General features: G+C 35.9%; 4 non-coding genes and 1 pseudogene across 4 annotated transcripts; 2 read left to right on the forward strand and 3 right to left on the reverse strand.

The window, feature by feature from the left end:
* Positions 1-22,838: 22,838 nt before the first annotated feature.
* On the reverse strand, positions 22,839-22,910 carry TRNAQ-CUG (transfer RNA glutamine (anticodon CUG)). Its single transcript has one exon. It is a non-coding gene; the product is annotated as a tRNA-Gln (tRNA).
* Positions 22,911-31,400: 8,490 nt separating this feature from the next.
* On the reverse strand, positions 31,401-37,944 carry LOC147787077 (cytochrome P450 CYP72A219-like; annotated as a pseudogene).
* Positions 37,945-44,416: 6,472 nt separating this feature from the next.
* On the forward strand, positions 44,417-44,490 carry TRNAI-UAU (transfer RNA isoleucine (anticodon UAU)). The gene has a single exon. It is a non-coding gene; the product is annotated as a tRNA-Ile (tRNA).
* A 598-nt stretch (positions 44,491-45,088) lies between these two features.
* LOC111784591 (small nucleolar RNA R71) lies at positions 45,089-45,194 on the reverse strand. Its single transcript, XR_002813562.2, has one exon. It is a non-coding gene; the product is annotated as a small nucleolar RNA R71 (small nucleolar RNA).
* A 4,695-nt stretch (positions 45,195-49,889) lies between these two features.
* On the forward strand, positions 49,890-49,961 carry TRNAQ-UUG (transfer RNA glutamine (anticodon UUG)). Its single transcript has one exon. It is a non-coding gene; the product is annotated as a tRNA-Gln (tRNA).
* Positions 49,962-60,948: the final 10,987 nt, after the last annotated feature.

The following is a 60,948-nucleotide window of genomic DNA, read 5'->3' on the forward strand; positions in this document are numbered from 1 at the left end:
ATAATTATTTTTATTTATTTATTTCTTTATTTATTTTTGGGCTATTACACCCGACTTGCAAAATCAACTTGTTGAGAATAAGCGATTCGAGTCACTTGTGCATATTGAAAGAAATTAAAGTATACAAATTAAATTTCATTCCATGAATTAAATTTGTTTGTCGAAATCTCATGTGTATGTATAACGACCCTAAATTTTCACACACTCAGAGTCGCTACTAATGTCTCATGCTCATCTATAATGCGGAAATATACCTCTTACATAAACATAATTGATAACGTAAACTTCAAAAAAAAAAAAACGTTTAAAACAACTTCTTCTCTGGAAAACACAGTCATGGTCTTACGTGTTTAAATATGAAATACTGAAATTTAGAGAAAACAAAAACAAATACAAAATAATTTAAAACAATGAAATGCAAAACAACCTAATCTAACTTAAGACTAGAAATTTAAATATGAATCTACCCTATGCACGTGCCACAGTCTCTGCTCGCGATGCCGCCGTCCTCCGTACAAGTGCGCCTTGCCCTTTACCTGAAAAACGATGTGGCACACGGCCTGAGTATTTCAAAGAATACTTAGTAAGTGGCCCCACTATAGGGGCCATGCAAATGCAAACACATGCAATCACTTCCCTACCCACGACTCACACGTGCGAGTGTGAATCCCCAGGGCGCTCGCACACCCCCTGGACCCTCTGGTCAAGCTAATCTGTAGCGACTTCCGGAGGTCAGCGGAACCCCATAGTGTCATGCACCTCATGAACACCCTCATCTGTGTGCTTTCGCACCTGTGCGCATACGCGCTCATCATACGGTGTGCGTCTGCACTCATCATCTCTAGGGGAAGTAGCCCTATGCTTATGAACATACAATATGCATGAGGTCCCTCTAAATTCATCATAATGTCTCTTCTGACACAACCCTCTAGTCTCATCTCTTTGTTACTCTAGGTAACACATACTCGTGGATATTTATATTAATATAATTTTCACGCTCTTAGGGTTGTGTCCTATGTCGATCTAACAACATGATGCAATATGGCACTCATCATCATATGACATGCTCAATATGGAAAACATCATCATATTAAGGTAAACGTCACGCAATCATCATACTCATCATATTGCCACAAAGTGTATCAAACATATCAAGTACGACATTCATCAAAATATATATATACTGAGCACATCATCAGGTATCATAACCCACACATCATCATAAGTCATACATCATCATAACTCATATACCGCATCGTACGACATAGTTCATACAACATCGTAACTCATACAATTTTTAGCCTATCCTATAGTAAGGCCACTTACCTAGTTAGCCTTAGCCGAAGTATTCCCTAATTTATTTAACGTAAGCTCCCGTTCCTCCAGAACTACACCAAATGTTGCCAAGGTTTGCTTCCTATCACATCGTTCGTCACCTTTTGTTAGTATTTCACATTTTAATTAATAATCTAACAAACCGTGTGAAATACGGCTCTAAACGGTCACAATAAAAATCGAATTCCATGTTTTCATTGTTTCTAAATGATATAGAACAATAAAACTTAAAACTTATATTAATAATATGTCAATATTATTAATATTTCAAGTGGCTTGTATAATTCAACCTTTAATGTTATATCCTATAGATACAAATATAATAATTTCTCATATTTTCCATTTTCCTTCCCTCACTTATTTCATATATTTTACAGTATTTGAACAGTACTTGCTATTTTCAACCCGTTCTAATTTTCTTTTCTTTCCTAAAATCTTTTTTTTTTTTTTTTTTTTGAACTCTAATTCTTTTGAGTCCTTCAATTCTACGTCCATATCTAATTATTTTAAGCAATTTAAATCTAATTCTTTTAATCACTCTCTATAATTCTTTATAATTCTTGTAAGCCGTTTATTCCAAGGGGTTTAATTTTACTCCTATATCTAAATAGTTTAATTTTGTTCCGCATTTAATTTTATTCCCAGATTTTTTTTTCTTTGGCTTTACTATTCCCAAATCTTAGGTTTTTTTTAATTTGAATATGTTTTACAGATCTTCCTGTTGGCCAAGTTTTTTTTATTTTTTTTTATTTGAATATGTTTTCCAAATCTTCCTTTTCCCTATCTTCCTTCTAATCCAGTTTTCCAAATCTTAGTTTTTTTTTTATTTGAATATGTTTTACAGATCTTCATTTTCATCGTGTTTTCCAAATCTTGTTCTTTCTTTTTATTTGAATATGTCTTCCAGATCTTTCTTTTCCCTATCTTCCTCTCTTTCTTATCTCTCTATCTTCCTCTCTTTCTTATTTATCTATTCCTGGACCAATTTTAATGTACTCTGGCTAGGATAGATAATTTCTAATTCAGATCATTCACGGATAATTTCTAAATTTCTAACTCAGATCTAAATAATTGCTAATATCCTTTAGAAAGGAAAAGGTAAATATGAATACTAACATTTTCAAATGACATCTCTCTCTTCTGCCTACCATCTCTCCATTATCTGCCTTCCTTCCCGATCTCTCCATTAGTGTATAACCCTCTCTCCATTATATGCATTTTTTTCCTCCAGAAAAATATTTTCTTTCTATTTCTGTTTTTGGTGAATTATTGATACTAAATGAAGGAGATATTTTAGGGGATGGACAGAGAGAGTAAAGGAGGTGGTCAGTTTTTTTTTCTTTTCTTTATTTTGTTATTTTTATTTTAATACACACACACATATATATATATATATTAAACCTAACGGGACGTTACATTATCTACCCCTAAAAAGAACTTTCGTCCTCGAAATTCTCCAACTCGTATACTAACTCAGGGAATTTTTCTTTTATTTCGTCCTTACACTCCCACGTGGCCTCTTCAGTGTGGTGATTTCGCCACAACACCTTAATGAACGCAATGTTTCTGTAGCATAACGGTTTTACTTCTCTTGCTAAGATTCTTATTGATTTTTCCTCATAACTCAAATCTTCATTGAGTTGGAGTGGTTCATAGTCTATTACATGGATAGGGTTCGTAATGTACTTCCTCAGCATCGACACATGAAATGCATCGTGTACTCCTAAGTGGGCTAGAGGTAGTGCTAACTTATACACTACTGGACCAACTCGCTCTAGGATCTCGAATGGTCCAATGAATTTAGGACTTAACTTGCCCGTACGTCCGAACCTCCAGACACCTTAAATAGGTGCCACCCTGAGGAATACTAGGCCCCTTGTCTCGAACTCTAAGCTTCTACGCCTTACATCGGTGTAGCTTTTCTGTCGACTTTTCGCGATACGCATCCTCGCTCGAATTTTTCTTAACAGCCTCATTGGTGAGTCGAACCAGCTCGGGTCCTACTAACTCTCTTTCGCCTACTTCGTCCCAACATAGTGGGGACCTACACCGTTTCCCATACAAGGCCTCAAACGGTGTCATACCAATAGTGCCTTGGAAGTTGTTATTATACGAGAATTTCATGAGGTGGAGTATGGAATCCCAACTTCTCTTAAAATCTAGTACGCAAGCGCGTAACATGTCCTCTAGAATTTGGTTTAAACACTCCGTTTGTCCATCTATTTGGGGGTGGAAGGCGGTACTACAGTCGAGGCGGGTACCTAGTGCTTTTTTTTTATGTCCGCGCCAAAACGCTGACGTAAAGCGTGAATCCCGATTCGACACTATAGACACTGGGACTTCATGTAGTCTTACTATTTCTTTCACATACAGTTGTGCGCAATTGTCAACTATATATGTAGGTTTCCCAGGTAGGAAGTGTGCCAACTTGGTCAACCTATCGACAACTACCCAGATCATCGTATATGCTTTGTGCGTTTTGGGTAATCCTACTATGAAGTCCATTGCTATGTTTCCCCACTTCCACTCTAGTATGCTTAGAGGATGCATCAAACCCGCCGCCTTTTATCTAGGAGCTTTCACTTGTTGACAAACTAAGCACTTGCTCACAAACTCGGCCATGTCCCTCTTCATGCTCTTCCACCAGAAGTGTTGTTTTAAATCTTGGTACATCTTAGTACCTCCTGGGTGCATGGCAAATGACGAGTTGTGAGCTTCGTCAGTATTTCTTTCCCTAGCTCCTCTATTGTTGAGACATATAAGCGTCCCTGATACAATAACCCTTCATCTGAGGTCTTCGAGGATCCATTTACTAGACTCTCAGCTAGCTGGCTTAGGACTTTCTGTAGGTTTGGATCCTCTCGTTGGGAGGTAACCATTCTTTGCCTAAGTGTAGGTTGCACTGTAAGTCAGGCCAGTTGTGCCATGACTCTCTTGGTCGCTACAACTATGTTGGCTCCCTCGAATTTTCTTTGTACCCCTACTTCCCTCGTAATACAATATTGACATTCTATTCCTAGGCTATACGATATGTTTGATGAATTGCATGGTTCGTGTTTATTTATAAAGATTGTTTTGAAATCTGGATATCATCAAATTAGAATACATGTAGGATATGAATGGAAAACAATTTTCAAAAGTAAGTTTGGATGGTATGAATGGCTAGTTATGCCTTTTGGGTTAACTGATGCTCCTAGTGCATTTATGCATTTAATGAATACTGTTTTGAGAGAATATTTGGGAATGCATGTTGTTGTGTATTTTGATGATATTTTAATTTATTCGAAATCTTTGCTTGAGTATGTATAGCATGTTAAGTCATAGAAATTTCATGCTAATTTTAATAAGAGTAGATAAAGAGATAAAATCATTAGGGATTTGCCAACAAAAAAAAAAAAAAATGTAAGTGAAGTTTGGAGTTTTCATGAGTGAGTTAGCTTTTATAATAGATTTATAAAAAGTTTTAGCACCCTTGAAGGATGGAGTGAAAAAAGAATGTTTTTAAATGGGAAAAGATGCAAGAGAATGCCTTCAATGTACTTAAGAAGAAATTAATAATGTATCATTACTTGTTTTTCCTGACCTTCATAAAACTTTTGAGATGGAATGTGATGAGTGGTTTATGCATAAGTGCTGTTTTATGCAAGAAGAAAAATCTTTGGTGTATTTTAGTGAAAAACTAAATGTTGTAGCATTGAACTATCCTACTATGATAAAGACTTGTTTGCTTTGGTTCGCACATGGCAGGTGTGACAACACTACTTATGGCATAGAGAAATATGTATCCACTCTGATCATGAAAGCTTGAAGTATCTTACGGGTCAAAACAAACTTTATGGTAGAAGATTTGCTTTTAGGAAAAGCAAGTTGTGTATTCCTAAATGCTCTATAAGAGCTTTGCTTGAAGAGGAGCACACATGGCATAATGAGACATTTTGGGATATATAAAACTTATAATATGTTACATAGACACTTCTTTTGGCCGAAAATGAAGCATGATGTTAATAATTTTTTGTAGCCAATGTGTTTAAATGCAAAGAAGCTAAATCAACCAAATGGATTGTATATTGCCCTAACAAACTTTGGACTAATATATTTATGGATTTTGTTCTTTGTTTGCAACACACTAAAAAGGGTGATAGTATTTTTGTTGTGGTAGACCGATTTAGTAAAATGATTCATTTTATTGCATGCAACAAGACTAATGATGCAAAGCATGTTGCTGGTTTATTCTTTAGGGAAGTAGTAAGATTACGTGGAATCCCTGGAATCATTGTTAGTGATAGGGATGTTAAATATTTAAGTCACTTTTGGAAAGCCAATTCGGATTCACATCGCCTACAGCCGGGCAACCTATGTTGAAGTCTCTAGCCAAATTTTGAGAAGAAGGTTTTAGAAAACGACGGTAGAGAGATTTTTGAAAGAGAGTTTGAAAGCAAGATTGAAAAAAGGCTTTCAAAGCAATGTTATAGGCTATAAATGAGAAAAGTAACACGAGGGTAGTAAGAATTGACGATTACTTGCACTCCCTATAGTACATTTTAAGGCAATTCAGGTCTGACAGGCGTTGACGTTATTTCTTCGAACAATCATACAAATTCTGGGGAGGGAGAGTTGATGACTAGGCACATCTCCCTATAGTACATTTTGAGGCGATTTAGGTCTGAACAGTTTAGATATGATTTCACGGAACAATAATACAACAGAAAATACAATAGTAAGACAATATAATATGAAATCAAATAAAGGGCTTGGCGTGACATTGGAAACATGTCCTGGACGAGCATGGCTGTGACATTCTCTCCCACCTAATTGGTTAATGTCCCTGCCAACTAACTATTTTTTAACTCAACCATAAGTCATTAATTTACTTTAGGGCATGTAACATATATCCAGGGAAAAATAAAGTTGGCATAACCTTGTTCTTAACCCTCTCATCAGGCAAATCTATGGACAACAAGGCATAATCAAGCTCACCTGCTCAATAAATCACAAAATTATCATACAATTCATGCTATGGTCTTCAACAAATCAACCTTAGAGTTTGATTCATATATGCGGAAGACTCTTAATCATATCATTGGCTAAATCACTCAAATACTCGAGTTTCCTAGCCTTAGCTATCAAATCTCATGCTCAATTTGTTCATTATTCATGCCAAATCATCATATGCCCAATCCTAATGCCTCCTCTAAGTATTTCTTGCATAAACTTCCATTTGTCTATTTGTTTGTATGTTGACTTCTTGAACTTGGTTCGGCCTTCAATAATTTTCAAATTTTCTATTGGGTCATAAATTGAGTCGAATTGTCATGAAATCACGGCAAAATGAGTCCGAAAGTTTAAATTGAGAGGAAAAAAAAAGGAAATTTAGTTCAATTGGATTAACGTCAGTCAAAAAAACCTATTTTGTTTAGTCCAACTGGATCGGTGACTATTGATAGTCTTAAATGCAAATCCATCAAAGTCAACAAACATGCTTCGATTCCAATTACGAGGAATCCGTTTATGGCCACAGATCCGTCATTAAAGTTACTCGTAATATTGAGAAGGGCCATTGACGTTAACTTAGAGGGGCATTTCAAGAATTGAACTCGGGACCTCTTACACCAAAATAAAACAAAATATTGTTTTATTGAATGTATAATCATTACTTTTTTTTTAATAAAGAAAGAGAGTATTGAAATCTAGGAAAATGGAGGAATTTCCTCCTTATATTTATATTAAGATACTTTCTCACTTGTTTCACTCTTACTTTTAGTAATGGAATTTGTTGATAATAAGATTTGGAAGAAAAAAGAATAAACTTTAAATTACTACTCACAAACATAAAATAGGTCGAGATTTGAGCTTATGTTACTAAATTCAAAGTTCAATGTCCTAATCACTAGACCATGGGACCAAAAATATTTACAAAATTTGTGTGTAATAAATCTCTAAACTTAATAAAATAAATAGTATCTTTATATATTTTAAAAACTTTGAAAATGATTGATGAGTTCTCCCTTCTTTTTTTAGTTTTGTATTTGATGGGGTTCAAGATATTAAAATCAATTAATATATTAGATCAGTTTACAATTATTCTACCATTCTTATTCAACCCAACCATCATAAATATGGTTAAAAAGGCACTTAAAGAAGTATTTTCTTTGTCCAATTATTCTACTATTCTTTTTCAGCCCATGATGATAAGAATCACGGTGTTCCAAATGTTCCAACTGTATCTATTACACCATCTAAGGCCAACAAGATTCAACAAGCATTCATACTTCATTTACAAAATTGGATAGACTCGGTTCAACCATCATTTCATGTGTTACAAGGTGATTGAATTGAAGAATGACCATTTGGAGCTTTAGAAGTGAATATTTGCACGATTGAAGAGCGAATGAAGTTGCAAGCATCATTTTATGAGTTGTTAGAAAACATTATTTATTATTTTTAATTTCATAAAGTTTGTAATGGTCAAATTGACCTCGTCCTTTGTGGGGATTTAGAAGGGGATCATGATTGAATCACTACCACTAACTTCTTTTGTGGAGAGACGGTAAATAAAATTAGAGTGTGAACGAATGAAATTGAGATCTCAAATTGAGACTTTCACCCTTAGAAATCCGAGCATCATCCTTGCCATTTCTAAGTTTCAAGCAATTCTTGTTGTAGATTTCATTTGAGCCATTCAATCAAGCCTTGGTTAGGTTGGATTGTGGAGTGACTCAATTTAGAACAAGGTTCCAAATCTTGCTTCTAGATCTTCGTTCTTAATAATCTAATTCTAGCCTTATCTTTTGGTTGATAGGAATTTTGTATAAGGAGGTGTTAATTTCATTTATTCAAGGGTTCTTGCTTCAACAAAAGCTTGGATCATTGGGGTTTGGATTAGGGTTACCTTCTCACATGAATCCAACCATACCCATGATAAGATACTCGCATTCACATTGTGCCTTGCACTTTTTTTCACTGTCAGCAAACTTAAAATTTGTTAATACTAAGGTACAAAGATAGTGGCATTGTGTAGATGCGTACAAGACAGTACAACGACGTGGGAGCGTAAGGCAAGCCAATAGGAACTCACCATAGTTGAGATCTAAATGGAGGAGTGACAGAAAAAATGGAGTCAAAAGGTCTCCAGAAGAAAGAGAAAGGTAGACAGAAAGACTCGTGAATCAGGCGAAGAAGACAACGGGATATGGTCAGATTTGGTTTGAACTTCGGCAACCCATCACTACAGACAACCCACAGCCCATCATTCCTTTCGGTTGGTGACCCATTTGCTACCCACGGCTCAAACAAGACTCATTAAGGAAGTTGCCAAAGAAAATTTGGAGAAAATCGAACACAAGAAGCTTTCTTAGAAAATACGTATGGAAATCACTTGAATTTAAATATAATACCCTAAGTCAAATGTGAATTAATGGTACATGAAAGAAAAATATTAAGAATCGTGAGGTAAGGGAAAAACTAGACGTTTTGCTAATAAATTAAGTAACATTAAATTAACCCCATAAATAAGCTCCGCTTCTTATAAAATTTTAATACTCGACATATTATTCTGAGTTAAACCAACGTATGAAATTTGGTAGCCATTGAATATTCCTAAGATGGTAAACTGAGAGGAGGTTTAAAATGACCATAATGCCATTCACCCAAAATAGCCTCGTTTTACAACTTTTGAGACATTAAGTAACATGGAACTGTATAGACGACCTTGAAAGGGGGTTATCAAGTTACTAGTAAGTTTTCACGCCCATCGAATCACGTTAGGTTGTTCTTTAATGTTTACCTAAATTAAAAACTAATGAGTTTTGATGCTACTCTATGATATAATGTATAAGCCTATGTTCATTTATAGACCATGTTCTTAGAATACCTATGTAACAACCCGAAAAAAAATAAAAGAAAAAAAAAGAAAAAAAAGAGATAATAATAAGAATAAGTAAATAATAATTATAAAAAAAAAAAAGAGTAAATTATCACTCTCTCTCTCCACCTTCACCAAATATCTCCCCGACACCTCCTACAACTGCAAAATGATCTGAAAAAAAAAAAAACGAAACAGAAACAAGAAATGGCCGATTTTGAGAAGGGAAAAATAAGAGAAAGAAAGAGATGAGACTAGAGGGTTGTGTCAAAAGAGACATTATGATGGATTTAGAGGGACCTCATGCATATTGTATGTTCATAAGCATATGGCTACTTCCCCTAGAGATGATGAGTGCGGACGCGCACCGTATGATGAGCGCGAATGCGCACAGGTGCGAACGCACATAGATAAGGGTGTTCATGAGGCGCATGACACTATGGGGTTCCGCTGACCTCCGGACGTCGCTACAGATTAGCTTGACCAGAGGGTCCAGGGGGTGTGCGAGCGCCCTGGGGATTCACACTCGCACGTGTGAGTCGTGTGTAGGGAAGTACTACACATCCAATTTGTCCGAGACTAGAGGCCACCCCTAAGATGATTAGAGATAGGTCCCTAAATCATGATTGCATATGTTTGCATGGCCCCTATAGCGGGGCCACTTACTGAGTATTCTTTGAAATACTCAGGCCGTGTGCCACATCATTTTTCAGGTAAAGGCAAGGCGCACTTGTACGGAGGACGGCGGCATCGCGAGCAAAGACTGTGGCACGTGCATAGGGTAGATTAATTTAAATTTCTAGTCTTAAGTTAGAATAGGTTGTTTTGCATTTCATTGTTTTAAATTATTTTGTATTTGTTTTTGTTTTCTCTAAACATCAGTATTTCATATTTAAACACGTTAGACCATGGCTGTGTTTTCCAGAGAAGAGGTTGTTTTAAACGTTTTTCTGAAGTTTACGTTATCAATTATGTTCATGTAAGACATATATTTCCGCATTATAGAAGAGCATGAGACGTTAGTAGCGACTCTGAATATGTGGAAATTTAGGGTCATTACAGTTGGTATTAGAGCTCTAGGTTTTAGATTCTGTAGACTAGCCTACAATGTAGGCTTGGCACGTTCCATGGTCCCAACGTTGATGCCCTGTCACCGTCAGGTATGCCTTGCACAAGATAAGAAAAAAAAAAGAAACGTTTTCAAACTTGCATGCATTTTTATGTTAATGTTATTGAAATTGTTGTGATATTTCACGTATTTATTTAAGAGCATGATGTGATGTGTTGTATGCTGAGTGATTTTGTTTGCAATATGATGTGAACTTAGTAGATGTGATGCATAGCATAATTTCATAGGTAATGAGCCTTAGACTTAAGAGATGCTATCTTGGTTTCTAGAACCATGCTGCCCAGACCATGCGAAAGAGTAAGACGAGGAAGAGGACGACCTCCTATTAGAGATAGAGGACGAGGTGAGACTGAAGAGAGCCCACCTCGAGAGGGATCAGAGACAGGGTTTGAATTAGAACCCTTATTGTATGTATGGTCGGAAAGCAGCCCCTGAGAGGGTAGACGCAGTAACTAAGGATAGAGTAAAGAATGACCAAGCAATAGTAGCCGACCAAACTCTAAGCATAGTCCTACTAGTAGTAAAGATGACCGACTTCGATGTAGTACTAGGCATGGATTGACTAGCTGCAACCCATGCTATTATTGAATGTCGCAAAAACAAAAGTGATATTCTCACCATCAGTGGGACCTAGCTTTAAATTTAAAGGCACAAATGCCGGGGCTACCCGAAAGGTAGTCTCGATGATGAAAGCAAAGAGATTAGTCCAACAAGGCGGTTGAACTATATTAGCATGTGCCATAGATGTAAGAGGAAAAGAAAAGACTCTAGAAAACATGTTCATCGTAAATGAGTTCCCAAATGTGTATCCGGATGACCTACCGGGAATACCCCCTTACCGAGCAGTCGACTTCATCATCGAACTCGAGCGGGGAACTGGGCCTATTTCTAAAGCACCCTATCGCATGGCGCTAGCAGACTTGAAAGAACTCAAGGTGCAATTACAAGACTTACGGGATAAACGGTTCATTCGACCTAGCATATTCCCCTAGGGTGCGCCAGTGTTGTTTGTTCAGAAGAAAGATGGATCGATGCGTTTGTGCATCGATTACAGAGAGTTAAATAAGAGAACCATAAAGAACAAATACCCTCTGCCTAGAATAGAAGACTTATTCGATCAACTAAGAGAAGCAACAATATTTTCTAAGATAGACCTGCGGTCAGGTTGTCATTAAATAAAGAGTAAAGAAAAAGACGCACCAAAGACAGCATTTAGGACAAGGTATGATCGCTATAAGTTCATGGTATGTCATTTAGCCTCACCAATGCTTTAGCTGTGTTAATGGAGTTAATGAACCGAGTGTTCAAGGACTGTCTAGACACTTTTGTGATCGTGCTCATTAATGACATCCTAGTGTACTAAAAAACAGACTTGGAACACCAGGAACACCTCTAAAAAGTCCTAGCCACCCTAAGAGAGAACAAGTTGTATGCCAAGTTCTCAAAGTGTGAATTTTGGTTACGATAAGTCTCTTTCTTAGGATACGTGGCGACAAAGGGTGGAGTATCCATAGGTCCTACTAAGGTCAAAGCGATCACGAAGTAGGAACGCCCAACTTCAGTAACATCAGTACAGAGTTTCTTGGGACTAGCGAGATACTATCGAAGGTTCGTGTAGGACTTCGCTAGAATAGCCTCGCCTTTGACACAGCTAACGAGAAAAGGGGTACCATTTATATGAAATGATGCTTGTGAGGCAAGCTTCCAAAACCTAAAATAGAGATTGGTAACCGTCCCGGTATTCACGATTCCCAAGATCTCAGAAGAGTACGTAATCTATAGTGATGCCTTCAAAGAATGGACTAGGATGTGTTTTAATGCAACACGTTAAAGTTGTTGCATACGTGTCCCATCAACTAAAAGAATACGAAGATAATTACCCTACCCACGATCTGGAGTTGGCCGCTGTAGTGTTCGCGCTGAAAATTTGGTGACACTACTTGTATGGAGAGAAAATTCAAAGTTTAACCGACCACAAGATTTTATATATTTCTTCACCCAGAAAGAGTTAAATATGAGACAGAGAATGTGGTTAGAATTGGTGAAGGACTCGATGTAGATATCCAGTACCACCCTGGAAAAGCAAATGTGGTCGCAGACGCTTTGAGTAGAAAGGTGGCCCACTCTTCGGCCCTCATTACGAGGGAAGTAAGGGTACGAAGAAAATTTGAGGAAGCCAACATAGTTGTAGCGACCGAGAGAGTCATGGCACAACTGGCCCGACTTACAGTGCAACCTACACTTAGGCAAAGAATGGTTACCTCCCAACGAGAGGATCCAAACCTACAGAAAGTCTTAAGCCAGCTAGCTGAGAGTCTAGTAATGGATTCTCAAAGACCTCAGATGAAGGGCTATTGTATCAGGGACGCCTATATGTCTCGACAATAGAGGAGCTAAGGAAAGAAATACTAACGAAGGTCACAACTTGCCATTTGTCATGCACCAAGGAGATACAAAGATGAATTTAAAACAACACTTTCGATGGAAGAGCATGAAGAGGGATGTGGCCGAGTTTGTGAGCAAGTGCTTAGTTTGTCAACAAGTGAAAGCTCCTAGATAAAAGGCGACGGGGTTGTTGCAACCCCTAAGCATACTAGAGTGGAAGTGGGAAAGCATAGCAATGGACTTCATAGTAGGATTACCCAAAATGCTTAAAGGCTATACAATGATCGGGTAGTTGGCGATAGGTTGACCAAGTCGACACACTTCCTGCCTGGGAAAGCTACATATACAGTTGACAATTGGGCAAAGCTGTATGTGAAAGAAGTAGTAAGACTACATGGAGTCCCAGTATCTATAGTGTTGGATCGGGACCCACGCTTTACATCAGCGTTCTAGCTCAAACTTCAATAAGCGTTGGGTACCCGCCTCAACTTTAGTACCGCCTTTCACCCCCAAACAGATGGACAAACGGAGTGTTTAAACAAAATTCTAGAGGACATGTTATGCGCTTGAGTACTAGATTTTAAGGGAAGTTGGGATTCCAAACTCCACCTGATGGAATTCTCGTATAATAATAGCTTCCAAGCAACTATTGGAATGACACCGTTTGAGGCTCTGTATGGAAAACGGTGTAGGTCCCCACTATGTTGGGACGAAGTAGGCGAGAGAGAGTTAGTAGGACCCAAGATGGTTTGACTCACCAATGAGGCTGTCTAGAAAATTCGAGCGAGGATGCGTACCGTTCAAAGTAGACAGAAAAGCTATGCCAATGTAAGGCATAGAAGCCTGGAGTTTGAGATAGGAGACCCAGTATTCTTGAGGTTCAGACGTAAGGGCAAGTTAAGTCCTAAATTCATTGGACCATTCGAGATCCTAGAGCGAGTTGGTCAAGTAGCGTATAAGTTAGCCCTACCTCTAGCCCACATAGGAGTACACGATGTATTTCACATGTTGAGGCTGAGGAAGTACATTACGGACCCTATCCATGAAATAGACTACGAACCACTCCAACTCAATGAAGATCTGAGCTACGAGGAAAAACTAGTAAAAATCTTAGCTAGAGAAGTAAAAACCTTAAGCAACAGGAATATTGCGTTCGTTAAGGTATTAGGGCGGAATGACCACAGCGAGGAAGCCATGTGGGAGAGTGACGACAAAATAAGAGAAAAATACCCCGAGCTAGTACAAGAGTTTGAGACTTTCGAGGACGAAAGTTTTTTTTAGGGGTAGATAATGTAACGACCCGAAAAAAAAAAGAAAAAAAAAGAGATAATAATAAGAATAAGTAAATAATAATTAAAAAAAAAATAAAAAAAAAAAGTAAATTATCACTCTCTCTCTCCACCTTCCCCAAATATCTCCCCGACACCTCCTACAACTACAAAATGATATGGAAAAAAAAAACGAAACAGAAACAAAAAATGGTAGATTTTGAGAAGGGAAAAATCAGAGAAAGAAACAGAGGAAAGATCACAGATTTTGGGAGAGAAAATTGGAGATGGCCTTCAGTTCAAGCAGATTTAATAGGAATGGAAAGAGATGGAAAAGTAATCGGTAAGTTAGATCTTCTTTTCTTTTATCTTTTGGCAGAGATAGAAAAGTTATGTTAGATCTCTTTTTAAATTATTTAAATTTTTTGATATCCGATAGAAAATCAAAATGGATTGAAAATGGCTTTGTTAATTACATCTAAATTGAATCATCATTTTTAGGAGAGAGAATAAAATCATAATTGATGGATGCATAAGCCTTTCTACTGAGTAAAATTAAAATAGATTGAAAATGACTTCTCGAATTGGACAGTCATTTCGGAGAGAGGAGAAAACATAATAGATTGAAAATAGCTTCTGTTTAGTTTTTAGGAAAGAGATAAAAGATAGAAGAAAATAGAATAGCAAATGGCTTTGTTAACGAGAGTAGTTTTTAGGAAAGAGAAGAAAAAAAAGATTGAAAATGGCTTCTGTTAATTGATAGTCATACTAGTAACAAGAAAACAGAATTGATTGAATATTATTTTATAATTGCATAGTCATTCGTATGAAAGAAAAAGAAGACAGAGAGAGGAGAAACAAAAGTGGTACAACAGCGAGAAGGAAAATGGAAGAGGTGAGAAATTATTATTATTTGTAACAAGAGAATATAATATTATAACAAACCATAGTTGGATTGAATGATTGAAGCACCATGAAATAATATTGACATGTTTTCAATTTAAGTTTTACTACCCAACCAAAATTTAGAAACAATGAAAACGTGGAATTCGATTTTTACTGAGACCGTTTTAGAGCTGTATTTCACATTGTTAATTGGATTATTAATTAAAATGTGAAATGCTAACGAAAGGTGACGAACGGTTCGATATGAAGCGAACTCTAGCAACCTTTAGAGCAGCTCACGAGGAACGAGAGCTTACGTTAATTAAATTAGGGAATACTTCGGCTAAGGCCAACCAGGTAAGTGGTCTTACTACAGGATAGACTAAAAATTGTATGAGTTACGATGATGTATGAACTATATCATACAATGCGGTATGTGAGTTATGATGATGTATGAGTTATGATGATGTGTGAGTTACGATACTTGATGATGTGCTCAGTATATATATATTTTGAAGTATGTCGTACTTGATATGTTTGATGTACTTTGTGGCAATATGATGAGTATGATGATTGCGTGACGTTTACCTTAATATGATGATGTTTTCCATATTGAGCATGCTATATGATGATGAGTGCCATATTGCATCATGTCGTTAGATCGACATAGGACACAACCCTAAGAGCGTGAAAATGATATTAATATAAATATCCACGAGTATCTGTTACCTAGAGTAACAAAGAGATGAGACTAGAGGGTTGTGTCAGAACAGACATTATGATGGATTTAGAGGGACTCATGCATATTGTATGTTCATAAGCATAGGGCTACTTCCCCTAGAGATGATGAGTGCGGACGCGCACCGTATGATGAGCGCGAATGCGCACAGGTGCGAACGCACACAGATGAGGGTGTTCATGAGGCGCATGACACTATGGGGTTCCGCTGCCCTCCGGACGTCGCTACAGATTAGCTTGACCAGAGGGTCCAGGGGGTGTGCGAGCGCCCTGGGGATTCACACTCACACGTGTGAGTCGTGTGTAGGGAAGTACTACACATCCAATTTGTCCGAGACTGGAGGCCACCCCTAAGATGATTAGAGATAGGTCCCTAAATCATGATTGCATGTGTTTGCATTTGCATGGCCCCTATAGCGGGGCCACTTACTGAGTATTCTTTGAAATACTCAGGCCGTGTGCCACATCATTTTTCAGGTAAAGGCAAGGCGCACTTGTACGGAGGACGGCGGCATCGCGAGCAGAGACTGTGGCACGTGCATAGGGTAGATTCATATTTAAATTTCTAGTCTTAAGTTAGAATAGGTTGTTTTGCATTTCATTGTTTTAAATTATTTTGTATTTGTTTTTGTTTTCTCTAAATTTCAGTATTTCATATTTAAACACGTAAGACCATGGCTGTGTTTTCCAGAGAAGAGGTTGTTTTAAACGTTTTTTTGAAGTTTACGTTATCAATTCTGTTCATGTAAGACTTATATTTCCGCATTATAGATGAGCATGAGACGTTAGTAGCGACTCTGTGTATGTGAAAATTTAGGATCGTTACAACCTAGGATCAATTGAATATCATGGTAAATAAGTTGCTAGGATTCAAACCCAAAAGTGACTGTTATCTCCCATCACGCGGTGTGCGATAATGCCCCTATTCTTTTTTTATGTGGGATGCCCTACACTATGTATCATGAGCAAGATGATGAGGATGGTCTCCTATTTCCCTTACTTAGATGAGATACATGCATCTGAATTTACAATCTGGATGAGATGATCGTGATAGCACCACTCATGTGTTTAAGGGAAGAGAACTAAAGATTACTTTAGAGAAAAGTTTTTAGTATCAGTAAGTGACAGGTAAGATTATAAGCTCTAAGTGCCAAGACCCTGAAGACACAATAAAAGATAACATCCTAGCTTAAGGTTGCCATTAAGAGCCTACAAGTAGGCTACTTATTGACTTTTTATTCACTCCATGTTTACATTTTTTTTTCAGGCTTGGAGTTGGTCGTGGATGGGAGCGAACTTTGGAGCGTGGTGATAAGACAATCATAATCTAAGCCCAACCATCGAAGTTTTTGTTGAATACAAAACCCTTGAATCAAAGAAATTAACTCTTCCTATACAAAATTTGGAACAGCCAAAAGATGAGGCTAAAAGTAGATTACTTCTTAAGATCAAAGATCTAGAACCACGATTTGATACATTGTTCCAAGTTAAGTCACTCCACAATTGAACTTGATCAAGGCTTGATTGAATGACTCAGATGCAATCTACAGCAAGAACGACATGAAACTTAGAAATGACAAAGATGATGCTCAAAGTTCTAAGGATGAAAGTCCCAATTTGAGAGTTAAATTTCATTCATCAAAATCTGCCTTTTACATAATAATTTGTGGGTATTTATAGTCTTTCCACAAAACAAACTTTCAATTGTTCAAATGCCCACTAAATGGTCATTCCTTAATCGAATCAACTTGTATCACATGGAATGGAGGTTGAATCGAGCCTATTCAATTTTGACGATGAAGAATGAATGCTTATTGAATAATTTTGGTCTTGGATCGTGTAATAGATCTAGCTGAAACACTTGGAACACTATGATACTTATCAGAGGGCCATAGACTAACCTTCATTTTAACTTAGTATATGTAACAGCCCAAGCTCACCGCTAGCAGATATTATCTCTTTAGGCTTTTCCTTTCAAACTTCCCCTTAAGTTCTTACGGTTTCCACACCCTTATAAAGAATGTTTTGTTTCCGTCTCCAACAAATGTTGGATCTCACAATCCGCCCTCCTTCCGGACCCATCATCCTCACTAGCACTCATTCCTCTCTTCAATCGATGTGGGAACTCACAATCACCCCCCTTTGAGGCCCAGCATCCTTGCTGATACTCGTTCCTCTCTCCAATCAATGTCGGATCTCACAATCTACCCCTTTTCGTGCCCCAGCATCCTCGCTGGCACTCGTTCCTCTCTCCAATCGATGTGGGATCTCACAATCCACCCTCTTTGAGTTTCAGCTTTCTCACTGGCATACCACCCAGTTTCTTACTCTGATACCATTTGTGACAATCCAATCCTCTTTGCGCTTTCCTTTTCAGACTTTCCCAAAAGGTTTTTAAAATGTGAGCGGCTAGGGAGAGGTTTTCACACCCCCCTCTTCAATGAATTTGAGATCTAACAATCCATCCTCCTTGGGAGCCCAATGTCCTTGCTAGCACTCTTTCCTCTCTCCAATATATGTGAGATCTCACAATTCACCCGTACGGGGCCCAGCGATTGTACCACATTCACTCCCGAGTGAGGCAAGAAAATTTGGATTCGTGTCACCTACGGGCCAAGCAATGTATGCTCAAACCTCTGGCCCGATTTTGAGAAGAAGGTTTTAGAAAACAAGGGCAGATAGATCTTCGAAATAGATTTTGTAAGAAAATTTGAAATAAGGTTTTGGAAGCAATTTTATAGGCTATAAGCGAGAAAGGTAATACAATAGCTTAGATAGTATATTACTTCCGATAGGAAGAACTAACGATTAGTCACATCCCTCTGTAGTACATTTTTAGGCGATTTAGGTATGGCAGGCCTAGACATGATTTCGCCAAACAATCATGCAAATTTTGGCTTGGTCGAGTTGACATTTAGTTGCATCCCCCTATAGTACATTTTGAGGCTATTGAGATCTGGCCTGGATATAGTTTCGCCGAACAGTCATACAAAAGAAAATACAATAATACGATAATATAACATGAAATCAAATAAAAAGTTGGCATTGCATGGACATGTGGCCATTGAGCTATACGCCTTGGACGAGCATGACCGTAACATCATCCCCCACCTAATTGGTTGACATTCTTGCAATGTTATAGACTATAACCTAGAAAAGCAACACAAAGGCTTAGATAGCATATAACTTCGGGTAGTAAGAATTGACGATTATGTCCAATCCAATTGGATCGGTGAGGTCAGGTTCAAGTAAAACAATTTAGGTCGGTTAACTAAAACCATCTTCTTCCTCACGATACCAACTACTCACCTACACTATGATTCTCCTTCAACCAGTCACTATACTCGCTCCACGAGCAATGATTGTGTAACACAAGTCTGAGAAATTAGTGTTTTGCCCATTTTGTCCTCCATGCCTAATTAGGGTTCGGAGGACTAATGAGGAGGAAAGAAAAAAAAAAGTAAAAAAGAAAAAAAAAAGAGGGTTTTAGATAAAAAGAAATAGTCATTCGATCCAATTATGAACTTGAGACCTCTCACACCCAAAGCAAGAATCATACTACCAAACCAAATGCCCATATGTTTGCCATTATTTGTTATGTTGGATTGTGATAAGCGCCTACAATGCTGGAATTTGCAAAGCTAGAGGTCCTTCTAGAATCCTTGCAAAACGCTCACAGAGAAAGCTAACTTAACGGATTGATCTCAACCAAGAGCTGGTTAGAAGATGAATGACTCTTAGATCGAACTTGGAATCTATGATGGTCACCCTTAGATACCAAGACAATTCACTCCAGAATTAGCTTGATCAAAACTAATTCAATGAATCGGTTTAAACATCAAACCTAAAGCAATGTTTGAAAAAAAATAACACCAAAAGGTTATCAAGAAAACACAAAGGTTTTTTTTCTGTATTCAACAAAATCCATCCTAACATGAATATTACATGCCTTTAAATAGGCCCAAAAGATAACTCTAACAAAATAAAATTCAGCCACCAACTACTAATAAATGCTATTAAATACAAATTGAAGAAAATAAGGCATTAATAAATTATTCAACTACCAAAGGCAAGTCTTCTAATTACTTTCTATAAATTTCTTTTATTGGTAATTCAACTACTAAACACAATTCTTCTAATTACTTTCCAATATCAGCCACTCCATTATTTTCTTGATTTGATTCTTGAATCTTCTTTGTATTGCTTCTTGTAATTGCTCGTTCGGGTACATGGAAGTGATAAGTTGTTGGATTCATATCATCCCCCCTTTCTTTAAAAGAATTTTTCCTCAAATCAAATTCTTCATTCTTTCCGGACAAGAACTGAATATTGTTTTTTTTTCTCACTTTTTTTTTTCTCACCTTTACCTTAGTTTCTTCTCTCCACTGTTGTTCTTCATATTCTTTTCTTTTCTTCTCTAATTTCAATTGGTCACAATGTACTTCATATGGAGACAACGGAAGTAAAGTAAATTTCTTCCCACACAAAGTAAAAGTATACTTGTTCATCAAACCATCAAATGTTACCTTTCTATCATATTGCCAAGGTCGGTCGAACAAGATGTCCCCCGCATGCATTGGTACGACATCACAAAGTACTTCATCTTTATATCTTCCAAGAGTAAAAGAAATAAGAGCTTGGGAGTTTACCTTAATTTCTTCATTGTTTGTCAACCATTGAAGTTTATACGGTTTTGGATGTGGATGGACAGAAAGTTGAAGTCTTTTTACAAGGAAGCTGCTTACCACATTTGTGCAACTTTTACTATCAATCACCAAGCTGCATGGGTTTCCTTTGATCAAACATCTTGTGTGGAACAAGTTTTCCCTTTGATCTTCAAATTTCTCTCCCTTGATTTGAACATTGAGTACCCTTCTTGTGATCAAAGATATGGAATTACCTTCTTCACCATACTCATCATCATATGCTGCAATTTCTTCCACAAGCTGTGAATCATGATCCTCACATTCATCATTTGAATCAAGTATACCATTCCTTATCACCATAACTTTTTCATTAACACACTCTTTGCTCATGTGTCCAAATCCTTTGCACTTCCAACATTGAATAGAACTAGACTTCTCTTTTACCGTCTTTGAAGCTTCATTCATTTTACCATTGGAACTCTCAGCCTCCACTCTTTTAGCAGTCACAAACTTTTCTTTTGGTGACATCGAATCATTTCTATTCACAAAACTATCCTTGTTCCAAATTTTAGAATTTGAAAATATGCTAGTTCGTGATGTGTACCTTTTTGAATGCTCTTTGTCTTCCTTCAATTGGTCTTCAATTTTGAGAGCATAATGATACATGTCTTCCAGATATGGTGGTGGATTTCTGTCAACAAGATGAACAATTTCTCGATTCAAACCTCCAAGGAATCTAGACATGGTATCTTCTTCTTCTTCTCTAACATTTGCTCTTTCCATCATAGTTTCCATCTCTTGATAATATTCCGCCACAATTTTTGTTCCTTGCCTCAAACCTTGCGATTTAGTTTTCAAATTTCTTTCATAATGTTTTGGAACATACCTTTTTCTCATGGCTTCTTTAAGTTCTTCCCATGTCTCTATTGGATCCTCCTCTTTTCTTCTTCTCTCGGATTTGAGATGTTGGTACCAATCACCGGCATGATTGGTAAATTCGGCAATAGCAAGTCTCATCTTCTTATTTTCACTATAGATGTTGCAATCAAACACATGCTCTATCTTTCTTTCCCACTGCAAGTATGCCTCAGAATCTGCCGTTCCACAAAATGGTGAGATTTTGAGTTTAACTCTCCCATCTCTATCTTCATGTACTCTTTCCATCCTTCTAGGTTGCATAATAGTTGCATGGTTATTTCTTCCTCTCCATCTTTCTTCAACTTGTCTTTCATGTACTACTATTTCTTCATCTTCTTGTAATGTTCGTTCTTGTCTTTGTTGTTGCGCCCTTCTTTCTTGTCTATCTTCCATCATCATTTCCATCATACCTTGAATTGCTTGAAGAATGGTTGTATTAAGATCTGGTATTGGTGGTACTCCTTCTCCATTATGTGACATTTTGTTATCAAGGGACCTCTCCACACTTCTCACAAAAAATTCACTCAGGGACACTCGTGTTTAACACTCAAAGGTAGGCTTTTGGTACTAGGTCAAGAATGTAAAGTCTGGTTTTTTTTTTTTTTTTGATAATCTGAGAGAGAAAAAAAATAACAATAAAGATATTTCACCTCTAGAGCGGCCAACGAACGTCGACCAAATGCTCTGATACCAAATGATAAGCGCCTACAATGCTGGAATTTGCAAAGCTAGAGGTCCTTCTAGAATCTTTACAAAACGCTCACAGAGAAAGCTAACTTAACGGATTGATTTCAACCAAGAGCTGGTTAGAAGATGAATGACTCTTAGATCGAACTTGGAATCTATGATGGTCACTCTTAGATACCAAGACAATTCACTCCAGAATTAGCTTGATCAAAACTAATTCAATTAATCAGTTTAAACATCAAACCTAAAGCAAGGATTGAAAAAAAATAACATCAAAAGGTTATCAAGAAAACGCAAAGGTTTTTTCTGTATTCAACAAAATCCATCCTAACATGAATATTACATGCCTTCAAATAGGCCCAAAAGATAACCCTAACAAAATAAAGTTCAGCCACCAACCACTAATAAATGCTAATAAATGCTATTAAATACAAATTGGAGAAAATAAGGCATTAATAAATTTCCTTAATTGGTAATTCAACTACTAAAGGCAAGTCTTCTAATTATTCCTTTAGTGGTAATTCAACTATCAGCCACTCCATTATTTTCTTGATTTGATTTTTGAATCTTCTTTGTATTGCTTCTTGTAATTGCTCGTTCGGGTACATGGGAGTGATCAGTTGTTGGATTCATATCAGATTGAATGTGTAATCACTATTTTATTAATAATGAAATCCATGTAAAAGTATTATTATCCTACCTTTTAACTCTAAACCTATGCAAAATTTGATTATTTAAAATTATGTTTATGGTTAGTAACCATAGAGGAGAAAAAAATCGTTGAAGTTATTCCATAATATAATTTTTAATTTGATAATTTCACTTTAATCATCAATCATGAATACATAAAGAAAATGTTAGAATTTAGATAGACGATGTGAATTGATATAAAAAAAAATGGTAGTAAGAGGGTTGTCCCTTGCATCCTCAAGATATGCATATTTCACTATTACAACGCCCATATGAAATAGAATAAAATATAAAATAGGTCCCATCGAGATTTGAACTCGAGTTATTAGATTCAGAGTCCAATGTCCTAACCACTAGACCATGGGACCACAAATATTTGTAAGAATTTGTGTGTAATAAATCTCTTAATTTCAAAAAATAAATAGTACCTTCATATACTTTCAGAACTTCAAAAATTACCGATGTGTCCTCGTTTTTCAGTTTTGTATTTGATAGGGTTTCAACACATTAAAATCAATTAATATATTAGGTGACGTTTAATTATCTACCATTCTTTTTTAGCCCTACGATAATAAATATGGTTAAAAAGTAGTGAAAGAAGTATTTTGTTCGCCCAATTTTCTACCATTCTTTTTCAGCCCATGAGAAGCATACCCACGGTAAGATACTTGCATTCACGTTGTCCCTTGCGTTTTTCTTCACCGTCAGCAAATTTACAATTTTTGCATACTGAGGTATAAAGATAGTCGAATTGTGTAGGTAGAAGACACTACAACGTCGTGGGAACATATGGCAAGCAAATAGGGACTCACCATAGTTGAGATATGAACAGAAGAGCGACGGATAAATGGAGTCAAAAGGTGTCGAGAAGAAAGAGAAAGGCAGACAGAAAGACGCGTGAATTGGGAGAAGAAGACAACGGGATAGGGTCAAATTTTGTTTGAATTCGGGCAACCCATCACTACAACCAACCCACGACCCATCATTCCTTTCGATTGGTGACCCATTTGCAAGAAGTTCAAGAAACGAGGCTCCGAACACCAGACAAGAGGTAAATAAACATCTTTGAGTTTTCTGAATAAATACTTGAGAGAATCGATTGGATTCTAATATATAACCTAAGTCGAGTATGAATTAATGGTACATGAAAGAAAAATATTAGAATAGTGAGTTAAAGGCCTAAATCAGATGTTTTGTTAAAAAGTTAAGTAACATTAAATTAACCCCTTAAACAAACTATGCTACTTACAAAATTTTAATACTTGGAATATTATTCTATGTTAAAGCTACGTATGAAATTTGGTAGCGATTGGATATACCTAAGATGGTAAATCGAGAGGAGGTGTAAAATGACCATAATGTCCTTCGTCCAAATCAAGTTACAAGTAAATTTTCACGCCCATGGAATCACATTAGATTTCCCTTTCATGTTTAGCTAAGTTAAAACTAATGAGTTTTGATGCTACTCCATGATATAATGTATAAGCCTATGTTAATTTATAAACCATGTTCCTAGAATATACTTAGGATCAATTGAATACAATGGTCAATAAGGTTGTTAGGATTCATACCCAAAAGTGACCGTTATCTCTCGACCACTTGGTGTGCAACAATGCCCCTATTCCTCTTTTATGTCCTGCCCTTTGTATCATGAGTAGGATGATAGGGAGGGCCTCCTATTTCCCTCAATTAGATGAGATACACAACATCAGAATTTAATAGCAGGATGATATGATCGTGATAACACCACTCATGTGTTTACGGAAAGAGGACTAAAGGTTACTTTATGGAAAAGTTTTTAGAATCCATAAGGGACATGTAAGAATATAAGCTCTAAGTGCCACGACCCTGATAACTCAATAAGAGATAACATCCTAGCTTAAGGTTTCATTAAGAGCCTACAAGTCGGCTATTTATTGACTTTTTATTCCATGTTTACATTTATTTCAGTTAACTAGGAGTTGGTCGTGGATGGGAGCGAACTTTGGAGCGTGGGTGATAAGGCAACCCAATCCTCACCCCAACAATCCAAGCTTTTTTTTTAAGCAAAACCCTTGAATCAAAGAAATTACACATTCTTATACAAAACTCGGATCAACCAAGAGATAGTTAAAAGTAGATTACCTCTTAAGGTAAAAGATCTAGAAACAATATTTGAAACCTTCTTCTAAATTGAGTCACTCCACAGTTGATCTTGATTAAGACTTGATTGAACGACTCGGATGCAATCTACCACAAGAATTGCATGAAACTTAGAAATGACAGAGATGATGCTCAAATTTTAAAGGGTGGAAGTCTTGTTTAGAACTTAATTTTATTCACAAAAATTCTCCTTTTTACCCCGTAAGTTCTCACCTTTTTGCTCCTGTAACTACAAGAAGTTAAGGAATTAAAATAATAAAGAAAGTGTATGAAAATAAATTATCAATGAATGCTATTTATAAAAACTTGATGGTGTGCAAATATTCACTTTTGAAGCTCCAAATGGTACTTCTTCAATCAAATCAACTTTTATCACATGGAATGGAGGTTGAATAGAGCCTATCTAATTTTGAGGATGAAGAATGAATGCTCGTTGAATATTCTTGGTCTTGAATTGTGTAATAGGTCTAGTTGAAACATTTGGAACACCTTGATCCATATCATCTCCCCCTCTTTAAAATTATTTGTACTCAAATCAGAAAATCATAACCTACTTCAAAATAACTCAAGTAAGCGACATTGATAGTAAGATCAATTTTATAGGTATTGTTATTAATTCTTTCAAGAACTTTGTAAGGGTGATCCCCTCTTGAATGTAACTTTGTTTCCTTTGACATGCAAATCACTCCTTGCCAAAATGTATCCAAACTCAATCATCGGGGTGAAAAATGTGTTCTTTTCGTCCTTTGTTAATTCTTGAAACAACTTTAAAATTTTGTTTCTCAACCTTCACGTTTTTTTAAAGGATTTTGATCAAATCTGCCTTGCTTGTGCTGCTTCACTCACAAAAATATTAGAAGGAATAACAAGCAAAACCAAAGGCGTAAATGGATTAAAATATTATAAGGAATAACAAGCAAAACCAAAGGCGTAAATGGATTAAACCCATAAACATCTTTCAAAGGAGAACAATGAATGGTACTATCAATTACTATATTATATGCAAACTCTACAAAACCATTAGTCCAAAGACTTATATTCTATTAACCACTTACTTTTGTTCATCATTTTACTCCAGATTAAGTTAGTATCACTTCCTTTTGTTCATCATTTTACTAAAGACTAAGTCAATAGGTAATAATATATCTAAAAATTCCATGTAATTGTTACTACTTCCGTAAAGACTAAGTCAGCAACCCTTCAAACTAAAATTTTTCTTGGAAAAGTTTTATAAAAAAGATAATGTAAAGCCCGTTAGATTTAATATATATATATATATATATATATATATATATATATATATATATATATATATATATGTATTAAAATAAAAATAACAAAATAAAGAAAAGAAAAAAAAAACTGACCACCTCCTTTAATCTCCCTGTCCATCCCCTAAAATACCTCCTTCATTGAGTATCAATAATTCAGTAAAAACAGAAATAGAAAGAAAATATTTTTATGGAGGAAAAAAATGCATATAATGGAGAGATGCTGAAGGAAAAGGAAGGCAGATAATGGAGAGATGGTAGGCAGAGGAAGAGAGATGTCATTTGAAAAGATTAGTGATTTAGATGTGAGTTAGAAATTTAGAAAATTATCTGTTGAATGATCTGAATTAGAAATTATCTATCAGTCCATTCAAATTGGTCCACGAATAGATAGATAAGTAAGAGGGGAAGATAGGGAAAAGAAAGATCTGGAAGACCTATTCAAATAAAAAAAAAAAAAAAAAAACTAAGATTTGGATCGGTAAAACATATTCAAATAAAAAGAAAAAAAAATATCTATGCTAGAGTCCATTAAAATTGGTCCACGGATAGATAGATAAGTAAGACGGGAAAAGAAATATCTGGAATACATATTCAAATAAAAATAAAAAATTAAGATTTGGATAGGTAAAACATATTCAAATAAAAAAAAAATTTGGAAAACAGGATGAAAAGGAAGATAGGGAAAAGGAAGATCTCGTTTCAAATAATAAAAAAGAGAAAGATAGGGAAAAGAAAGATATGGAAGACATATTCAAAAAAAAAAAAATTGGAAAACAGGATGAGAAGATTTGGCAAAGAGGATGAAAAGGAAATCTAGAAAACATATTCAAATAAAAAAAAAATAAGATTTGAGAATAGTAAAGCCAAATAAAATTTGGGAATATAATTAAACTTTTGAACAGAATTAAATAATGTGAATATTAAACAATTTAGATATTGGAGTAGATACATGGATACATGGATACATGGAGAGAGAAAGAATTAAACGATTTAGATATTCGAGTAGATACATGGATACATGAAGAGAGAGAGAAAGATTAGATTTAGAAATAGTAAAGAGAAAAAAAAAATCTGGGAATAGAATTAAACTACTGGACAAAATTAAACTATTTAGATATCCGAGTAAAATTAAACCCAACTGCTTAAAAATTTATAAAATTAAACTCCTTCCAGGAAGTAATTAAAAGAATTAGATTTAAATGGCTTAAAATAATTAGATAGGGAGGTAGATTGAACGACACAATAGAATTAGAGTTCAAAGAAAAAAAAAACAAAAGAGAGAAGATTTTAGGAGAGAAAAGAAAATTAGAACGGGTTGAATAATTAGATATGGAGGTAGAATTGAACGACATTAGAGTTCAAAGAAAAAAAAAAAACAAAAGAGAAAATTTTAGGAGAGAAAAAAAAATTAGAACGGATTGAAAATGACAAGTATTGTTCATATGACAAGTACTGTTCATATGACAAGTACTATTCATATGGCAAGTACCGTAAACAGAATTAAAATATAACATAGAAGAGAAATAAGTGACGGAAGGAAAATGGAATTATGAGAAATTATTATATTTGTATCTATAGTATATAATATTAAAGGTTGAATTATACAAGCCACTTGAAATATTAATAATATTATATTGACATATTATTAATTTAAGTTTTAAGTTTTATTATCCTATATAATTTAGAAACAATGAAAACATGGAATTCGATTTTTATTCAGACCGTTTAGAGCCGTATTTCACATGGTTAGTTGGATTATAAATTAAAATGTGAAATACTAATAAGAGGTGACAGTTCTAGACCATAGACCATGAGACATTCCAAAAATTGAACTTAACAACCCTTAAGCTTAAGCATTTCATTTATTGAGGGGTCTCTAACCCCTTGATTTTTGCCTGTCTCCTTTAGAATCTATTTCAATTCTTCGTTCAGATCTAGTTTAGTTATTCAATTCTTCGTTCAGATCTAGTTTAGTTATTCAATTCTTCGTTCAGATCTAGTTTAGTTATTGAGACAATTGAAAAAGATTTTTACTTGTTGAGGGGATCCTTTGTCCTTGCCTTTAATCATTGGGTTTACCACTCAGAACCATATAAGAAGTTTTCTCCTCGTACCGGCTCGAGGGGGTTTACCCCTCAGAACCATATTCTTACCAATGTCTTGCTTTAAAGTATATTCTTACCATTATTATTTTATTTATCATATTCTTCTTTTATCCTTTCCATTTGCTTCAAACGTCTTTATTATTTTCTACTCTATAAAATCATTATATTTTGCACCATATTTTGCACCACTACCTCCAAACTCATTATATTTTGCACTACTCCCTACTTGGAATGGACAGGCCAAAGAACAACCCCAGAAACCCAAACCAATGGTCTAAGCCAACCTCCAACCACTTTGTTGCCCCTATATGAGTTACAAGCTCACATTACCAAGCTCGGCGATTTCCTTAAGACAATGACTACTTTATGAAGACTACATCCAATTTTAAATCTATCAATGTGGGATTGTTGTAGCACAGAAATGTATCATATTTAGAGGTAAAATAGATAAATGCATTTATTCAAAACAAATGGCAAGCTCTGTGAAACCAGCCGAAAAACAACTCCAGTATGGGTTACAAGCTCATATTACCAAGCTCGACAATTTCCTTAAGACAATGACTACTTTATGAATACTACATCCAATTTTAAATCCATCAATGTGGGATTGTTGTAGGTGAGAAACCTATCATTCTCACCTCTCCGAACACTCTTAAGGTCTCAAATTTTCATATTTTTATGCAATTACAACATATTCATATTTACAAGTAAAATAGATTAATACATTGATTTAAAACAAATTCGTTGACAATTATAGACATTCAAATATTCCTATAAAAATTGAGCCAAAAAAATTTGGAAAGTTTTAAAGTTACATTTATGAAATTGGAAAAAAGTAGTTGGCAAGCTCGATGTCCTTAGTCCAAGCCACCAAAAATATATGTAAAAAAATTGGATGTCAGGCTGAGGACTATCCAGAGAGGTCTATATTGGGTCTAGGAGAATTGACCCGGTATCCTTCCACCGACAAGACCGGAAGGTTACACTCCTTTGTGACCATTGAGAATTTCGTGAGAACCACTCGAAAAGTCGTTCAATTTTATGAAAAACTAAAGAGGTTCGGTTTTAGGTTGATGTGGTCGGTTCAGTTCAACTGGCCACGTCATCGTCTCTTCCTCCCGCAAGGGAAGGACACGACTCATGGCGTTGCTCCTCCGTTTGAAAACGGAGTTCGCCAGCTCATTCCAGAGCATTTCTCCCCTCGATTCCTTCATAAAACATAAAGATGAACTGTCAAGGAAGAGTTTGGGATAGATATCTCACCTGCTCGTGAACTACAACGTAAGTTAAAGACGTTCAAAGTCGGGGGAAACTCGTTTTGTTGTCGGAGTAAACCTAGGAGGTGTTGTTATTAGTTACGACGATGCAGACACTGTCAGACCACACCTCCTCACCAAAGAACCTCTTTATACCTTTCTTAAACTAAAGACATAATTCTTAGAGGTTGTTTGGGCGTGGTTGAGGCGAATTTTGAGTTCCTTCCCTCGGTCTACAACTTAACCTAGAACACGATTTTTCCGTTGGTCAGCTCAAACTAGGCCATCAAACATGTTCCATTTAATCCCCTCAAGCTCTTGGAAACATCAATTTTTTATTTTAAGTGCCGTAAATAAGAATTCGAATATCGTCCCCAAAACTTACCGATATCGAATTCCTTCGGTTACGCTTGTTCTTAAGGTTGTCTACCTTTGAGGCCTTCTTAAAAAATGATCCTTAGTTGTGTAGAAATTAATTGAGAATGGATTTGTTCATCGAAAATGTCTATAGCTTCGGATTGGATTTCAAGCTTTCTGATCAGGGCTTTACCGACGTTAATTTTTAATTCAAGTCGTTGGATATGTGAGCTGTGAGTGTTCTAGACCCTCCCCAATTTTGGAGGAGATTGGAGCTTGAGAAATGAGTCCCATTTTTTTAAGAAAATCTTTCTCTATAAAATGTTACAATTCTTGTTCCCCATTTTTTTAAGAAAATCTTTCTCGATAAAATGTTACAATTCTTGTTCTTTGAAAACCTTTGAATTCTTATTCTTGGGTGTTGGATAAAATGTTACCATTCTTGCTGTTTGAAAACAATTCTTGTTCTTTGAAAACCTTTGAATTCTTATTCTTGGGTGTGTCCCATTTTTTTTAAGAAAATCTTTTTCGATAAAATGTTACAATTCTTGTTCTTTAAAAACCTTTGAATTTTTATTCTTGGGGTTAAATAAAATGTTACAATTCTTGTTCTTCAAAAACCTTTGAATTCTTATTCTTTGGTGTTACCATTCCATACTCGTAACAGATTAATAATGTTTTATTTCTTATGTCCCTGTTCATGTGAACTTTCAAACTTATATCTTATAGATTTTCTGCTCACAAATAGAAAATAAGTTCCCACCAAAATTTGAACTCTTATCCGATAAAATTTGAACTTTCAAACTTATATCTTATATCTTATTCTTGGGTGTGTCCCATTTTTTTTAAGAAAATCTTTTTGGATAAAATGTTACAATTCTAGTTTTTCAAAAACCTTTAAATTCTTATTCATAAAAAAACCTCCATTTCTAAGGGTAGAAATCCCAACTTGATAGCTTCATTTTATTCATAAAAAATCTCAATTTTACGTAGTACTTTCAACTCTTCAAATGCTTACTAAATGATTAAGTGGCCATGATTGGTGAGTTACTCCCACTCCCATTTAACCAAAAAAAAAAAAAAGTTAGGACCACTTCGACAAGTAACTTCCCCATCCTATGGGGGAATGCAACAAGTTATGGAATTATAATTATAAATAAAGTTTGCAAATAAATTATCAATTAAGTGCTATATATAGCAACTCCATCCTCCCTTTCAACCGAGTAAATATTCACTCGAAACTTCAAATGATCCTTACTCAATCAAAACAGCTTGTAACACATGAAATGGAGGTTGAATCGAGTCTATCCAATTTTATAAATGAAAAATGAATGTTTGTTGAATATTCTTGGCCTTGGATTATATAATAAGTTTAGTTGAAACATTTGGAACATCATGATACTTATTAGAGGGCCATGAATAAACATTTGTAACACCCCAAACTTACTGCTAGCAGATATGTCCTCTTTAGGCTTTCCCTTTCGGGCTTCCCCTTAAGGGTTTTGAAACCCATCTACTAGGGAGAGGTTTACACACTCTTCTAAAGAGTGTTTTGTTTCCATCTCCAACGAACGTGGGATCTCACAATTCACCCTCCTTCAAGGCCCAGTGTCCTCACTAGCACTAGTTCCTCTCTTTAATTGATGTGGGATCTTACAATCAACCCCCTTTGAGACCCAGCATCTTTGTTGGCACTCGTTCTTCTCTCCAATTGATATGAGATCTCACAATCCACCCCCTTCGGGGCCAGCGTCCTCGCTACTGCTGGTTCCTCTCCAATCAATGTGGGATCTCAGCATCACTCCCGCTAGTAAAGTCAAATTTTCAAGTTTTGTTTTGTTTTGAACGAGACGAGTAAGTAACCCTGCTGGTGGGTATAATCTCAGGACTTCGTTCAATATCATCGTAACCTAAATGTTGGGAATAACATAAAGTTTAACCAATGAAATAATAAAATAAAAAAATGAAAATATATAGAAGAGAGTCTTACTCACAATTTTTAGGCGATTTAAACCATCAAAATCTGGTTTGTTGTTACCAAAGACTTGTAGGACCTCTTCCCTTGCTAGATCTTACCATTTTGTGTATGAGCTCAATAAAACCATAGTCCAAACTAGTAGCATTGCTGTGGTTTCTTGGCCAGCAAGGTAAAAGATTCTACATTCTTCTACTACATCTTTGATACTCATTGTGATATCGTTGTTTTCGTGCTCTTGAATTTCTTTCAAATTTGATTCGAAGAGGATGCTTAATAGATCAGTATGCATAGCTTCACCTACCATCATAGCCCTTTGCCTTTTGTTGATAACGCCCAAGAGCAACGTTTTTAATTCTTTGCTCATCTTTTTCATTATATTGTTTGACTTCATTGGTACAAACCTACACAAACGTTATAATAAGATGTTATACGAAATTTCATAAATATTGTTTCTATGAGATCTCACATTTGGAGAGAGAAATGAGTGCCAGCAAGGATGTTGGTCCCGAAGGAGATGGATTGTGAGATCTCACATTGGTTGGAGAGGGGAACAAAACATTTTTTTATAAGGGTGTGGAAACCTCTTTGCGAGTTTTAAAAACCTTGAGAGGAAGCCTAAAAGTGAAAGCCCGAAGAGGACAATATCTGTTAGTGGTGGGCTTGGGCTGTTACAAATGGTATCAGAGCTAGACACTAGGCGGTGTACCAACGAGAACGTTGGCCCCAAAGGAGGGTTGATTGTGAGATCCCACAGCGATTGGAAAGAGGAACAAGTGTCAGTGAGAACGTTGGGCCCCAAAGGAGGGTTGATTGTGAGATCCCACATCGATTGGAAAGAGGAAGAAGTGTCAGTGAGGACGCTGGGCCCTAAAGGGGGTGGATTGTGATATTCCACATCGCTTGAAGAGAGAAACGAGTGCCACTGTAACGACCCAAAATTTTCTACTTAATTTAAGGTCGCTACTGTATACGTACCATAAACATTGAATGCGGAAGACTTCATTTGAATTCCATAAAACATAACCTTTAGCTTAAAACACAGCCATGGACTTACGTGTTTCGAAAATCTCTTTAAAACAACACAACAAAAGACCCAAAATAAAATAAGTAAGCGTTTAAGTTTAAAACATCCTATTCTATCCTAAGTTTAAGAAAATAAATACCACTATCCTATGCATGTGCCATGATCTCGAGTTGCGGTCGTCATCAGCAGTACAGGAATGCCTTGCCTTAACCTGAAAAATGTAGTAGCACATGGCTTGAGTATTTAAAAAAATACTTAGTAAGTGACCCCACTATTGGGGTTAAATGCAACAATCACATGCAATGAAATGATGGGACCTATCTTTCGTTTCGTTTTCCCTACGGTGCAATCCTAACGGATAATCGTGGACGTGTACCATATACTCTACACACAGCCCATACGTGCGAGTATGGGCTCACCAGCTAGTTCGCACACCGCTGGGCCACAGTCCTTAGCGGGTGGGCATACTCTCGGAGCCTCTTATGCCGGGACCTGTTAAAACTAGAACCGTCACGGCAGCGCTTTGCAATGTATAACGATCGTTGTCCTGCCATTGGATGTACGCGTCCGTACCCTCGTTATGGGATGAGGGTATCCCCCCAGATGCATGAACACACATAATGCATGAGGTCCCTCTATTTCTACATTTATCTTTAATGACCATAACCCCCCTGTCACGTTCTAGGCTTCATGTCATTCTCATTTTCATTTCACATTTCATACACATTTCTATCGGGGTTATGGTTCCAGACAGTTTACCGTGTTTCATGTCATACAATTCATGCGGTTCACATTCACATATTCCATACAAACATGCCATAATCATTCAAGGACCTCATATCGTTACATGCATTACACATCACATCAGACTAAAAGCATACATAACATACATTCACGTTCACATAACTACGTACTTAAGCACAATAATCTAGCATACAATGTATCATATCATAAACAAGTCATAACGTAAACACTTCATAGTCATATCGTTCTCTAACTTACCATAGCCTTAACGTTCTTATACCTATCACAGACATATCATTACGTAACGTATCTTAGTCATATCGTCAATCTCTCCTATCCATAGCACTCCGGTATGTAACCTAACCTTAACGTTTCATGAACGTATCTTACTCCTATCGTTACATTTCGTTTTGTGCATCCTTCTCGTATCCTATCTCAAACATATCCTTGAGCATAATTATTATCATACAAACCACATATTATAACATAACATAACATATAGGAAGCATATCAATCCACAGACAATTCACACAGACACGTGCAGAACCACAGGGCATGTGTCAACATCAAATATAACCATGCCGATAGTAAGGTCACTTACCTGGCTAGCTTAAGTCGTTGTCACGAATATATCTTTAATGAAAGTTCGATTCCGTCCTTTAAAATCCGGGTCAATCTATATGAGCCCATGACATTAGTTTCGGGTTTGAATTCTACAACATTATTTCTCTAATTTACATGGGTCCATTGTTAGAAGTCTTGAAATGTTATATATCTATAATTATATTTTTATTAAAAATCTCAGTTTTCATGCTTACTGTTGTATAAAAAGTAGTTACAGCTAAGTTATTCTAAGCTTTACTATTCTCTGTATTTGCCCTCTGTATTTACCTTCCCTTCCATATTTAGGTTTTTAAGTCCCTAAGCTCTTTTTTTTTATTTTTTATCTGTTGCCTTATAATTCTGTTCTCATGTATTCCAAATTTATAGTGGATCTCTATTTCCAAATCTTTTCTTATCTCAGTGTTTCCTATTTCCTTATCTTAGTTTACTCTTGGCCATTCTATCTTTAATCTATTCATTTGGCTACTAATAAAAAATTTAATCTAATATTGCTAATCTGGCCTGATTTACTAGAATCGTACACATGATTGACATTTAGTTTCTAACTCAAAGCTAGATCATTGTAATAATTCAATGAAGATCTAATTATAATTTGGTGTGATTTCTAAAAAAAAATAGGATAAAAGAAAATGAAGATTTAATATATACCTTATTGATCAGATCTATCTTCACGTAAATCTCCAGTGAATCTCACCTGGGTAAAGGCCATTCTCATTTTTTTTTTTTTCTTAAGTAAATCTGAAGATTATATTTTTCTGTTTCTTTTTTTGCAGTAACTGTTACTTTCGTGAGTACGGATGGGTTGATGAAAGATAATTGTGGGAAGGGATGAGAGGTTAGTGGAGAGAAGTGGGGAAAGATTTTTTTTTTTTTTTTTTAATTAATTAATTAATTAATGTATTATTATTATTATTTTAACTATTTTTATTGGTTTATTTCTTTATTTATTTTTGGGCTATTACAGCCACCGAGGACTCTAAGCCCACTCTAAGCCCAGAGAGTGGGCGGATTATGAGATCTCACATTGGTTGGAGAGGGGAACGACTAAGAGTGTGAAAATCTCTCCATAGCATAAGCGTTTTAAAACTTTGAGAAAAATCCCTAAAGGCAAACCTTAAAAAAGACTCATATTCATGTCTAAATGGATTAGGTATTTAAGCAATGAATAAGAATCTATAAATTGAATTGTGTAAGAGTTCACCCCCCATCCTGGTATGTAAACGGTAGATATAGCTTTAACGACTAGATTCTCAGGTTGTTTAAGACGTAAAAAGATCATTTTTCCTTGTTCATAGCTGCTTCCAAATTATTCGAGAAATCACATCAGCTGCCAAGTTTTCCAAATGAGGCATCACATCCAATTCATAATATCCATCTTTTGAGACCATTTCTTCCCACTTCCTAATCATCTTAGTGCAACTCTCACACATTGCAGGCACCATGTCGTGTATAACAATTTAAGCATATATATGAACAATTAGACTCCCAAAAATATTGTTGCTCAAAGTTTTTAAACCAATCTAGCGGTTAGTTATAACAGTTCAAGCCAACCGTTAGTAGATATTGTCTTTTTCGGAATTTTCATTTCAGGGTTTGTCCTAGAGTTTTTAAAACGCATTTGTTAGAGAGAAGTTTCCACATCCTTGCTTCGTTCTTCTCCCCAATTGATGTGAGATCTCACAAATAGACGCGTTTACAAGAGTGTGGAAACCTCTCCCTAGCACACACATTTTTAAAACCTTTCGGGGAATTCCAAAACAGAAAGCCCAAAGAGGACAATATCTATTAGCGGTGGGATTGGGCTGTTACAAATTGTTTCAGAGCTAGATACTGGTAGTGTGCCAGTGAGGAGAAAGAAACGAGTGTCAGCGAGGACGCTGGGCCCTATAGAAGAGTGGATTGTGAGATTCCACATCGGTTGGAGAGAGGAATGAAGTATTAAGAGTGTGAAATATCTCCCTAGCAGACATGTTTTAAAACTGTGAGGGTGGCGATGATATGTAACGGTCCAAAACGAACAATATCTACTAGCGGTGGGCTTGAACTGTTACAAGTCGTATTGACACCAACAATTGTACAAAATTAAACTTATAAATACTAACTATGAGTTTATTTATTTTGATATCTAATTACAAGAAGAAAGCATACCTTCAAGTGTTTGAAATGAAAGTCTGGATTGATTATCTTTCTATGTTTAACCCATTTGGGTCCTTCATGACTAGTAAGTCCATCGAAAAGCAACCTTGTAAGAGGGTTGATAGTTGGCTTTTGAATATCATGCATTAAACAAAGTGCAGCTTTGAGTTGATCCGGGTCGATATGGTCCAACCCACATGAACGAATTCTTGTATTTAATATAAACAAACACCCGAAAATATTTGCTAAAACCACCGCATCTAAATGGTGATAAAAGTTCTCAATTAATAAAGGGAAGGACAAAGCTAAGTCTAGTTATGTTTGCTAATTTATAATTAATGGTGACTTTTCTTGTGTCTGATAGAGAGAGTTTTTCACACCCTTATAAAAGGTGTTTCGTTATCGACTCCCCAATCGATGTAGGATCTCACACTACACCCCTCTTTGGGGCCCAGCGTCCTCGCTTGCACTCGTTTCTTTTGTAACGATACTAAATTTTGTTTATAACCTAAGGTCGTTACTGTATACGTATCATGATTATTTAATGTGAAAATACTTCATTCAAACTTTATAATAAAAACATAACCTTCTTCTTACCTGTCATTTCTAAAGCCCTTAAATAAAATAATGGGCGTTGAAATAAACAAGAAATAACATAAAGTAAAAATGCCTTGTAGTTTGAAAATGCAACTAACCTATACTAACATATAATCTAATAATTCAAATTATGAAACTACCCTAAGCATGGGTCATGGTCTCCTAGGTGCGATGCCACCGTCCACCGAGAGGAGCTTTATCTTTATCTGAAAATGAGAGTAGTACATGGCTAGAATATTTTAAGAAATACTCAATAAGTGATCCCCGGTCGGAGTTAAATGCAAGCACATATAATTTCATGAATGAGACCTATCATAACAGTGTATTTTCCTATGGCGGCTATCCTAAATGGGCAATTTGAATGTGTACTTTTCCTACCCATAGTCCACACGTGCAAGCATGGACCCACCAGTCAGTTTGCATACCTGTTGGGCCCCTTTCTGGTCGGGCGAGCATTCTTTGGTAGTTGTTGATGGCGGACACCCGTTAGGAATAACAACCGTCACAAGTGCATTATGATAAATATAAAGATCGTTCCCCTGTCTTGTAGCAGACGCGTTCGTACTATCGTGAAGGAGAAGGGGTATTCCTCGATGCAGGAGCACACAATAATGCATGAGATCCCAACATTTTTCCATTTTCATTATCATATAATACAATCCCGTTAGCGTTTCCTTCATATCATATCATTTTTCATATTGTTTATCATATCTTTCATGCGTATGTCAGAGATGTATTTCATGTAACTCGTTGTTTTACATGTCCATCATATCATATCATTCATGTCACATATATGTCATATCATAACATTTTCATGCTTTCAGATATAACAATCCACATCATGCACATATTGTATCATATCATGTATCATAACAGTCACATAGCATATCTCGAGCATGTCTTCAACATATCATATCATAAACATATCAATTCATCAAATACAACATAACATTCACATATCATAATATATACATATCATTTCATAACAGTTTGCATATACAAGCATATAACACGTGTGGAGCCACGAACACATGCCATCATACAACACAAAATTATAATTGAATGATGGTAGGGCCACTTGCTTGGTTGGCCTTAACTGACCTTTTTCCTAATCCGAGTACATTCGCTCCCGTTCCTCGAAATTACTCCAATTATCGTTGGTCATCATCGTAAGAGGAAGCAATGAACCTACTTTGAACACGCATAATTCCGTCTCTATTTGGTGTTTAAATTTAAGAAAAATATCATGATGTAGTCGAAACTATGATCTACAACTTTGCTAAAGAAACCAAGTTGATTTGAGTTCAAAATAAAAAAAAATACAAAAATTTAAAACTCAAAGAAGAAAAACCTAATCGGATCTATGTTTTGACGGTTAGAAGGAGAGATGAAGTTTTGGCGTGCCATGTGTCAATCAGCGAGAGGAATGATGCGTGCTATTAGAAGGAAGACACCCATCGGGTGCCGAGTAGAATGATGCAACAAGCGTGGCGTGGAGCGACATGTCTCCACCCAGACGAGGACACGCCGCCTTCTACAATACCGATCCGACCCACGTATTTTGACCCAAACCGATCTGCCACCCACTAACCAACCCGATTCGACCCTTTGTCCAAAGAAAATTGAACTGACTAGCCCACTATCATACCAGAAACCTTGACCTGCGACCCGCGCTTGCAGAATCCTCTCACGCATGGTACTCGCACGTGGCTGTCACGAGAAGAATATGTGACGACGTTTGGTAACGCGTGGCCTGCGAGTGTAAGATGATTTTTGGTCTGTTCCTAGATTTTTATCCTAATTATGATTCTAACTATATTTTTATGTGAAATAGGTCCTAAATGAGGAAAATCACTTCTTTTGGACACCCTCCTAGTGATAAAGAAAGATCTCAACATATCTACTTCTCTACATATGGCCCACACATGCAAGCATGGGCCCACTAGGTAGGCTCACACACCCATTGGGCCTGACTCGTCGGGATAGCACTCGCTAACAAGTTGTGCCAGATACTATAGAGGAAAAGGGTAGGCATGACCTCATGACAAACATAAATGTCGTAAATCACTAGTCGTAATGTATACGTTTGTACTCATCATAATGGGAATGTATTATAGTGCACGTGACACACAAATATGCATGAGATTCTTATAGCTTTTAATCATGAAATATTATACAAGGCAAGACAAACCTCCATTTATTTATAACATATTAAGTTTGTAAATTATGCTTACATAATTCCTCTACAATATGTAACACATAACATAGTTGTCACGAGAATTAAGCATTATAGAACAGCGTAGCATAGCTTCTATGCATAGCACAACTTATCGTGGCTCACACAACATGTTTCAGCATACCATATCATAGCATGACATAACATAGCACAATACGGAATAACATAGCATAGCATGACATAACACAACATAATATGAGATTATAAAATATATCGTAACATATTGTTCATATATATGACACGTGCAATGGCAATGGGGGATGCATCATCATACATAATACAATTCATCCAACAAAGCCGATCGTGGAGCTACTTACTTGGTTGGCCTAGGCCAAAGTAACTAATTATTCTTGGTACCAGCGTAAATGTGCTCCTTAACGTCCAATTCAACTTCAGATCCATCTTCTTGATGATATGAATTAAAACAAAATCATTGCAAAGATCGGTCACCTTGTATCCTAATTATTGAAGATAAAAGAAATATCTCAACATATCTACTTTAATCTCTTTTGATTTTCCCAAATCAAGTCTCTTGCTACATATTTAAGATTCTTGAAATTAAAAATCATGTGTAGCTGGTTTGGTATAATTTTCATTGAATATTTTAAGGTAAGACATCTTATACAGATGACGATAGCGTCGGTAAGAAGACCATGGAACTAGTGTTAGGGTAGCTGCCTTTATGTCTTTCTGTAGCCATTAGGTTAGAATACGACATTAAATTATTTTTCCTTTTTGCTTCAAATGCTACATTATTTACTTTTCAACTTTACAACTAACCCTTTACAAGACTTCCTTGATCTCATGACTTCCCTTATGTGTTTTTAGAGAATGTACCGAGGATACTTCCGTCCTGGACAGTAGATCTCTGCATAGAGCTTGAATTAGGTACAAATTCATATCACTTGGCCGACCCGTCACCCTGGACCAATAACCCACGTGCCTACCCAACTTGACCTGGCTTCTAGGTCGCATGCATACTTTACTCTGACTCATTACCAACCCGACCCGATCGTGACCCGCACACGTCCACCTCCCCTGACTCTTAAAGGAAATAAGTGCTTTAATAGAAGTTTTAAAGACAAGATTGTAAAGTTGATAGATAGGCTCCACGAAGTTGGAATAGGGGTTTGATAACTTGGAATAGGGGTTTGATAACTGAGTAAATATTCTTTTGAACTTCCAAGCTTTTATGTACCTCCCTTTTGCCTTACAATAGAGAAGGAGAAAAACAGTAAATATAAAGGGTAAAAAGAAACACAGTCAAGCAAATAATAATAATCTTAACCACACTAAACAGATGCAAAGGAAATTGTGAAACAAACAATACCAAATGAAGTTTATCACAACTCATGGTATCTATCATAGATTCAAGGTATATAGCTCTTGTTGTTCATAGACTTGGGTAGCTAGCTTAGCCTACGTAATGGTTAACTGGTGTCCAAGATTGAGGTGCTATATCATAGAACTCTCTCTTTGTCATGAGGATGCATGAGTGTGTGCTCGCTTGTAGTCATCCATGGAATGTTAGTTGGTGAACTCTTTCCATATGATCACAAGTCACCGAAGGTTGGGGGAGCAACCCCTGTGTGTGCCAACTCCATTGAGTACCCTCATAATCCATGCCTTCCCATATGACGGATCCACCGTGCAGGGTAATCAAACTAGACTATTAGGCTACACATTTTTAATTGGTCCCATGTCTTGCTCAACGGTACTGTACTTGAGTGGAAAGAGAAGTAGAAACTCTGCAAACACTGTACCGACTGCTAATGGTCTCGGAGGCTACATTTGTCTTCCTAGGTTGCCATGGTGGTCTTCTAGGTCTCTAGGGTGGTGTGGCTATCTTAACATGAACTCATGTCTCCAGGTTTATCAGTTTTGACTCCTTGAGTCTTGTTGGATTGGGAACATTAGGGGTTGCACCCTTTGATCGTCTCTTACGATTGTAATGTGCTTGGAGTACGGGAAGCGTTTCATCCTAGGTCATGTTCTAGCCAAGTTGACACTAACACCCTAGTCTTATTCAATTTCTACTATCACTCTACGGATCATATATTTAACCACCTAGAGTTAATGTATAATATCATGGATACAATTACACATGCTATATTGGAAGATAAATTTTATCAAGCACCTGGAGTGCAGATACATAGTCAATTACAACATACAAAGGCTATTTCAGATATACCTACAACAAGTGTGACATTTCTCATGCTTATCCGATCATTCTAATTTTTTGTCATACTAAATCTAACCTCATAGGAGTTGATTTTACTAGCATGCATGCATATCCAAGCTATCCCTACAAATATTACTTGCCTAGAAATTGAATGGATACTTACATGATTTGTCTCATGCCTTCCGAGTTCAATTACGGCTGAAAAGTCACAAAAAATTCTTGAAGTTCTCGGTTGGATTCTAATTGAGACAAAAAAATTGGTTAGCATTAAAATCGGCACAGAAACGAAGAAATGACACATGTCCGTGGGTTTCTTCCTTCTTACTACAATTTTTTCAGAAATCATAAGTATTTCATTCCAATCTATTTTCTTTTCATTTTCGTAACTCTTGATTCATAACTCAAAATAATTTGGTTTTTCATCAATATTGAAGATTTCTAATAAAACTAACTCTTGTGAGCCAATAATTACCCTCTTCTTATTACCTTTGTATAAGAAACGATAATTCCTTCGTAATGAGTACCGTGCACGACTCTTGGCATAAAAACTATTATCGTTTAGGATTTAGTCTCGCACAAAACCCTCACTATTCCAATTAAATCATATCAATCAAAAGATTAGTGAATTAGAGAGCCGCTTCTAACTTGTTAACTTTTATAAATTATTATCAAATAGAATCTAGATCTGACATGAAATCTTCTCTTGCATCTCAATGAAGTTAGTAACATGTATTCGAGATACGATAATTGTCGTCCTTGGTCGAGCATGACTATGTTAAGAGATATTTAACTATCTCCCACGTGCTTTTAGTACTCGAATCATGTTTAGTTTTTTTTTTTTTTTTTTTTTTTTTTTGAAGTGTATGATTATCCCTAAATTACATAAGGCTCTGCCTAACTTTTTTCCTTGTATCGTTACTAGAATAGTGATCAATCATGGGTCCTTCTCGTTCAATGGGATTTTATTCTTAAGGATTGCACTACATTCTACATTCATTGCTAGATATTGAATTCCTCAAATTTCTTTCGTGTAGTAAAAATGCCCTTCAAAAACTTAACGTACTTGCTTTGTGGTGTTGTTTAGATTATTGTAGAAGGTTTTCATTTGTATGCAATGAGGTATTTTGTTATTGGAAAATTTTCTCAGTAATTTCTTGAACCTTTCTCATGCCTCAATCAACGTCTCATCGTTAAATTGTTGAAAAACTACTACTTAATTTATGAATTTGACATTTTTGGTGGGTGGAAAGTACTTGATTAAAAACTTCTTGAACTAAGCCATTTCTAAAATTTTTGAGCCTTGAAATATCTTAAAGTAATTAGAGGTACTTTAGTCATTTAATCACTGAGCCCTATTGTAAAATTTTATGACACTTAGTCATTTGGTTCTTGAACTAAGGTAAACCATGTAGGAGTATTTTGGTCATTTTGCACTATTTCTTGGTTTGGCTACTTATCCTTATTCATTGGCCACAAAACTTTATGTACATCCTTAATATTTCATAAAATGCTTAGTTTGGGCTCTTAACTAATGGTTCTTAGTATTTTTATTTCATATTCCCATAATCTATACTTAACTCAAACTTCATGCTAAAATTCAAATGATTCGCACAAGTATTTTCTTAAGAAAAGTTCAAGACTGGCTACTTACCTCATCATCGTTGTTCGGGACCTCCGTTCTCAAATTTTTAATGGAATCACTAAGAAAAAAAAAATTAAGGGAGGGTTTCATGCAATTCATCAAACATATCGTGTAGTCTGGAAATAGGGTGTTGATACTTTACCATGATTATATTGATGGCTCTACAATCCACACATATGCGCCAAGTTTCATCTTTCTTTGGCACCAATATGATTGATACAGAACATGAACTCAAACTTACTTGTATATTCCCCTTTTCCATGAGCTCCTCCGCTTGTCATGATTTTTTTTAGTCTCAATTGGATTGACTTCGTAAGCTGGCCTATTAGGAATGATAACCCCACATTCAATCACCGAGAGCTCATGTACTGTCAATCATGTATACAATCCCACATACAATTACCTGGAGCTGATGTACAGTCAATCATGTATACAATCACACATACTCAATGGGGTGATATCATTCATCAAGCTTCCACAGCGTAGATACACAAATTCTCATTCGCTTTTCAACGTTTGAGGTTGTTATCATAACTACCACAGAAAAAAAAAAAAAAAACATACAACAAATCCATACGGGTCTTACCACATATCATATACTACTAAATAGGGTTAGACTGCATACTGGGATGTGGTGAAGCATGTCGTCGAGCTGAGTCTTAGAGACTCTTATACTAATATGTCACGTCCAAATTTCAAGGTTTCAAAAAAAGAATCATACTGAAAAGACAAAAGCCAAAAAAAAAAATATAAAATAAAAGACGAAAATGATAAAATTTAAATAAAAAGGACAAAAAAAAAAAAAATAATATAAAGTAAAATTTGACTATGGTCTCATTTATTACAAATGGAAAAATTAATCCAGGATATGAATACAAATAGAAATACAAAAGACCCGAAATTTAATGAAGAGATTGACTCTCCAGAATGATCCCCTTTGTGACCCCACAACTCTCAAACGCTCCTCCACCTCAACTGGCAGCCTATAGACACCTGACAAAGAAAGGGAAAAAGGGTGAATATATAAATATACACTGTAAGCAATCTACTTATAGACTCTTACTGTATTGTTGACATAGACAAATTTTACGCTAGGATCTAGGTGTATTGCTCTTGTTGTGTATAGCCTTGGGTAGATAGCTTAGCATACGCGGGGTAACTGGTATCCAATGTAGCTGGCGAACTCTCTCCACTATGTGGGGATAACATGGTGAGTGATATGCTACTCATCAGGTGGAGCGAACTCTCTCTATGTATTATAGTATATAATATAATATAAATATATAATATGTCCAACATTTATATAAAAGAATTTATCTTCATTTTCTTGTTCTTCCTTATTTGACTCCAAAAAAATAATTATTTTTTAAAAAATTTCTTACATTTTTGAAAATGGGGGCGTTACACATACCTCTCATAAAACTCATTCTTGATTAAAATTTAATGTTTAATTCAATCGAGGTAGAGAATACTTGCTAAATAAGTTATAATTTGTTTAAAAATTATTTGTTTGGAAATAAGAAAAGCTTATAATTATATTTTTTTGATTCAAATATTGATTTAATTAAAACATACAAGGTTTCGTAGCTCAGTTGGTTAGAGCGTTGGTCTTATGAGCCGAAGGTCGCGGGTTTGAGCCCCGCCGAAACCAACCCAACCATGTATGTTATTGGTGGCTACATGTATGTTATATCCGAGTTCATTGTCGTTAATTTAAGCCTCAAGAATTATTAGTTTTCGAATTTTAGTCAAATTTTGTAGACATTTACTTCCACTCTTTTAAATTTTCTGCTACTGAACTTATTTACTAAACTTACTGCATAATTGAGTGTATGAACCCACCTATTGGTTCAAAATTTATTTTGGAGCCCAAATGAATCTTAATAAGGTGTTTGAAAATTCAGCACTGATGGCTAATGGAGAAGAGAGCAATCAGAGCATATGCACACCAAGCTTGGAAGAGCTAAATACGTACAATATTAGACTAGAAATGCAAGCAATTACTTTTGAGATAAAACTTATGATGTTCCAAATGTTGCAAACCATTGGACAATTTCATGGACGACTGTTAGAAGATCCCCCTACATCTAAAGTCAATTTTTGGGAGTTAGTAACTCATTTCAACTCAATGGAGTGATTAGGTTTATTCCCTTATTCTTTGAAGGATTGTGCTAAATCATGGTTGAATACTTTAAATAGTCTAGCAGAATCATTCTTGATCAAGTATTTTTCATCCACTAGAAACTCATGGTTCAAAAATGAGATTGTTTCTTTTCAACAGTTTGAAAATGAAACACTAAGTGAAGCTTTGGAGAGATTCAAGTAGATTTTTAGAAAGTGTCATCGCCATGGATTACCCATTGTATCCAAATGAAGACTTTCTACAATGGATTGAATATTGCTTACTAAACAAGTTGTGGATGCTTCCACCAATGAAGATATTTTGTCAAAGACATATAATGAAACTTATGAGATTCTAGAAAAAATAGCATCTAACAATTGTCAATGGGCCGATGTGAGGAGAAATCTAGAAAAGAAAACACGAGGAGTACTTGAAATTGATGTTTTGACCTCTATCAACGCTTAATTAGCTTCGGTGACTAATATTCTACAAAATCTAGCGTTGGGATAAGGCTCAATCACTAAAGCACCAGTCCAAGCTACTACTAAAATGACCCAAATAGCAACCGAATCTTGTTTATATTGAGAAGAGGAACACACTCTTGATCAATGTCCAAGTAATCCGACTTCAATTTCTTATATGAGGAATCAAGCTAGTCAAGGCAACCAGAAATTCTACCTAAAGAAATTCCAAAATTTTCATGGAAGGGACAAAGTTCCTATAATAAAAAAATTTAATGGAAAGAAAATTACCATCCAAGTTTTGGACTAAAAAATCAAATGACATATGATCCTCAACAAGCCAACACCAAAGGGAAAGGATTTAGCCAAGCTCATCCGATATGGAGAACATCTCTTGAGAGCCTAATAAAGAAATATATGGTCAAAAATGGTGTTGTGATATAGAGTCAGCAAGCATGCTTGCGAAATTTGAAAGTTCAAGTAGATCGATTAGCAACTTACTTATGAAATAGACTTCTTGGAAAGCTGCTAGCAGATACCGAAACACCAAAAAGAGAAGGCAATGAGTAATGTCAAGCAATATAATTGAGAAGTGAGAAAGAAATACTCAGCACGGGAGAAAACTTAAAGAACATAGAGATAGTCACCCCTAGGAAACTACTAAACAGAAGAAGTAGAGCAAAAATGCAAAAAACAGTGCAGTCTCCAAAATGCAAACAACAGTCAACATTGAAGAAGAGAGTAGAACATAAATACCGACACCTCTTTCTCCACAAGGTATAAAAAGAAAGAAAGAGGAAGCCCATTTGAGAAGTTCATGAATATTTTGAAGGAAATTATATAAACATATCACTAGTGGAGGCTTTCAAGCAAATGCAAAATTATGTGAAATTATTGAAGGATGTGCTCACTAATAGAAGAAAGTTTGAATTTGAAAAATTCAAGGTAGTGGCACTAAATGAATAGTGTAGTGCAATATTGAAAAATAAGATCTCACTAAAAGAAAAAGACCCAGGCTCGTTCACCATTCCCGCATCAATTGGAGAAAAGGAGCTAGGTTGAGCATTATGTGACTTGGGGGGCAAGCATCAACTTAATGCTTGGAGAGGCTAGATCCACTACAGTCACCATTCAACTAGGTGATAGGTCCATCACTTCTCCCGAAGGAAAGATCGAAGACATTTTAATTCAAGTTGATAAATTCATATTGCCAACAAATTTTATTATTTTAGACTATGAAATGGACCGTGATGTACGGGTTATTTTGGGGAGATCATTTTTAACGATGGGGAGAACACTAGTACATGTCGAAAATTGAACCATAACATTAAAAATGGGTGACAAGAAAGTCAAATTTAATATCATTGATAACATGAAATATCTAGTAGTAGTAGAAGAATGCTCAACCGTTTATGAATTTATAGAGCAACCAATAGTAGAGAAATGGGATAGTTAGGAATGTGAGCAGAAAGAAAACAACCGCTTGAGTAAATCACAGAACAGTTAACAATTTTAAATGAATTTAGCAGCACTTTTGAGACACTAGAATTAGAGGTAAGAATAAGTTCACCGATGAAGCATCTATGGAAAAAGCACTGCAGCTAGACTTGAAACTACTGCCTCCTAACCTTAAATATCTGTATTCAAGTGACAAAGAGACACTACCCATCATCATCTCAGGAACATTATCATGAACCCAAGAGGATATGATCTTAGAAGCGGGTTAAGAAGCATAAGGGGGCGATAGGGTGGACATTGGTAGATATAAAAAGAATTAGTCTCGCATAAGATTCAATTGGAGGAAGGAAAATTTAAACCAATTAAGTAACAAAGACGATTAATCCAATGATGAAGAAAGTTGTTAGAAAAAAAATTATCACATGGCAAGATGCAGGAATACTATATCCAACTGCAAACGCATTAAGGTCAATCCTATTCAATGTGTTCCTAAGAAAGGAGGATAACAACAATGACAAATGAGAACAATGAGTTGACCTCCACTACACTGGAGCGTTTGTATGGATTATAGACGACTGAACAAAGCGACACGTAATGACCATTTTTCCTTACCATTCATTGATAAAATGCTTGATTGAGTTACTTGAAGTCACATTATTGCTTTTTTTATGATTATTCGGGATACAATAAAATTAAAATCAGTCAAGAAGATCGAAAGAAGACAACATTTACATACCCTATGGAATTTTTGCACTTAGACGAATGCCCTATAGACTATGTAATGCTCTAACAACATTTCAACGATGTGTGATGACAATCTTTACTTGATTCCTTCACCAAACTTGTGGGTAGTGTTATTTAGAAGTAGAATCAAGTTTGAAAGTAAATGGTGAACTATGAATTTGGATGAAAATCTAAGAAAATTATACCAAAAAAGTAAATGCTTCTAACTCAAGTTTGAGGGCACACTAATGCTTGATTCTTAAGCCAAATGAAATCTCTTATTTTAGACTTTATAAGGAGCTATAACTGACTTTAAAACCTCTAAAATCGTCTTGAATTTGTGACTCAACTTTCTAGATTTTTCGCTGAAAATATTTTTTAGATTTTCCAACCGTTTAATTTGATGAATTTATGTTCTCTAGAACAAACTTAAATTTGGTAAGATTCTGGATAAAAATATATCGTTGATTTTTTACAAGTAGGCACGGTAGCATATATGATTTTCTGGTTCAATGGCATTATCGTAATTTTCTTGAACTTCAATGGTATTTTGGTAATTTACCATTTTTTAAAATATTTTATTATTATTTTTCTAAAACTCTAAAAAAAAAAAAAAATTTAAAATTTCTTACACCATGTTTGTCATTTTTTCCTCCGTCACCACCTTAAAATTCTCTCTCTATAAGAAAATAAAAAATCTAGAATATTTCTTAAAAACTATTTCTACTACTTATCCTCTATAAGGAGAATCACACATTCAATCACCTATAGCTAATATACTATCAATCAGGTATACAATCACACATACTCAATGGGGCGATATCATCCCTTAAGCTCCCAGAGCGTAGATACACAAATTTCCATTCGCTTTTCAACGCCTGAGGTTGTTATCATAACTACCACGAAAAAAAACATACAACAAGTTCATACCGGTTTTACAACATATCATGTAGTACTAAATTGAGTTAGCCTATATACTGGGATGTGGTGAGCCATGTCGTCGAGCTGAGTCTTAGAGATGTACGACTCTATATCCTAAGAAAGCCTATAGAATCTAATACCCGACTACTCTTATTCTAATATGTCACAATCCAAATTTCAAGGTTTCAAAATAAGGATCATACTAAAAAGATGAAAGCAAAAAAAAGAATTGTAAAATAAAATACGAAAATTCGATAAAATTATAAAAAAAGAAAAAAAAAACATTACAAACGGAAAAATTAATTCAGGATATGAATATAAATTGAAATACAAAAGACCCGAGATACAATAAAGAGTTGATGCTCCAGAATGATTCCCTTTGTAACCGCACAGCTCTCAAACGCTCCTCCACCTCAACTGGCAGCCTATAGACACCTGACAAAGAAAGGAAAAAAGGGTGAATGTATAAATATACACCATAAGAAATCTACTTATAAGCTCTTATGGTAATGTTGACATAGCAGGAGACCACAAATTTTACTCTAGGATCTAGATGTATTGCTCTTGTTGTGCATAGCCTTGGGTAGATAACTTAGAATACGCAAGGTAACTTGTAACCAATTTAGCAGGTGAACTCTCTCTATCATGTGGAGATAGCATGGTGAGTGCTATCATTCTCATCATCCATGGGAGGTTGCTAGCAAATCCATCCAACAGGCCATGTAGTCGTTAGAGGTCAGGAGCTCTACCTACTGTATGTGCTAGTTCCATAAACTTCCAACATGATCAATGTCTTCCAACATGATCAATGTCTTCCCACACGATGGATCCACCATGTGGGGTAATTACTGATTATCTGCATGATCAATGCCCTCCTATAGGGTGAATCCACTATGTCAGATAATCCAACAAACTATCATGTTACACGTCCTTAACCAACCTCATGTCTAGCAGAATAGTACCGTACCGAAGTTCAAAGGGACTTGGAAGCTCTACAGACATTATATTTGCTACTATCGGCATACAAGCTACCTTGGAAATACATTTAGCTACGTTTTTACCTCTAAGGAATTTACTTTATTTATTTTATCCGTGGATGCTACTCTACCCATTAGTTTTCACAAATCTAGTATACAACATTTTAATCATCCACTTTCTTCATATATATATTTCTACCCAACCTACCAGAAAAGTAAGGCATAGTCGGGGTGCAAATCATCTTAGGACTGACTCGGTAGCTTAAAAAGACGAGCTAAAACATAATATACAATATATTTATATTATGTTAAACTAGAGTTCATATATAAGTACTATTTATTTTTTTAAAGTTCAGAGATCTATTACACAAATCTTATAAATATTTGTGGTCCCATGGTCTAGTGGTTAAGACATTGGACTTTGAATCCAATAACATGAGTTCAAATCTCGGTGGGACTTAATGCAATTAAATTAATTGATTTTAATTTGTTGGAACCGTGGCCAATACAAAACTGAAAAAAATTATGACACATACGAAGATACTATTTGATTTATTACAAACAAATCTTGTAATTATTTGTGGTTCCATGGTCTAATGGTTTGGACATTCGACTATCAACCCTATAACCTGAGTTCAATGGAACCTGTGGAATTTTCTGGATTTTTAATTTCGATGAAGAATGTTTAGAAAAAATTTGAATTTTTAAAGAAAAATAATAAAATATTACCAAAAATATGCTATTATGCTCAAAATTCATCCAATCTCAAGATCCAATTATTGGATTTCCTCCAAAATTGGACACAATCTAGAATGTTCACAAATCACCAAATCCAACGGTTAGAATTCAAATTGGAAGTCGGTAGCTCGCTAATCGGAGAGGATATTTCTGATGAATTTGTCAAAAAATTTAATCTCCAAGTCACGTCGATTCTTAAGGTTTCAACGTCGGTGGAAGCTTCCCCTATAAAGTCTGAAGTTGGGGCAATAATATGGAACAAGAATCGAGGAAGGTCGAGCTCCAAATCGTAAGCAATAAGCGTTTAGATTGTAGGTATCTTACTCTCTAATTTGTTCCAAATACGAGAGCAATTGTCCACCATTTTCCTTCAAATTTGTTGATATAGTTTCTAAACAAGATTACCCACAAGTTTCATGAAGAAATCGAGTGCTAAAAGTACCTAGAACCCCCCAGTCCGATCCGCCATTGAAGAGCTTCAAGAAAATCATGAAAAATTAATCTGATGATACAGGATAATCTGTCGTGCAAGGAAAATCTCAACCTATTTTGGCAGCTATGAGGATTGTTTCCATAGAAGAATATGAAGAGAAATAATCTCAGAAACATGGGGAATTAAAGGAAATCAGTTTGAGTAAAATTTGGGGTAAGTATAGATTTCCTATTTGTGGTCACTTTTCCTTCAAATGGATGATTCATTTAGCTTGAGAGGAAGTAACTTTAGTAAAAGAATGGAGAGCTCAAACGTTATAGAACAAGCTACTCAAGAGATCGATTTTTTGGGTTTCGGGTGAGTTGCAGACCGAGAAGAATTTCTCAAAATTAAAGTTCCAGACTCAAAGTTGTTCATCCAAACCAATTCCTTTAGCTCGAGTGAAGGATAAGGTAGAGGTTCCATGAACAAATCAAGACTTGAAAACCCCTAGAATTGGCTTTCCAATAAGAAATTCTCTGTTTTTTATTCGGGGAGAATACTAATTTTCAACGAACATTCGAGACGAATATCTTAGGCTACAATCAACAAGAAGGTATGAAATCAATCCTAGTTATTCCTTATAACACCTTTAAGTTTCATGATGAAATCGAGGGGAGAAATGCTAAAAATAGAGTTGTGGAAGGCGACTTTCAGACAGTGACGCAAAGGACGTGCGCGCATTATTCCTATCCAAAGGAAGAAGACGATGACGTGGCCGATTCAATTGAACCGGCCATGTCAACCCAAAATCCCTTCCCTCGATTTTTCTCTATTTTAACCCCCCTTCAAGAACGATTCTTATGAAATTTTATTTTATGATTCTAGAAACTAGACACAATAAGAAGTTTGTGGAAGAAAATTTGAGATAAGTCGGATAAAGTAAGCTCAAGAACTGAGATCTTGAATGTCGACAACGAGGTAAGTAGCCACCTTGAAATTTTCTTAAGAAATGCATGTAAGAATCGCTTGGATTTCTATATGAACTCTAAACCAAGTATGAATTAAGGATATATTAAAGAAAAACTCAAAGAATCATGATTTAAGGCCTTGAACTAATCAAATTGCTCGAGATTTAAGTAATGTTAAAATAACACCAAGAAACACTGTAAAATGACTCTAATGCCCCCAAGGTAATTTACATTCAGTTCATGACCCAGATGACCTCCAAATGCAATGAAACTCTGTAGTAGATCTTATTTTATGATGTTTGATGATGCTGTTTGAAAGTCTATGGAACACGTTAAGTAGCAAAACCAAGAATTAGGGGTAAAATGACCAAAATATTCCGCCACACTTTTTGTTCCTTGCCTCAAACCTTGCAATTTAATTTTCAAATTTCTTTGATAATGTTTTGGAATATACCTTTTTCTCATGGCTTCTCTAATTTCTTCTCATGTCTCTATTGAATCTTCCTCTTTTCTTCTCTCTCGAATTTGAGATGTTGGTACCAATCACCAGCATGATTGGTAAATTCGGCAATATCAAGTCTCATCTTCTTATTTTCACTATAGGTGTTGCAATCAAACACATGCTCTATCTTTCTTTCCCACTGCAAGTATGCCTCAGAATCTGCTGTTCCAGAAAAGGGTGGAATTTTGAGTTTAACTCCTTCATCTCTATCTTTATGTACTCTTTCCATCCTTCTAGGTTGCATAATAGTTGCATGGTTATTTCTTCCTCTCCATCTACCATCAACTTGTCTTTCTTGTACTACTATACCTTCATCTTCTTGTAATGTTCGTTCTTGTCTTTCTTGTTGCGCCTTCTTTCTTGTCTATCTTCCATCATCATTTCCATCATACCTTGAATTGCTTGAAGAATGGTTGTATTAAGATCTGGTACTGGTGGTACTGCTTCTCCATTATGTGACATTTTGTTATCAAGGGACCTCTCCACACTTCTCACAAAAATTTCATTCAGGGACACTCGTGTTTAACACTCAAAGGTAGGCTTTTGGTACTAAGTCAAGAATGTAAAGGCTGGCTTTTTTTAGTGATATCTTGCTTTAAGCTTGATTATAACCAATTCAACGATCAATTCTAACAAGCTAAGACTAGTATCTCAAGGATCAAGAGCTTGAAAATAAATGATAAGAACGGAATATATATATATATATATATATATATATATATATATATATATTTTTTCTCATAACTGATTTTTTTTTATTACTGATTTTTCTCTCTCTTTTTTTTTTTTCTTTTTTTTTTTTTTTGGATAATTTGAGAGAGAAAAAAATTGATATAAAAAAAATAACAATAAAACTATTTCACCTCTAGAGCGGCCAAAGAACGTCAACCAAAAGCTCTGATACCAAATGATAAGCGCATACACTGCTGAAATTTGCAAAGCTAGAGGTCCTTTTAGAATCCTTGCAAAACGTTCACAGAGAAAGCTAACTTAACGGATTGATTCCAACCAAGAGCTGGTTAGAAGATGAATGACTCTTAGATCGAACTTGGAATCTATGATGGTCACTCTTAGATACCAAGACAATTCACTCCAGAATTAGCTTGATCAAAACTAATTCAATGAATCGGTTTAAACATCAAACCTAAAGCAAGGTTTGAAAAAGAATAACAGCAAAAGGGTATCAAAAAAACACAAAAGTTTTGTCTGTATTCAACAATTCATACAAACATGAATATTACATGTCTTTAAATAGGCCCAAAAGATAACCCTAACATAATAAGGTTGAGCCACCAACTACAAATCATTAATAAATGCTATTGAATACAAATGGAAGAAAATAAGGCATTCATAAATTGTCTTAGTAGTTCAACTACCAATGACAAGTCTTCTAATCACTCTCCAATATCAGCCACTCCATTATTTTCTTGATTTGATTCTTGAATCTTCTTTGTATTGCTTCTTGTAATTACTCGTTCGGGTACATAGAAGTAATCGGTTGTTGGATTCATATCATAGATGCATAACCCAATACCATCATACTTATGTGCATCATTAACGAATGAGATTGGAGAGCGGGAACTAATAGTGGGGATTGATGCATTTGAGTTAAAAAACCGAAGTAGCAAAACCTTGGGTAAAAATAGTACTTGGTGCAGTTATTGAGCTTACACTTAAATAAACCCCATGAAAGAAATAGTAATGATTCATATAAATCACTTAATGGTAAATGCCTCAAATAAATCCAACGAGTAACTAATAATCCTGTTATACAGAAAAAAGTAGCTATCATGCCCTTTTCTAAGGGAGCATAGAGTCCTTCGCCCAACTCCCAACTTGGAATGGATAAGGCCGAATAACAACTCCAAACAACTATCATGCCCTTTTCTAAGGGAGCATAGAGTCCTTCGCCCAACTCCCAACTTGGAATGGATAAGGCCGAATAACAACTCCAAACAACCGTACCCTAACCAATGGGTTGAACCAACCTCCAACCACTTCGTTGCCACCACGTACGTTACAAGCTTGGTGATCTCCTCAACTCTAAGGGCCATGGGCAATAGGCCTTTGCCCAAAGCCCAACCTCAACACAATTACTACTTTATGAAGACTACATCCAATTTTAAATAGCCTCACGCGGTTTCCTTCAACTTAAGGGCCATGAACAATAGGCCTTCGCCCAAAGCCCATAGCCCAACTCCCAACTTGGAATGGACTGGCCGAAGAACAACTCCAAACAACCCTAACCAATGGGCTGAACCAACGTCCAACCACTTTGTTGCCCCCATACGGATTACAAGCTCACATTACCAAGCTCAGCGATTTCCTCAAGACAATGACTACTTTATGAAGACTACATCCAATTTTAAATCTATCAATGTGGGATTGTTGTAGCGGAGAAATCCATCATATTTACGATGTACGTAGTCCAAGCCACCAAAAATATATGTAAAAAAAAAAAAAAAAAAAAAAAAGTGGATGTTAGGTTGAGGACTACCCAGAGATTTATATTGGGCCTAAGAGAATTGACCCGCTATTCTTCCACCAACAAGAGCGGAAAGTTACGCTTCTCTGTTAAACAAGCCTCACGCGGTTCCTTCAACTCTAAGGGCCATGGACACATCTGCTCCGACCAGGGCTTTACCGACGTGCTCCGACCAAGGCTTTACCAACGTTAATTTTGAATTTGTGAGTGTTCTAGATCCACCCCAATTTTGAAGGAGATCCGACGTCCGAGAACTGAGTTTTATGGCGTTTTGTGCACGCAATTAGATTTCGTACAAAAGAGAATTTTCGTAGATATCAACTCTTTCAGGGGCATTCTAGTAATTTTCCATTTTTAATTATTTAAATATTATTTTTCTTTAAAAATCGAGAATTTTCCCATTCTTGGACAACTTATTTTTAATAAGAATCCTACCACCAGATTCAATGCAAAGTGAGGTATGTTATATTGAATTCTAATACTTTAATAAATGAATGGTCAATTTCTGTTTTTTTAACTAATAAAATGGAACATTTTAAAGAGTATCACACATAGAAAATAAGGTTCCACCAAGATATAAATTCGAGTTACTGGATTCAGTGTCCAATGTCCTAACGATTAGACCATGGGACCATAAATATTTATAAGATTGGTGTGTAATAAATAGTATTTTCATATACTTTCAAAACTTTGAAAATGACTAATGTGTCCTCGTTTTTTAGTTTTGTATTTGATAGGGTTTCAACATTCTAAAATCAATTAATTTAATAGATCACGTGTACAATTATTCTACCATTTTTTTCAGCCCTAAGAACATAAAGATGGTTAAAAAAAAGTTGTGAAATAAGTATTTCCCCATATGATGTGGATAAGAAAAAACTAGAGGCATTCTAAGTATTGGATTTGGGACCTCTCCCACCCTGAGCAAGAATCATTCCCTCTCACTCATATTCCAAGAATTGAATTTAATGCTTACATTAAAGTATCTTCTTGCGATGATTATTTATCACATTCTTCTTTTATCCTTTCTATTTGCTTCAAACGTCTTTATTATTGTCTACTCTCACTCATATTCCGTAAAGAATCATTTTAGTGAAGGATTGTAATTCCTTACGCCAAAATTGCCGCTAGACCAAATGCCCATATTGACAACTTTATTTTTTATTATTTTTTTTTTTTATGTTTTTTATTGAATGTATCATCATTATTTCGGTCATTTATTTGATCTTTCAAATATTATTAATAAAAAAATAGATATTAATGAAATCCTCGTGCAAGTATTATTACCATATATTTTAGTTTAAAAAGATGCAAAGTTTGATTATTCTAAAATTATTTATAGTAGTAAGTGTAATGAACATTGAGAGGATAAATAAAATTATTTATAGTAGTAAGATTCTCGAGGTTTCAATGTTGGTTTAAGCTCTCCATATAAAGTCTGTAGTTGGGACTTTCATTTGGAACAAGAATCAAGCCAAGTCGAGCTCTCAATCGCAAGAAAAAGCCGTTCAGTTTTTGGATTTTCTACTCTCAAGTTTCTTCATAACTCAAAAGAAATTGTCCACTATTTCTCTTCAAACTTGTTCCTCCACTTTCTAAGCAAGTTACCCACAATTTTTATGAAGGAATCGAGTGTTGAAAGAGCCTCAAACTCGTTCCCCCATTATGGATCGCCATTGAAAAAGTTCAAAGAAAACTTGAAAATCAAATCCTAGTCTACAAGGAAATTCGTAGAGTAAGATCAATCTCATTCAATTTTTGCACCTTCAAGGAACATTCTTGTAGAAGACCATGAAAGCTAACCCGTCCAAGATCATGCCCAATTGAAATTGGGAGTAAGGATCGAATTCCCATCTACAATCCATTTTTCTTAAAATTGAGCATTCCTTTAGCTTAAGAAGATCAATATGAGTAATTTTGTTGAAGAAATCGAGAGCTAAAATTCCCTAGAATAAGTTGTCCAAGAAAATGAAAAATTTTCATTTTCGAGTGAATTGCAGACAACATCACAATTTCTCAAAATTAAGGCTACATGCTTAAAGACGTTCCACCAAAAAAAAAATTCCTTTAGCTAGAGGAAAAAATAATCTAAAGAATACACTTACGAATATATATTCAAGATTAATACGCTATGTTGATTAAGAGTTCATTCCCTTCACAGATATATTCAAGATTTCATGTTGAACAGAGTAAGTTTGGAACCTAAACCAAGGGCCTAAGAAACGCGGAAATAAGTACCTCAAGTAACTTTTACTCAAGATCCAAGATTCTTCTAAAATAATCTAAAGAATACACTACGAATAACTCATGTTTGTTACCATGTTCTGTAGAGCTTATGAAGGTCAATGCATGCATGTTATCTAGGGTAATGTGTGAATGATGTATAGGGTTGTGTCATAAGAATGATTTAAAGATTAAAACTATAGGGACCTCATGCATTTTGTGTGTACATATGCATTGGGTTACTTCTCCAATGATGAGTATAGGTGCCTACACGATGATGATGATCATCATCATAACCCACGTGACACTCAAGGGTATGTTGACCTACGGACGTCGCTACGAACAACTAGGTTGACTTGATGGTGTTGATATAACACATGCGGAAGCAATTATAGTAAATTATAGTAAATTACTAGTACCTCAATTATAATTTGGATCTTAGGCACTCTAAGTACCTCAATTATAGTAAATTAGCTAGCATGTTCATAAACATTAAAACTCAAGGAGTTTGAGTACAAACCTTTTGTAGTTCAAATTCCTTTTTCCTCACGAACCAGTTTCGAACCACCACTAGTGTCTTCCCTACTATTTTTCGGCCTTAGAATGGGATTGTAGAATCCGAAGAGTGACTAAACTTGGATGGGATTTAGTATATGTGAGAGAGAGTTTGTGAGGGTTTTTCTCAAGGTTTTTACAAGGAGACTTTCCATGTAACTTATCAATAGATTTATAGAATCATATTTGCATGTTCATGCAAATTTGAGATTATGAAATTTTGACACTCAAAATTCCTCTCAAATGTGTGGGATTATGTGGCAAGCATGCAAGTTTGAGTTAACCAAATTTTGACATTCAAAATTCCACTCAAATTTGTGTGATTTATTTGGCAAGCATGTAAGTTTTGTTAAACCAAATTTTGATATTCAAAATTCCACCAACTCAAACATGGATTTTTTTCATTAAGTGAAGTCAACATTTTGACTTTCTCCATTTTAATTCAACAATTAATTTAAAATTCAAGTAATATTAAATGATTAATTCAACAATTTAATTAATATTTAACATTAATTTAAATGTCAATCCCAATCCGACACATATGGATTAAAATATTTAAATCTTATTTAAATATCTCTAATTCTCTCTTTTTGTTTAATTTGTAAATAAAATAAAAATGCGGTTAAATATATCGTATATATTTAGCACATATTCCCTAATTTGAATTCGAACACTTCGAACTCACTCATCACACTATTCTATGGTTTAGTCTGATTTGAGTTAGTAGGGGGACCTAATGGACTTATAGATCATGGGTTCCAACAATTCGAGATTAATCGGCTAAACTCATTAACATTGTTAACCAACATTCGTTAACTACTAGAACACTCCACTATAGCCTAGTAGTTGCACTCCCCTCACTATAGATATATTTTTGTCCATTTGATATAACCATGATTAGTAAGTCGATCCTTCACAGGTTGTTCGTAACTAGAGTTGGATAAATTTACCGTTTTACCCCTGAAGTTACTTCTTGTTCCTTATGTTCAACTGATTCTCTAATGAACAATTGGTTTGTGGTCCAACCAGTAAACCAAATCCCTCTCAAACCAATGAGAGGGTGGGGCTTCTTGTTCAAGACTTGGAATCAGTACTTAAGGGAACAACCTCTCTACTATCCGTAAAAGTGGGTAGGAGTGAATTCCATCTTGCATCTTATGTCCCCAGCTGTTCACCCAGTCTTACCTTTGAACTCACCCATGCAAATCTAAGGATATTTCTGAATAAATAGGAGTTCATGGTTAGCTCAGGATTAAGATTGAGTTACCTAGGTCATCGAATGAAAAAAAACAGTCTCAACAGTAAACGACATTATAAAGTGAGAGTGATTTTCTTCCTGGTCTGACCTTATGCAATACTCATTGCATAGGATGCCCCCACTCACAAGTCTTCGCATGTACAATTTAGTGATCACATTGTTTATATCATGGTGAAGGAGAATGAAAAGGGGAATTAATCTTGAGTTGAGTCTTGACTGACGGTTCAATCTCTTTCGAATTATCTCATAAATGAAGGAATAAATAGAGAATAGAGGCAAAGGTTCCTTCAGTAGTTCTGTCTCATGAATAAAGAAAGAGTGTTTACAGTTCTTCAATGAGGTTTAGGATCAGTAATCTTGAGTTGAGTGTTAGAAGTGAAGGTAGAAAAGGGGGAAAAGCTCTCCGTTCCTGGTTCTCCTGTAGCTTGATTCTCCAAAACCACAAGAATCCTTACCTTAGTTAGAATGAGATTCCAACTCAATACCTTTCCTTTGAGATTTTGAGAAGAGTTGCTCTTTGGAGAGCACAGTACAATGAAAGTTGTAAGCTGTGTTTGGGGAGGAGTTATTGTCGTTGGCCTCTATGGTAGAATCAGTTTGGGGCGTGAGAGGCGGTGGTTTACCCTGTGGCGGATGTCAGCGGTTCGAGTCTGCTTATCTCCAACTCGTTCACTTAGCTGATACAAAGCTATATGATAGCACTCTATGTTTTCCGATTCGGCAGTTCGATCTATGATTTCTCATTCATGGACATTGATAAGATCCTTCCATTTAGTAGCACCTTAGGATGGCATAGCCTTAAAGTTAAGGGCGAGAAAAAGTGAGACGCATCCATAGTTTCCCCAGGATAAGGTACTCAGCCTTATCCCTATACTATAGATTATTGACTATATACTTGAACTTGACACACTCTTATGTCTCTATATACTTGAAATTGACACACTCTTATGTCTACTACATTTTTCAGTTAAGGCAAGGCATTCCTGTACGGCTGACAACGGCATCGCAACTCGAGATCATGGCACATGCATAGGGTAGTGGTATTTGTTTTCTTAGACTTAGGCTAGACTATGATGTTTTTAACTTAAACTCTTATTCATTTTATTTAGTCTTTTCTTGTGTCGTTTTAAAGATGTTTTCGAAACACGTAAGTCCATGGCTGTATTCTAAGATAAAGGTTATGTTTTATGGAATTTTAATGAAGTCTTCCGCATTTAATGTTTATGGTACGTATACAGTAGCGAACTTAAATTAACTAGAAAATTTCGGGTCGTTACAGTTGGTATCAGAGCTTTAGGTTATAGAGCTTGTAGATTAGCCTACACAGTAGGCTTGGCATGTTCCACGGTCCAATCACCGATGCCCCGTCATTGCCAGGTACACCTTATGTAGAATGAGAAATGTATGACATTTGTGATATATTTAATGTGGTTGGCTTTAAATGATCCATGACATGATACTATATGAAAAGGTGTTGATGTTATCTGGTGTTGATGTGATCTGATGTAATGCATGTCTTTACGTTATGAGATTTATGTTTTTATTATATATACATATGACTTATATGGTAGGGATGTAGGGAATGTTGTAAATCATAAACTTAGCTAGAATTCTTTCTTGGTTTCTAGAACCATGCTGCACAGAGGATGTAGAAGATGTAGGAGAGGGAGAGGACGACCTCCCTTTAGGAGAGGAGGAAGAGGAGACGCCGATAGAAGTTCTTCCCAAGAGGGGTTGACTACCGGCCCATATGCGTTTGTACCACCTCCTGAATATGAACCTCCCCCACAAGCTGTACCCCCTCCTGAATATGCACCTCCCCCACAAACTGTACCCCCTCCTGAATATACACCGCCCCCTCAAGCTGCACCACAGCCTGGGTTAGACCCTGTCACAACGTTACTGTTGGAATCCCTCCAAAAAACTATGCAAACCATGCTAGACACACAACAGGCCACGTTGTTGGCTACGCAACAAGTCGCGGTAATGGCCACGCAACCAGCCAACGCGGCAGCCCCGCTACCGATGGATGTGGTAGCTATCCAACCCATGAACAACCCGCACCCGGATAGGGGTGCGAGTTGGTTAAAGGATTTCAGGTGGTATAACCCCTGTCCTTTTGTCGGTTCAAAGGAAGATCCCACAGTGGCTCAGATGTGGATCGTAAACATGGAAACGACCTTTGAATCAATGAGATGCCCTGATGAACATAAGGTGTCATGTGCGACAAATGTGTTACAAAAAGATGCAGAAGTGTGGTGGTCGGATAATAAACAAGCATCAACCCGGGCGGGGGAATTACA

The sequence above is a fragment of the Cucurbita pepo genome, chromosome 18 (assembly GCF_057944985.1).
Source record: "Cucurbita pepo subsp. pepo isolate OVF chromosome 18, ASM5794498v1, whole genome shotgun sequence".
NCBI classification, from domain to species: Eukaryota; Viridiplantae; Streptophyta; class Magnoliopsida; order Cucurbitales; family Cucurbitaceae; genus Cucurbita; species Cucurbita pepo.